Genomic DNA, 71,875 nt, shown 5'->3' with positions numbered 1-71,875 from the left:
GCTGATTTCAGTGTACGTTTTCTTTATATTTTAATTATGTTATTATTATGCATTAAAATTTATTATTATAAAATCAATTCCAGTACATTAAAAAGAATAAATTGACATTAATCATAAAACATCTTGATTATTAGGAATAAACATAGTTATGTTAAAAAACTTGAAGTGTGTCCGTGACGTTTTGGGTAAATAAACATGGCGATGAAGGAGTTGCTATCCCGTTAGAATGTAGGTCCCTGGTTTTGCATCATATGTATAATAAATTAAACATGTCCGTGACGTTTTGGGTAAATAAACATGGCGATGAAGGAGTTGCTATCCCGTTAGAATGTAGGTCCCTGGTTTTGCATCATATGTATAATAAATTAAACATTATAATTTGCATACTTAATGGCTTTATTGAATAAGTTTTCAATTGCAGTCATGGTTCTTGTGTATTTTCTTACAGAGAAGAAGCAGAGACATCAACTTATGAGAATCCTGAACATGATCACCCCAGTGTTCTTGACGTTTCATCAAATGATGTTGGTATTGATAACAGTAATCAAAATGATGGTGCAGCATTTGTGCAAGATTTTGAAACTGCCAATGATTCACAACCGGCAAACCAATATTTTCCTGCAGAAATCGAACAAATTGTTTGTATGGAAGGATTCATGGAAAATTGTGAAGAAATAGATATGGAACTTGATTCTGAAGAAAGTGATTCTGTCTCAGGTGATAATGATTCTGAGGGAGAACCGGAACACGATGCTGCTGCTGCAGATCCAGAAGAAGAGGTGAAAGAAGGAGGAAGTGTCCCTTTGTATGTTTTGCCACCCAGTAAATCTCTATTTTCCTCTGAGATTCAGCACAAAGAACATCTCCTCTCTATTTGTGCATATTCAACAAAAAACCATTTGTCCCGCACAGGATTTCAACAGCTACTTAAGCTGATAAATGTCCATCTCCCTGAAAAAAATTTGTGTGAGACCAGCGTCAATAAAGTCAAGGAGAAAATAGGATTTGGTGGAAACTACTTCACATATCATGAGTACTGTGATGTATGCGGTGCTTTATACCCTGAAGATAGAGGTATAGTAAAATGTGAAACACCATCCTGCACTGGATCAAGATCAAGTGATGCTGATGCGACAGGAAGAAGAAAAAACTTCTTCGTCAGTGGGGATTTATACTTACAACTGAAAGAGATACTTGAAAATGAAGAAAATTTTAATGAAGTATTGTCCTCATTTCAAAGATCTAATGATAGTGAGGAAATTCATGACATTACAGATGGCAAGAAGTACAAAGAAATTAAGAAAAAATGTAAGGACATGACTGTCACATTGACAATGTTTACAGATGGAGTTTCCTTATTTAAATCATCAAAAGTCTCTCTATGGCCAGTGTACCTTGTCATCAATGAACTCAATCCACAATCAAGGTTTTTGAAGAAAAACATGATTTTATGGGGACTCTGGCAAGGACAGGGCAAACCTTTGATGAATACTTTCTTTTTTCCATTTGTCAAGGAAATGAGAATGTTATACAACACTGGAATGCAAGTAGAAACTCCATCTGGACAATAGACAGTTCACGCTATAATAAACGCCATGACTATGGATCTTCAAGCAAGAGCATGCGTTTTTAACATGATGCAACATAATGGCTTGTGTGCTTGCCTGTACTGTGAAGAGCCAGGGGTTGTGGTGAAAAGTGGAAAGGGCCATACCCGCAGCTTTCCATTTCGTGAGACTAAACCTCAACTGCGGACAAGATTATCAATTGAAGCAAATGTTCATGAAGCCGTACAATCAAAAAAAGCTGCCTGTGGATTTTATGGAAGGTCCATCATCACACATCTTCCATGGATGGAATTTCAAGAAAATTGTACCATAGACTACATGCATGGCTTCCTTCTGGGAATAACAAAAAAGTTATTAAGCATGTGGATAGATGGAGCCAATTATCAACAGCCTTACTTCATTGGACACAAGCTCAAGGACATAGATAAAATTTTACAAAGTATCAAAGTTCCCTATCTGATCCATCGCAGTCCAAGAAAAATTCAAAACAATCTCAATCACTGGAAAGCATCTGAGTTTCGATCTTTTCTCATCTATTATGGGCTACCCTGCTTAAAAGGACACTTGCCGGATACGTATTTGGAGCATTTCGCTTGTTTTGTTGAAGGAACTTTTTTGCTTCTTCAAGAGAAGATTACAACATATGATCTCGCTAGGGCAAGGATGCTTTTGGAAATGTTTTACAAATGCATGGCAACCCTGTATGGAGATGCTGTCTGTGGCCTAAATGTGCATAACATCAGTCACATAGTGGATTGTGTGGATAACTGGGGACCACTCTGGGCTTATTCATGTTTTGCTTTTGAATCTTTTAATGGAGAAATTTCAAAAGCGATACATGGAAAAGGAAATGTAAGTGGTGAAGTTTATTGGGCAGTCCACAGCGAAAAAATTTTACAAAATGAAATCAAACTGCTTCAAGATGGAAAGCCGAAAGATCTTCTAAAAGAAATCATGTCTGCAAGAAACACCGTAAAAAACAGCAATCTTGAAATTGGAGAACAGTGTTACATAATGAAACCTTTGGTTAAACTGAATTCTGTATGTGATACACTTTTGCAAAATCTTTCTGTTTTGCTAAATATGGAGGTTGGAGAAGTCCAGAAAACTACCATCCTTAAGGCATCGAAAATTCAAAGAAACAGATTTGTTTTTTACAGCAAGTCATGCGGCAAAGTGAAGCGGAATAATTCATTCACTGTCCACCTAAATCAAGATTTTCATGGGTGCGACATTGTTATGGTGGATTATGTAATCCATCTTTCTGACCTTAGGAGAACTTTTGCCCACAGCAGTGGATTTCAGAGGATTTCTAGGATGGTGGAGGGAAGAGCACCCCACGTTGAGCTGTTGGAATTGAAATGGTAATAGATATATATTAAGTTTTAATCTGTTTAGTGTTTACAGACTCAAAAGGAATGAAATAGATGTGCTGGGGGATATGTGTCCTTTCCAATTTTTATATTTTTGACAATGTATACATGGTACAGGTTACATTAGGAGACAAAGATAATTCATATCCTTATACTTGATAATTTTTTTTATCTTATTGATCGCTGTTTTTCTTCCTTTGCAACACATGGGAACACTAAAGCTGATAATTATAATATTTCTCTTAGTTCAATTTTATGGCAAAATGCAAGGTTCTTAATCATTTTAATTGATATTAATGATGTGATTGTGAAGGATGTTTTCTTCTTTAAAACTTAATACTCAGCAACTAGATAGCTTATCTTTCTTGTATTATTTTGTAGGAAAGATCTTCTTGTTCCAGTTCCTTTGCTTGAAGAACTTGTTGTTCACATGGAAGTCAATGGACAGGATATCATTGCTTGCTTTCCTAATTTTGTAGAGAGGGATTAGGAATTTGAATCAGTGTATGAATGCTGCGGGAACCAATCTCAAGTGGATTTTTGCAAACTGTGAAATGTTAACTCGTACACTTTTTGGATAACTAAGTGGCTGTTTATGTCGTGTTTATATGTTTAAAGATGACTGTTTGTAGGTTAATAATGAAATATGAAGTTAATTTTTAAAGCTATTTTTGTCCACATTTGATAATTTAACTGCTTTGTATCAAAGACACAAGTTGTTCTTAGGTAGCACTTGTACATATGATTATATATATATATTTTGTTGATGTAAATTGAACATGTATAAGGAATACACAGAATTTAAAGTCACATTTTGTCATTCATAGAGGGCATAGTATTAGTTATATAAATAATGACATCAAACTTGGAACAGCTCAATTTTTGAATTTTTCATTTCCAATTTTCATTTAGGATTCTGTATATTGATGAAAAATTTCTAAGTCCAATTCTACTGAAAAAATTCTAAGTCCAATTCTAAAAGCTTTTCAAATCATTTCGAATGATTTCCGAATGCATTCCGAATCAATCAGAATACTTTCCATGTGAGAATTATTCCGAATGACTCGGAAACATTCGGAATCCGAATGCTTCCAAGTTGTTCCGAGTAATTCCGAATGAATTCCATGTTGAAATTGATGCCAACTTGGAACTTCTACACACGGGTAATACATCACATCAGAGACAGAAACTGGCTAAAACTTGCCTTACCAAAATAGTGCACTACAAAGAGGAACAACTGCAGTACTTTGCTTGTAATCTTTATGAATGAAGCAAAATATTAAGATTTAAGCAATGTAAAAAAATTTCTTGAAGTTGAAGCAAGTTTTATTTTTAAAAAGTGTGGCAATTTCTATACATTTTCAAACATGACGACAGGTAGGATCATTCAAAAGCTAGAACAAGCATAAATCGTAGTAATATCCCTTGACTGTGCTACAGACATCTTGGAGAACTGTGTTTGGACACAAACTACCAATTATTTTGCTATACATTCCTTAATAACATAAAAAATATTTTAAAAAATTACACCGGTTAAACTTACCTGAAACTTGGCTCAGAGTCAGACCATTTCAAGTCCAAAAAAATACCAAGTTCTCAGGAACATTCATAGTCTGCAAGTCTTTTTATAGCAACGCAAATAACCCCTATCCTGCTTTTTTCACCTTTTCTTCGAGGAAAGGGTAAATATGGGCCTCTTTACACCCTTCCTACGACGCTCTTAAAAACAAAATTTCCTATTATTATCATTTTTATTATTTTTTTCAGACCCTTTCCTTTCCATTTATGCCCCAAAATAACCCCATTCTACTCCATAAACACCCCAAAGAATTTTTAAGAAAAAAGATCCATTCTTAATCTGGAACTACCTGAGTGGTCAATGAAAAAGGGGTAAAATTAGTAGTCTGCAACCGTTTATGTTGTGGCGCCTCCAAGAATATTATCTCATTCACTGCGTTTTTGTCAATCAGCAGATACCTAATTCTCTTTAGAGAAGTAAACAGTCTTTCGTGGATGTAGGCGAAAGCCTGTCCACTTCTCTAAAGAGAATACATTTTTTCTCGGTGAGTAATGTACTTCTAGGTATTGATTAGTTAATCTTTAATTTTTCACAGATTTGACGGGAATTTCCCACTCATTATTTGACGAATCTGATGCAGACTCTTTACCAGATTTAGACAGACAGCTTATGATGGGGGTTATCAGTGAAGATATAAAGACACTGAAGCAAACAACAAACTCTGCCATACAGAAATACTTTTCAAAAAAATAGAAAAGATTGATCAGGTAGTGGAATGACAGATAATGATTCCAAATATAGGGGAAGCGATGAAAAAAAAAGATATACAAAAAAAAGGATAGAAAAAATGAGTCCATTCCTCTCCCACACTCAACATTTAAAAAAAAATATGGTCCTCCCCAACCTTCCCTACAGCACAAACCCAACGTAGTTCACATTTCACCCAAAACAAAGTGTACAGCCAAACTTTTCCCCTGGTCCATCTTAAGATATAGTTCAAATACCCTCTTCCCAATCTTCACTTTAAAAGTTGTTTATCTATTCTTCCATGGTTCAGATTTAACTCTCTCCCACAGCCGTAATTTAAAAGTGTTTCGTCCATCACTTTACTCCAGTCTGCCTTAAAATTGGGTCAGTGTTTTGTGGGATTGGAAATTTGCTTATCGTATGGAAAATTGCAATTAGCATATTTATTCCATAATAGGGTACAACTTGATCCAGATGGCATTTTATTACATTTTTACCCGTGAAATACTGTAATTTATTCATTGAATAAAAATGATATCCTGTCACAGTGTGAAAGGATATCAAAATGATATCCTGTCACAGTATGACGAATATCAGAAGTGCGGGAAAACTCTCGATTTCCCTTCCTATAACAAGGATTGTTGTAAGAAAATCTTCCTTGACCTAATATAAGATAGATGGAAATAAATAAACCATTCTGACAGCGAATAAAAACTGTCAAAATTACGAAAACTATGTTTCTAAATCCATGTTTACAGTGTTTTCACCTCACTAGCTATGACGTCTCAACCGCTCAACTATGACGTCATGTAGCCTATATGACTGTATTACAAAAAGAAAGAGGCAAAGGACAAGAGGCCCATAGGCCACATCGCTCACCTGGGAAGCTTTGACCATTCTGTTCTTTACTAGATTTCCCCACCCATATTGTGACCCCACCCAACCCCACTCATCATAATTTAGACAAGTTGAAATCTATACTACCCCAGGATGCTTCCACATAATTTCAGCTTTTCAAAGTTTGTCCAATATATTTCTATGTAAAACTTTGATTCCCCATTGTGGCCCCGCCCTACCCCCTGGGGTCTAAAATTTAGAATCTACACTACCCCAGGATGCTTCCACATAAGTTTCAGCTTTTCTAGCCCAATGGTTCTTGAGAAGAAGATTTTTAAAGATTTTTCCTATATATTTCTATGTAAAACTTTGATTCCCCATTGTGGCCCCGCCCTACCCCCCGGGGTCATGATTTGAACAATATAGAATCTACACTACCCCAGGATGTTTTCACATAAGTTTCAGCTTTTCTGGCCCAATGGTTCTTGAGAAGAAGATTTTTTAATGAACCCACCCTTTTTTTTCTTTTCTTGATTATCTCCCCTTATTAAGGGATTTGGCCCTTCATTTTAACAATTTAAAATTCCATTCACCCAACGCAGTGTTTTCAATAAGATTTTCAATAGAAGGAAAAATAGATGGAATAGCAGGAAACCAGTCTCGGCGAGGGATCTGGGGGCCGCCTTAGGCCCCCAGCGGGTTCAGAGCAGAGCCTTGGTAGGGGGCACAGGGGGCGAAGCCCCCCGGCCGAAAACGAAAATCAGCGTTTTTGACTCATTTTTCTTACCTCTCAGGCCATTAAAAAAGTAATATTTTTGCACATTCTTGTCACTATCAATTATCAAATTTCACCCATAAAAGCCAATTAGAATTTTTTTTTACCTTTTTACGGATTTGTTTGTTAAGATTTTTGACAGACTGGTTTTTTCCTTCTGAAAGCTAAGTGTCTTTAAAACATTATAGACAACTTAAGTATGAAATTCTTGTACAGACAATTGTCTGTGGTAGAATATTATTATATTTAAAATTCTACATGTTAAGGCTCTTTCACATAAATTAGTCAGGACTTTTATTCAAAACTAAATTATTAAATTTTTTATTCAAAACTCAAAAAATTATTTGGTTGAAAATTTCAGATTTTTTTAACACTTGGTCATGCACAGTACCCCCCAAAAATTGAAATATTCTGCAATCTTAGACTTTTCATAAATTATTCTTTTAATTGATTTACGTTTTTGACATTTTGTACAGATGGTCAGAAAAAAATAATTAAGAAAATGGAATTTGATACAAAATACTAGTACATTAAAACCTATTTAACAGGGGTAGACATTAACTTTTATTTTCACTTGTCCTTTGGGCAAGTGAACTACAATTTTGACTTGTCCGAATGCAAAATTTGGTTGCCCAAATCTTTGAAGAAAAAAAAACCAGTTATTGTACCTTAATTTGTTGTAAATATAAAAGTTGACAAATTAATATCTATTTTGAAGTTATTGCCGGAAAAAATGTTGATATGATGGTGATTCTACATTTGTAAATATACATGTATGTAAAACATATTCCTGTCATTTAACTATCCTGAAAACACACAGAGTACTGCAGGAATATTATTTTCTTAAGATTTTTGTTTGAAATTTAATTTTTCCTCTAAAAAATTGAGGTCAAGCTAGAAGGAAGAGAGTTATGTTTTGAATCAAGATACATCGTGCACCTTGAATAATTGGTGTTCCTCATATTCCTTAATTGGGCAGAGAAAGTATTCTGTAATCCCTATTTCATAATACGACTGTAACGTAAGCTGTCAGACAGATAATCATATTTTTAAACTCAACGAAAGAAGAAAAAAGTCACGTGACCTTCCTCGCTCCGTCTTTTTGACAATTTTTTGCTGTTTTCAAAGGCTTTTTGATCCAAAAATCACTCAACGATTTCGCCATCACCTAGTTGTCACATAGGGGACCTTTTTGTGCAGAAATCGATTTGCAAAATTGTGATAGTTTGGGATCTTTCTTTGTTAACAGTTCGGCTGATCGGTGAGTACGTGTTCACCTGTGTTTACTTTGTCATTTACCTGTCTATTATAAACTGTCAATCATATGTCCTAAACATCGAGAGAAAAATAAAAACTTCAATCTCAAGATGGAAGCATTATCTAAACCTGTTTATCTAAAAAACAGTGAAATTCAAATGAACAGAAACAAAAGAATATCTGATTTTGAGCTTATGCAAAGTGTGATTCGGTCCGTCGGGGATAGGGTACCATGCATACAGCTCGACCGTGACCTCTGGCAAATATATTTGATCGATGATCAAAGCCAACAAACATTGCTCGCGCAAGGGGTTGACATCAATAATCAAAACTTCAATGTCTATGACCATAATCCTTACACAACAGGCTCAAAATCCCCTGCAGATAGAGTTCTCAAAGTCACTGTGTCTGGCGTGCCTCTCTCTGTAGATGACAATGAAATTCTGGCAATGCTTACTAAACTAGGTGCAAACCTAAAAAGCGATCTACAATATGAAAAAATAAGAAATCCCGTGACCAAAAAAATGACTGGTGTGTTGAATGGCAACAGATATATCTACATAGAGCCTTTCGCAGATAACAAATTCCTACCCCTCACGAGCTACTGAGCAGGAATTCAGTGCCGCATCTATCATTTTGGTCAACCAAAACCTCCAAAAAGAAAATGTCGCATTTGCTGGAGTTCGGATCACCCAACCAATGAATGCACGGAGGAATCCAAGTGCAAAGTTTGTCTCCAGCCGGGACATTCCCCGGGAGATGAGCAGTGTCCGAACTACTCGAAAAAATGTCCGAATAACTGTATTCTCTTTCATGGTGAAGAGAACGTGTTATCAAATTTCTATCCGTGTCAACTCTCTGTCTTTGGCGAAAAATTCAATTCTGCTGAACAAGCTTTCCAGTGTGTAAAAGCTATTCGATCCGGAGATCTGATGGCTGCAGATAAAATCCGAGCTGCGGAGTCGGCACTTGAGTCTAAAAGAATTGGCAACCTAATCACGGTATCCGATACCTGGATTTCCACACAAGTGGAAGTAATGGAAGAAATTATTTCGAAAAATCAGAACAAGTTGAGGATTTCCGTGACTCTCTTGAAAATTCACCCAAAAATGACGTCTTCGCCGAAACAACTTACGACGATTTTTGGGCAACAGGTCTCAACCTTAATCAATCGAAGCGTTCTTAACCCACAGCGTGGCCCGGAAAAAATGTTCTGGGACAGATTTTTGGACGCATAGCCACGGAAATAAAGAAAAAAACCGAAAAACAGGGCCAGATCTGGGCTACCTCGCCCGGCTGCGCATAATAAATAACAATTCTTAGCTATGCATGCTTATATATGTTTAATAATGCGCAATCATTCTCTCTTTGTCTACTTTTTTCAATATGGAATACATAAAGTGTATTACCCTAAATGTTAGAGGGTTAAATGGTTATGATAAGAGAAATACATTATATCAATGGTTTTATGACAACAATATAGATATTATTTTTCTACAAGAGACGCACTTTTGCGAAAAAAATAATTTTAAATATGATTCAAGATGGTATGGCACATCCATACATTCAAATACAGATTCTGCACATAGCAGAGGAGTATCTATTCTTTTTCATAAGAAATTTAACTTTGAAATAGTAAATGTGCATAGATCTTTAGATGGCCGTAAACTTTTGGTTAATCTAAAAGTAAATGACTCAGTCATCACCCTTGTAAACGTATACGCACCAAACGATGATAAAAGTAGAATAGATTTTTTCAATAAATTAAAAACGTGGATTTATAGGTTAGCAATGAATGAAAACAACATAATGCTAGCAGGAGATTTTAATACAGTACTTAAAAACAGGACAGACATAATACACAAACAACAAATAATGATAAAAGCTCAAAACAATTAGAAGATATGCTAACTTATTTCAATTTGATTGATACATGGAAGACAAAAAATAAAGAAAAACAAGGATTCACTTGGTGTGACGGAAACGGAATACCAAAAAGTAGAATAGATTTTGTATTTTTGTCTAAAACTTTTGAGTTAGATTTGTCAAAAGTTTTTCTTAGAAAGGCTCCTAATACGCAAGGTAATAGAAGTTCAGATCATCTTTCGATTACATTAAATCTTTCAATGAATAAAGAAGCAAGAGGTCAAGGTTACTGGAAACTAAATACCTCGCTACTAATTGACCCAAATTATACGTCTGAGATAAGGGAATTATTGAAAAATAAAAAAAAGAATTAGAAGGTGTAATAGATCATCAAATAAGATGGGAAAAGGTTAAATCTATCGTCAAAGAGTTTTCAATTAATTTTTCAAAACAAAAAAGTCTTACTAGAAAACGAAGAATCACAGAAATAGAAAAAGAAATAGAAAACATTGAAACGTCTCCGCACTACTTAATGGACATGAGAAGGAAAAAAATTCTTGAAACAGAATTAGACGAAATTTATGCTAAAACTACTAAGGGTGCATTTATCAGATCAAAAGCAAACTGGATAGAAAATGGGGAAAAATACATCATACTTTTTAAGATTAGAAAGAAAAAATCAATCGGCCAATACGATACATGAAATTAAAAAAGAAAACAAATTACTAAATAAAACTGAAGACATCATGGAGTCACTTTGTAATTTTTATGAAAATCTATATTCAGCAAAACAGGTCCGAGTAGAAAACATAAACGAGTATTTAGAAGATTGTAAATGTCCTCAGTTAACTAATAAAGAAAGAGAGATGTGTGATGAACTTCGCACAATTTCTGAATGTGCGCAGGCCATAAAACAAATGAAAAACAACAAATCTCCTGGCTCTGATGGGTTACCCGTCGAATTCTATAAAATATTTTGGAACGATATTAAAAAATATTTTTATGAATCACTAAATAAGACATTTGAAAAGCAGGAAATGACTTTTTCGCAAAAATTATCAATTATTTCTCTAATACATAAAAAAGGAGAAAAGAACGATCTCAGAAACTATAGACCTATTAGTTTAACAAACTGTGATTACAAAATATTAACACACATTTTCGCGATCAGACTTCAGAAAGTTATAGACAAATTAATTAATAAAGATCAATCTGCATTCATCAAAGGTAGATATATTGGTGAAAATGCAAGACCTTTACTTGATATATTTTAATACTGTTAAGCGAACCAAAAAGAAGAAGCAATCTTACTTTTTGATTTTCTAAAAGCTTTTGATTCTGTTGAATGGAACTTTATATTCAGCACTTTAGATAAATTTAACTTGGGAGATCAATTCATAAAATGGATGAAAATTCTTTATACAAAGCCCGTATTTCGTATAAAAAATAATGGATGGATGTCTAGAACCTGTAAAATGACGAAAGGAATTCGACAAGGATGTCCAATCTCAGCATAGCTATTTTTATTTATTGTAGAAATAATGTCAATAAAATTACACAATTCACCAGAAGTAAAAGGTTTTACTAATGAATTTATGCCTAAAGAAATAAAAATCCTTCAACACGCAGACGATACATCGCTCTTTTTACAAGACATAAAATCTATAGAAAAAGCAATAAATATAATTGAACAATTTGGCAAGATATCAGGAATGCAACTTAATAAGAATAAATCTGAAGGAATATTATTAGGGCCCTTGAAAAACAGATATGATAAATTATACGACATAAATATTACTAATGCACCTGTAAAATGCTTAGGAATATATATAGGTCATGATTCTGACCAGTGCTATGCAAAAAAACTGGACAGAAAAAGTCGATAAATTAGAAAAACGACTCACAATGTGGAACACCAGAAAGTTAACTATATATGGAAAAAGTACTGTCATTAATACTTTAGCATTAACACAAATATACTATAGTGCATCTATTTTGCAATATCCTAAAAACGAAACAATTAAGAAAATAAAAAAAAGTCTTCAATTTTCTATGGGAAAAAAGAGAACGGATAAAAAGAAATACATTAATCGGAAAACAGAATGAAGGAGGGAGAGGAATTGTTGACATTGATTGTAAACTGAAAGCGCTCAAGGTCGCATGGGTTACACGAATTTTCAACGAAAAAATTCATCTTTAAAGTCCTTCTTTACATCTTGTGTTGCGAGAAAATTCGTTTCACCAGAGTATCTTATTAGGACAATTACAACAAGTACAGGTGAAATAAAACAAATATTTAAGTCATTACCAATTTTCTACTGTGAAATTTTCAGTACATTGAGCGATTGTAAATATAAAAAACACAATATAAGGGAGATAACCGATAATGAAATATTGTCTCTACCTATATGGTTGAACAACCTGGTTCGATTTAATGATAAAATTCTTTTCTACACCAATTGGATAAAAAGTGGGATCTTATATATTAAGGACTTGTTTGACGAAAATGGAAACTTCCATGATATCAATTATTTTCAAAATATTCTTGTAAACAAATCCAACATAATCAGTGAATACAATATTTAAAAAAAAGTTGTAAAACCTATACAGAAACATCATGATGTTTCAAAAGGAGCTTATATAAACATAAAAAATCAGACGATGATTATGTTAGAAAATAAACAAAGACTACCGATAAACCTGATAAGTAGCAAAATAATATATGACATTTTTCTAAAAAAAAACTTTTATAAAACCTTACTCCGAGAAATATTGGTCGAGAAGCTTAAGCTTTAACTTTGAGGAAAACAAGACACGCATCTATCAATCAAAAATTACGAAAATAAAAGATAAACAATTAGCAGAATTTAATTATAAGCTATTACAAAATCTACTAAATAATAACAAAAATGTTCACAAATGGAATAGAAATGTATCGAATAAATGCCCTTTTTGTGAATCACTTGAAGATACAAAACATCAAATTTTTGATTGTAGAAATGTAGAAGTGATTTGGAAAAATATAGAAAACCGTCTGAATTTGAATATAAAATGGAAAAATATTGTATTGGGTTTTTTCTATGAAAAAAACAAAACCACTATTTCATTGAATTATTTATTATCATACATAGCTTTTTTATATATAAGATAAAAATGAAGCTAAGATATGGAAACAGAGAAGAAAATATAAATGATATCTTGTATTATGTAAAGGCAAACCTTATGTATCAATATGAGATTTATTAAAAATTAGTTGAAACTTTACATATAAATGGTTCTATGATATTTCGATAGCTTTGTGATAATAATAGTCTGACTATCTGAAGGGGTCTGTCCTTCAGTAGTGCTGCCAGGTGGGGGTAATTATTATGGACTCTGTGAGGTGGAAGATGTTCCCCATGGCAGCGAGACTTAATTGTTATTATTCAATTATTTATCTATTTATTTATTATTATTTTTTGTAAAAACAAATACTTGCATATTTTTATATTTATAAGGTAGTTCATCTTTCCGATTCATATCATATATGTATAATTTCTATGTCTATATATTTATATATATTTATTTATATTACATATACATATCTACATATAAGATATAATTTATCCAATCCAATGGGCCCCTGGCACCATAGGTGAGGATTAGCCGGGAATATCTTAGGATATATTATCCCAAGTTCAGTTGTAATTGAAAATAAAGATTGGAAAAAAAAAACTCAACGAAAGAAAACAGAATGACGAACCCCATTTCTGAATAAAGGTACAATGAAGCACATTGAAGTGGTAAAATTTTCTGTTTGCATGTTACGTTTTGAGCTATCTTTAGACACGCCCATTTCTTAAGAAAGGAAAATTTGGTCAAATAGTTTAATCGAATACCTGTAGAACAGGTATTTCATAAATAAAATAGCCGATGAAATTGACGGTCTACATAAACACCGAGTTAGCACGTGTTCGACTGATACATGTGTTATAGTAACTCCAAAAAGCATGATAAAATCATAATTATGTACATATCCGTTGCAATGCATGTTTTACACAGGTAAGCAAGAACTCTATACATAGCTCTTTCTTATTTGAAAATCTTCATTTTAGTGTTACTCATGTTGCTTGTCGCAGAAAGTGTAGTGTCCTAAAACATTACGAGGAATATTCCTTTCTCGTTTCTAAAGAAATGGGCGTGTCGTTATGTGACTCGGAGCGTTTCGTCTAAATGGAAAATTTAACCACTTCAATGCACTTCATTGTAAGATCCAGAAACGCTACCGAGGGATTCCGAATGCAATAACAATGTCCCGTTTTTGGTGGAAATCAAGTATTTAATTTATTGTGTTGTTTATTAACTTATGTGAGATTAAAAAACCTTTCTATCAAAAATATCAACTTGCCCCATCGGACAAGTACATTGATAGTTTCACTTGCCCAAACTGAGAATTCACTTGTCCGGGCAATCGGACAACCGTTAATGTCGATCCCTGTCTTAAAGTATCAAAAATATAATTTGAATTTCTTGCTTCTCTATTTCGTTCCATTTTTCTAACGTCTCTGTAATTAAGGCTCATGGACACTTCATGTTAGCGCATGTTTCTCGATGTATATTTTTCAACGTGTGAGTATACACGAAAAATTTCACTGTTGGCTTACTAGAAAACACAGCAAATGTAAATATATATGCAGTTGGAAAGAACTTTTTAACTGATGATTTTTTATATAAATTATTGGTCTAACTGGATGTGTTTTGTTTAAAATAGGGATATCAATGACAATTGCAGTATTCAACTATCGTTCAATTATACCAACTATTGCTTACTTTAAATTTTTTTAGTCAGTTATTCGTTTATCATTTGCTATTTTATAGTTATCTTAGTCTAAAAATAATAAAATTGGCTTTCCTTAATTTATAACTAAATGCACGAGTGTTCTTGTGATAAAACTGGGTTTCACTTACTTAACCATGGCCCACAAGGTGTCAGGTCTGACCTGACAAGGAAACGTTATGGCCCAGGTCTCATGTACTTTTTTCACCATGTTGAACTCACAAGGGGTAATAAATTGTAAGTTTATTACACAGTGAAGAGTTTGAAACTCTTTATCAGAGTACATGTACATCAGGCACCATTATTTATCATAACTAATAATACACTTACCATGCTCACTTTACTTACTTATTACCAAGAGATAGATCAGAGTAATGAAGAGAAAATGCATTTCTACTTTATAACCACCAGTTCTGCACCCCAACCCACAGGAACCACTGATCCTGGGGCCATATATATATATATATATATATATATATATATATATATATATATATATATATATATATATATATATATATATATATATATATATTGCAGTAAATTTATTTTCAGAGTATGAGCTCAGGAGCAGAGAAGAAGATTTTTAAAAGAATTAATGCATTTTCACTATATAATCAATAAAACCCAATCCTAACACCAGAATCCTTGACGTTCTCAATTTTGGAAGAGGCATTCTCGCTCATTATAAATATGTTCTTTGGACCCAGGGGCCATAGAATTCACAATTTGGGACAAGGCATTCAATTTCTCCCTCATTATAACTGATGCGTACTTAGTTTATTTAATACCCAGGAGCAGAGAGGATTTTCAATGAATTAGTGCATTTTCACTACATAGATAATCAATAAAGCCCTGCCCTAACACCAGAACCCCCAATCCAGTGGCCAATATGTTGTATTTCCATTAGTGAACTCTTCAGAATTAGAGGAGCGTTTGGTCGTCTGACTGGGACAGCATGGCATTGCAGATAATACAAAACATGCCAGTATCTAACCAATTTTAAATGTTAAGTGCATTTGTCATTCTAACTAAAGAATAGAAGAACTAAAAGACATATGACAAGAGGCCCATGGGCCACATCGCTCATCTGAGCACTAAGGGTAGGAAAAATAGAAAATGGCTTTTTATTGTAAAGTTTAAATCCAAAAGTTGTCACATGACCAATCATGGATTTGCTATTTTTTAGACAATGATTTTTAAAGAATTGTCCTATATATTTCTATGTAAAACTTTGGTCGGCCATTTTGGCCCCGCCCTATTCCCAGGGTCATGATTTGAACAAACTTTAATCTACACTATCTGAACATGCATCCATTTAAATATGATGAATTATGGCTTTGTCATTCTTGAGAAGAAGATTTTTAAAGAATTTTTCTATATATTTCTATGTAAAACTTCGGCCATTTTGGCCCCACCCTACCCCCGGGGGTCATGATTTGAACAAACATGAATCTACACTACCTGAACATGCTTCCATATAAATATGAAGAATTATGGCTTTGTCATTCTTGAGAAGAAGATTTTTAAAGAATTTTCCTATATATTTCTATGTAAAACTTTGGTCGGCCATTTTGGCCCCGCCCTACCCCGGGGGTCATGATTTGAACAAACTTGAATCTACACTATTTGAACATGCTTCCATATAAATTTGATGAATTATGGCTTTGTCATTCTTGAGAAGAAGATTTTTAAAGAATTTTCCTATTGTTTCTATGTAAAACTTAAGTCAGCCATTTTGGCCCCGCCTTACCCCCGGGGGTCATGATTTGAACAAACTTGAATCTACACTACCTGAGCATGCTTCCATATAAATTTGATGAATTATGGCTTTGTCATTCTTGAGAAGAAGATTTTTAAAGAATTTTCCTATTGTTTCTATGTAAAACTTAAGTCAGCCACTTTGGCCCCGCCTTACCCCCGGGGGTCATGATTTGAACAAACTTGAATCTACACTACCTGAGCATGCTTCCATATAAATTTGATGAATTATGGCTTTGTCATTCTTGAGAAGAAGATTTTTAAAGAATTTTCCTATATATTTCTATGTAAAACTTTGGTCGGCCATTGTGGCCCTGCCCTACCCCCGGGGGTCATGATTTGAACAAACTTGAATCTACTCTACCTGAGGATGTTTCCCCATAAGTTTCATTTTTCCTGGCACAGTGGTTCTTGAGGAGAAGATTTTTAAAACATACCACCAAATTTTCACTAATTCTCAATTATCTCCCCTTGAATGAGGGCGTGGTCCTTCATTTGAACAAACTTGAATCCCCTTCACCCAAGGATGCTTTGTTGCAAGTTTGGTTGAAATTGGCCCAGTGGTTCTTGAGAAGAAGTCGAAAATGTGAAAAGTTTACAGACAGACAGACAGACAGACAGACGGATAGACAGACGGACAGACGGACACCGGACAAAATGTGATCAGAAAAGCTCACTTGAGCCTTCGGCTCAGGTGAGCTAAAAATTCAAAGAATTTTTTCAAAAATGTAATAAACAGAAAATTCAATGTTTTGTAGTTGAATATGGTATTTATTTCACTAGTGAGACAGAATTTATTGATATTTTCACTCGTGCTTCGCACTCGTGAAAATATTAAAAATCCTGTCTCACTCGTGAAATAAAAACCATATTCAACTACATGTACAAAACATTGAATATTCTCTCAATATAACACTGAATACTTGAAAATTAGAAACACAAAGAACTTTTATTGAGCTATGCTTAATTTATCACCTAATTATGAAAAATGTCGTTGGATTTACATGTATAATAACCATTGTTTGTTTGTTTGTTTGTTTAGAAATACTGTAAGTCCAGGACCCACTACAGTTTTGTGGAGGCCCTCATAAGGAGAGTAAGAAGACTATTAAGTATTGAGGCTCAACACGGGAGCTAATAAGTTATAAAAACAGACGTTTGGCTACATACACGTAAAGTGAAATGATTGATGTTGTCTATAAAAATTTGATACAACTTTTTAATATTTAGTTCTACTGACTGTGGGCTTACTTGGCTGATATCCCATGGAACATGACGAGTTAATATCTGCTGAAATCATTTTTGACCTGTACTAAAGATATATGTGAATTAAAATGAAAACATCTACAATAAAACGTTTTCCGAATCAGTTTTCTCATCTTTGTTTTGGGTTACATATAGTGATATACAGGCAAACCTTGTTATCTTGCACCCTATGAGTCCCAAAGAATCCATGAAAAAATGGAAATAATTTAATGGTTAATATTTATCTTGGTCAATTAAGATTCTTAAATAAATTACATATAACTAGATTAAAAGTATGTACATTCATTTTAGATCTAAGGGCATTTTATTATAACTTCGATTCATCAAAAGTACAGTATAATCACAACCCTTCATGGTGCAGTGCAGGAAACAGGATCAACTTTACCAAAAAAATATATATTATATTTCTTTCTTCATGCTTGCAAATATACATGGTATTCATTTTGTCATTTTGAAATATTGAAGTTTTCTTCAAATGTAATGTTATATTATTGAGAAGTCATTTTAATCTTGGGTAGAATTCTGAAACGATTGTTATCAATAGTTTAAATTTTATTTATATACATTGTATTATTCTTATTGATAATATTGAAAATATTTTCAAACACACTCACACATCAACACTAGAAAGTGAATTAAACTACATCTGTGATTTTGGCTATTGGAAAAAATTCTATTACAAACGTCATTATTTAAAACACATTGATTACATGCATGTATTTGATCTTCTTCAAGTTACAACTGTTAAACTCAGCCACAAAGAGGTTGTCTCTGGTGTCTACACATAAACCATATGGAAATTGTAGATTACAGTTATCAATGTAACGGAGGAACTGTCCACTCTTATCTATGATGTGGATACAGTTGTTGTGACTGTCTGCTGTCAGGATCTGACTCTGGCTGTCTGTTGTGATGCCAATTGGATAGAATGAACCCTTGGTGGTAAAGGGATGACCAGTGTATCTGAATCGGAGTTTTCCTGCCTGATTAACCACCACTACTGCACGAGCTCCATTGTCAGCCACACAGATATCCAGGTTCCTGTTTTCACAGATGTATTTAGTGTTACCAAATGAATATAGAGGTTTACCTTTACTATCAAACTGAATAGTTTGCATCTCTGTGAACCCAAAGTAACGGACAACTTTTGATTGTTTATAATCATCACTGTACATTGTAACCCGGAGGTCACCAGAGGAGGTACAACAGACACTGTCAGGTTTCCACTTCAGTAATTTGATCAATTCCTGTATCTGTTTATTCTTCACTATGTTCACAGTTCTTTTGTCAGAGTCAGTATAAACTAGATATCCACTCTTTGTCACTGCTATGTCCTCTGGGCAGTTCCCATACTTGGTTTTGATTGATTTCAGTCGTTTCCCCTGAAGGTTGTAGAGTTTCAGGAATTTTTTTTCTCCACATGTCCAGATTTCTTCATCACTGCGAAAGGAAATACTGTATAGTTCATCATACTCAGTGTCTATTGTGGTGATTGTCACAATTTGTGATAAATGGCATGGTAATAAACCCTCGTTGCAACCAAGCTTTGAAAAAGAACAAAGAGTACGTTCAAACAAAAGTTTATTATAGTGCTCAAAACAATATATACACACTCCGAACACGCACACACAACACTCACACAAATACAAAAAAACCCTATTCAAAACAAAAAAATAATAATAAACAAAAAAATAAATAATAATGTCTATACACCGGCTTAAATATTGTCAAACCCGACCAGACGAATGTTTCCTTGACACGTGCACAAATCCCTAGATCTAGCTATAAATGTGACCCCAAGACGTTACCGTATTGTTCGTTCTGTTCGTATATACACACACTGACACAGTCGTTGGTTTATGTTATCGTTGGTACACAGTCCACATCGACCGTCAACGTCTTAGTACGTAGGATTTCCTCCAACGCCGTAGTAACATCAACCTATAACGTCACACGTACGTTACTTGTATACACAGCTGGTCGAGCTGGTCACCTATAATAACATATTATTTCAAAGTCTGGGTTTCCATGGTCGGTAATAACGCATTAATAAGGAATAAATGGATATGTCGGGTATATTATCTATCACAAATTAAACTGAACAAAGTAATAACTTTAGGAAAAGAAAAACAAACAAACAAAATAACCTAGCTAAGAAAATAAACACTTCAAACTCACCGCTGCCAATGTACTCAAAATACTACACTTTCCACACAGGAAAACTTCTCAAACACACCAAACATTCAGGCCAAATGCACACAGCTTTTTGTCTGGAGACCACACAGGTCATTCAACATTTTCACTTAGGAAGGACACACCTTCTCACTTCTACGGCCTGCTCTGAACTCACACGTCGACAGTTTTTCAAACCGGTCTGACAGCCGTGACCAGCTATCCGTAACCATACGGTAAGAAATGAAATTATGGTACGCCATAACCGTTTTAAGAAAACGAATAACAATTGTGACAATACCTCCCCTTTTCAGCTTCAAAATTGGAAACCATATTTTGAAAGTAAATTCAAATCAACAATATTTACAAAACATGACGACTCAAAAAGTCTGCGCCTACGTTATCAACACCTTTGATAGCATGAACAACAAAATTGTAGGATTGCAAAAGATTGTCCAACGCATCAATCTACCATTTGACACTTTTGATCTGTTCAAATAGATCAATGGTTGATGATCTGTCTGCAAAACAAATGTTCTACCGTACAAGTATGCCTGAAATTTTCTCACAGCCCATACAATAGCTAAACACTCTTTCTCAATCACAGAATAATTCCTCTCTCTTTCATTCAACTTTCTACTGGCATATGCGACAGGGAACATTTTCTCATGCTTCTGCAACAAAACAGCACCTATTCCGTAGTCGGAAGCATCAGTTCTGAGAAAGAAGTCTTTGTTAAAGTCAGGGAGTCTAAGTATTGGGGCGTGTAAAAGCAATGACTTTAGATTCATAAAAGATCTCTCGTGTTCATCAGACCACTCGACTTTATTTGGGGTACCTTTCTTTGTCAAATCTGTCAAAGGACAAGCAACTGCCGCAAAGTTGGGAACAAACCTGCGGTAATAACCAATCAGTCCCAAGAAAGAACGTACCTGTTTCTTGGTTTCAGGGCGAGGGGCTTTCTTGATTGTCTCAAGTTCGTCATTATTAGGTCGCATTTCACCATTTCCAACTGAGTGACTTAAAAAATCAAGTAAGCTAAAACCTACAAAACATTTGGAAGGTTTTGCATTCAGTTTTCCCGACCGTAGTCTTTCTAATAAACACCTAATAGACACCAAATGTTCTTCCTACGTTTCTGAATGAATCAAGATATCGTCAATGAAACTATCGGTATCTTTCAAATCTTTCAACAAAACGCGCATCATTCGATTAAACGTCGCCGCCGCGTTTGATAGACTTAACGGCATTACTTTGAACCTAAACAAACCATCAGGAGTGACGAATGATGTCAGGTCTTTGTCCTCGTCTCTCATAGGAATTTGCCAATATCCCTTGCAAAGATCTACTTTAGTAAAATACTTACTTTGTCCAATTCTAGCAAAAATTTTCTCGGGATCGGGCATTGGTTCGGCATCAAACACTGTCACCTTGTTTAGCTTTCTAAAGTCGATGCATATTCTCTTAGAACCATCAGCTTTCTTGGCAACAACGATAGAGCTGGCGTAAGGGGATTCTGACGACTCTATGATGTCCATCTCAATCATTTTCTTGATTTCTTCCGTAACGGAATCACGTAGAGCAAATGATTGCGCCCATGACAAAAGGGCCTTATGGCATTTTTGCTAAAACAGAGAAATAACGTCATAAAGACGTGACGTTGCAGACTGACGGTGAACTTCGACGCAGATTTTTTTTTTAACCACATGTTTTGACGTTTGACGCATCCAGACTTTTATCGATGTTTCCAAGATGTGGAATTTATTTTCATGTATAAATTAATCTAATCAATACCAGAATCTCCTAATCCACTGACTTTAATAGGTATAAATAAAAACATTTACAACTGGTTTCTTAACAAACATATCTATTATATGAATACGTATCAAATACCAATTAATAGTTTTCCTACATGCATAATTTATAGATAGAAGCTGTAGACAAGGTGTTTTTCTGATAGGATAATAAATCTGTATACTCTAGATACATAAATTTTAAATACATATTTATACCAGTTTTGTGATAAATGTTAGACAGGGGTATATGGTTAAAATATTGCAAAATAAATTTGAGATCCGCTCCACCATTCTCAATATACATGTACCTTGGTACATCGCGCAGGGGCGTAGTATCCGGGGGGGCCAGGGGGGGGGGCCTGGCCCCCCCCCACTTTTTTTCCCAACCTTACTTACACTATAGGAAATGTTAATTGAAAGCCTTGTTGGCCCCCCCAATTTTAAAAATGTACCGAAAATGTAGTATAAGAATTGGTACTAAAAGTAGTTGACACTGAGAAAAAGTTTACTTGAACCCCCCCCCCCCCCCCCCCCCCCCCCCCCCCCCACACGAAATAGGATTTTCGACTTTGGGCAACTTTTGCCTTTTTTTTTTTTTTTTTTTTTTTTTTTTTTGGTTTTGCTTGTCAACTTTTTCAGCTAAGTAAAAAAAATTTTCTCTGCCTGGCCCCCCCACTTTCAAAAACGATGCTACGCCACTGTCGCGATCGCCTCGATCACATGCAATCATTGATCCATCGGTGTATACTGCTTAAACTTTTGTTAAATTGTTTGTACTAATGTTGAAACTAAACATACATCTTCTACATTTTACAAATTTAGCAAAAAATGTGTAAGAGCGACAGTAAAGATTTTTGTATTTTCTATAAATAAAATATAGGAGAGATAACTCTGATCTCAACAATCGATGTAACGGGGGTACCAGAGAGGGACTTTCATTCGCATGAATTTGCTCCCGGATTATAAAAGAGATCTTTTATGACCAAATAAAAACACTTTTAATTGTCAGCATAATTAATTTATGAATATTTAAATAAAAAACATTGTTGTACTTTGGGAAAAAGGTCCCGTTAATGTAGAAAAGGAAAAACAAAGAAAAAAAAAGAAAACTGACGTAGTATTGAACAAACGTACTTTCAGTTTTTTTTTTCAAATCTCTCATCCATAGCTTTTTTTAAACATGAAATAATTTAATAACGAATTTCATTTTTTTAAAATAATATACATATATAGTATTTACCGTATCAGGAATAATGATTAAATAAATTCAACTTTATAAATGTTGTTTTGTCTTAATTATTTTCTTGTTGCACTAAAACACTTCAATTTAGAGATACCGGTATTAAAACAAGCACAAACATCCAAATGAAAGAAATGTTCTTACTTAAATAGCTAGAGCTGGTCAAGTAAATCTGATGAGAGAGAGAGGGAGAGAGAGAGAGAGAGAGAGAGAGAGAAGGGGGCAAGAGAGAGAGGATGGAGGGTATAGATAAAAATATTTATATTGAATCCATTTATCTTATATTGAGAAATGTGAAACTCTATTGAAAAAGATGAGTTTTCAAAACAAACAAAATACATGTGATAAAATACTGTAAATTGAAAGAAAAAATCTTTTTTGTTATCTAAACTACATATATATGGCAATTTATTTTCAAGATCTCCAAATTTAATATACATGTAATTCTTTTGTACTTATGTGTTGTTTTTTATACAGAGTTAAAATGTTTTAAGCATTAACTGTAAATTAATCCCTGAAGCCATGCAGGACTTTGTCTTTCACAAAATCTCGATCAGCATTGAATGTTTCTTAACAGATCAATTATCATGTTAAAAACCCATTTCATCACTAGACTTATAATCTCATTACAGTTATCAGTGTGGAGTATAATGTTTAAACTGTCATCAAATTATGGATACATATCATTTTACATGTATAAGCACATATTATGATTTTATTTGATTTGTTTGACAAAAAATCCATATAAGTTCAGGGTCGGGTTTATTTCTTCATGTAAATACTGACATAGAATAAAATTCAATGCTGAAGATAAACGACATAAAACCGCTACAGCATACTCGCATTTTGTTTTATTTTGACTGCAGTGCAGGGGATGGGGAGTGTCCTTTTATATTTCCGTAACATGTAAGGCTTTAGAAGGCTTAGCATATCAATGCTTCTGGAACGGGAACAGAATGGAATTCATATTCTGTAAAATTCACTTTATAAAATAAAATTAGAAAACAAAGTCCTTAGAATGAAGGTGAATTTTCTTTAATTAAGTCATAAAATAATATGATGAATTTTTTAAGATGCTTACATCCCTACAAAACTCTGACATTTCAAAACTCAGCAAGTTCACAGACAATTGTCAGGAAATATATTATACAAAACAGTCATATTTAACTGACTGTATATTTAGGCATGGATAATTACATGTTATTAATTTTTAACCAACCCCTACCCCAACAAAATATATCAAAATGCATGATTCAAGAAATATTACAGGATATAGCTATTATTGATTTGTCTACTGGATATTTTTTTTGAAATTCATGAGAAAAAAGACGACGAACCAATTTTGTTCGAAATTCTTGAAAAAAAAATATGTATATGGTTTCTTTAATTTAATTCTATTGGTATGCCTCTAAACCATCCAATTAAAAAAAACCCAGATTTTGTTAATCTAGGGTGTCATTATATACATGATAAACAAGATTGAATTCATAGCAATTCAATTCCAGGCTCGTAGTGATCATGATCGCTGTGCAATTTTTAAAATGGTAATTCTCAGAATTAAAGGTACAAATATAAAAAGAAGAATACCCGGTAATATGAAGCATCATTTCAAACCTAAATAAAAAAGTTAATTTACAAGTTGTAGGGTTAATGGTACTGGGTGTAGGAGAGACACCCCGCCTGTGCACCTAACACTGGAAGTAAAAAAAATATATATTTAATTATTTTAACTCGTGTTCACAAGAATTGTAAGTTTCTCCCATTTAGATTTTTACCCTCCCCCCCCCCTCCCCCTCACCAATACACGCATAATCCTACCAATATTAATCCTTGGTCTGACAACCTATTGTGTAAATGAGTGCGTATTATAATTCATTCATTTGGTTATAAAACTTCCACCTTTTTGATTGGAAATTATGAAAATATTTTGACTGCTAGAACGAAAAATATTTCTTGTATCTTATATATTTTTCAAACAGCAGTGTCATTTTTTACCCTATGCAGACAGACAATTTAACCTCAAAGATGCAGTGAATCAACCAAATTTCCCTTGTATTTACTGTTTATTTTATATCGTAATAACATGATATCACACTTCATAGTTTTTATGTCTTTATATAAAATTTAGAAAAAAAGAATGATCAGATAAATTTTCACTTCGCAGTAGCATTTAGGTAGCGTATTGTTCCTGGTATAATTTTTTAAAATTAATCTTCACATGTACGGCAACTTGAGATATATCGTTTTATGCCGAATTCAGGCAAAAAAAAAATACATATCGACCTATCGAGAGCAATGTTTAAATTAGAATAATTTTCTAATGAATAATGCAGCCTTATCAATTGACTATTGCATGGATTACTAGTAATTTTTTTTTGTTGATAAAATAATTGTAAAAAAAAAACAACAAAAAAAATACTGAATGGATGTCGCCCGCTGCTTAGGTCTCCTCCTGTCAGAGAAAAGTGAAATGTAAAACAAGCACTCACTCATAATTCTATACACCACTGATGAATCCATAATACATATATAACTATTTAATAATTATTTGTAATTAAAAGAGACAATGAGATAAAAATAATGTGCATGGGTAAATATTAAATATTATACAACTATTGATTACAGTAGTAAAATTGCAGAAGAAAATAATTTTACGTTCACTCTGAAAACGTTTGACGTTGTTGAAAAACATGACGTTATTATGAACCTATTAAAGTATCTTAGATAAAAATGAAGAAAAAACCTACCTAGAGTGGACGTAGGACCATAAAAATTCATATTTGACAACTTCTATCCTTACTCTATCAAAATCCATGAAAATCTCAAAATGCATAAAAATTGCCATAAGGGCCCTTTTCCCATGGGCGCAATCAAATGGGATTTGATACGGCTTGTTGTGAATAGGATCCGTAGTTGTCAGATGTATCTCATGCTGAGCCAAATGAGTAAGATTTGGTAAATCAGACAAAACATCTCTGAATTCCGACAAAACCTTCTTGACGTCATCTTGTTGCTGCTCAGTCAGATCTGTGTCAACATTCACATCTTGAAATGTTTCTTTTGCTTCGGAAGGCGGTATCTCTAGAGGGAAATCACTCTCACCTTCTGAAGTCTCACCATCTTGAGGTATTTCTTCTTCTATGACAGAACAAGAACTAAGAACTTCGGGTGTACTTACCTCTCTTTCAACATACTTTTTCAAAAGGTTAGCATGGAAAGTTTTGATCTTGCCCTGTACATCTACTTTGTAGTCAGCCATTCCACATTTGGAAACAATGGTAAATGAACCCTTCCATTGCATAAGTAGCTTGTTGTTGTCCGTCGGAAGGAGGATTAATACCTTATGTTGAATGTTGAATGAACGTGACCTTGTTTTCCTATCGTAATATTTCTTGTAGCGCTGACTGGACTTCTGTAAGGACTTTCTAGTTAATTCACATGTCTCTTCTAAACGCTCTTTCAAGTCGATGACATACTGATAAGTGCTCTTGACTTCTGAGTCTTTTAATTCTTTCGTCACACATCTCTCGTAGAACTGTCATCGGTCCACGGACTGATCTACCATATAATAATTCAAATGATGAAAAACCCATGCTCTCTTGAGGAACTTCACGGTATGCGAATAATAAAGGAGCTATATACCTGTCCCAATCCTTGGGTCTTTCAGCAGCCATACGTCTGAGCATTTGTTTAAGCGTTCCATTAAACTGTTCAACTAAACCATTGCAGGCAGGATGGTACGGAGTAGTTGTAAGTTGTGCAATGGAAAGTAAACGACCTACCTCTTTCATAAGGTTAGACGTGAACTGGGTTCCCATATCTGATAAAATTTCCTTAGGAATTCCAAGTCTAGTGAAGAATTCAAACAATGCCTCAGCAACACGTTCCGTCTCAATGCCTTTGAGTGCAACGGCTTCAAGGTATCTTGTACTGTAGTCTACCATAGTGAGTACATACCTGTTCCCTCGATCTGTTGCTGGGAAAATTGGACCAATCAAATCTACAGCAACTCGCTCAAAAGGAGTTTCAATGAGAGGCATAAACTCTAATGGAACTGGGAAGATCTTACCTTTGGGTACGGTTCGCTGACAAACGTCACATGATCTACAATATCTTCCTACATCACCTTGTACACCTGGCCAATAAAAGTTAGACAATACCCTATCCGTTGTCTTTCTTATTCCTAAGTGACCAGACAGTACACAATCATGTGCAAGTTTCATAACTGTAATACGGTGTGGTGAAGGAACAACAAACTGTTTGAAAATGTTATTGCTACTAACCTTCGGAGACTGAAAATATCGGAACAAAAGACCGTCTACAATGACAAACCAAGACACATTCTGTTGTCCTGTGAACTTCCTAACACCTGTCTTTGCGTATTCCCGATACTTTTCCAGTGAAGCGTCCTCATTTTGTGCAACTATCATATCTACTGAAGTAAAATTGTCAGTGATACTAGTTACATGTACCTTCAATGTTTTGTACCTTACCTTTTCCTTCTGTACTTGACCTCTTGTCTGTACAGCTGAGCCTTCCACCAAGTCATGTGTATCGTTTTCCTCAACTTCATTATTTCTTCCAGTGTCCCATTTTGGATCAGGGTCAGAGGGATCTCTTGCACCTTTTATGTTACCTATGATTAAACCATAGACTGGGTTGTTCATACATAGAGCTTTGACCTTACCTGATATGAACGGTGTATGTATGTTGATATACGCCTCGGGAACTTTCCGGACAGTCCCGTCGATGAGTACACTTTCCACATTCCGCCCTGTCAGTTGGTCTTTAGGTACGAGGCTGGTTTTTACTACAACTCCTGTGCATCCACTGTCTCGCAGAACCTCCACAGGATGATTACCTACATACCCATCTGAAACTGGCATATTATGACAAACACGACAAGCTCCACCAATGACCGGTAACATATGCCCACAACGTAACGTAACTTTATTGTCTTGTATGCAACAGTCTTTCAATTTATCTGCCAAAATACACAAAGAACCTACATGTTTACCTGATTCAGTAGATTGGTTTCCTTGTTGATGCTCACTCTCAACATCAGCTTTCTGGAGCTGTGATTTTGCAGATCGGGAAGTTGCCTTTGATGAAGAACCAGAGCTTAGCATCGCTGCGCTTTTGTAGGTCTGAGAACGATTTCCTTTCTTCAACCTGTCAAAACAATCTTTAGCTATGTGGCCAGATCTACCACACTCGTAACACTTTCTATCATTCTTACCTGAACTTGAGAAAGGTTTCTTTTGAAACGTTGTTGACGTTGACCTCACATCATCGGTCGCTACTTGATAATTTGTGCGATCGTAAGAAAATGAAGAAGTGCCGTGCGCTTCAATAAATTGCTCTGCTAACCGCGTCATTTCTTTAACATCTTTCGGGTGACGCTCTCGTAAGAAAGTAGCCAAAGTCTTACTACAACTTGATATAAATTGTTCGCGCAACATAAGATCTCTTAAACCAACAAACGTTGATGGGGATTTCGCGAGTTCCATCCATCTTTTGAGATAGTTGTCTAAACGCGCGAAGAATTGAGGAGGATTCTCTTCTTTTTCGGGTTTACTAGCTCTGAATTTCTCGCGGAAACCTTCTTCGGGCATTCGAAACCTCTGGAGCAAAGAACACTTAAGCTTATCATAATCAAATGCATCACCAGGAGATAGACGAGAGTAAACATCAAGAGCAGTACCTGTAAGCAAAGCACTAAGATTTATTGACCATGTATCCTTAGACCACTTAGCATTTTCAGCAAACCTTTCAAACCTTTGTAGATAAGCGTCAATGCAGTCTCTTTGATCATTAAAGTGAGGAAGTTTGGGCATCTTAGCACGATTTTGAACAGACACCTCAGGGGACATGGGGGTACTTTGATGCTTAGCGCTAACTTCTAATGCCAATGCCTCTGCTTTTACTCTCTCTAACTGAATTTGTTTTTTCTAACAATGCCAAATGATTGCTTGATTCTTTCATTTGCATCACCATGCTCAACTCTTTTTCTTTTCTCTTAGCCTCTTGCTCACATTGTACAATCTGCAAATCTAGTTCTTTTTCTTCTCTCTTTGCATCTCGTTCCTTTGCTCTCTCTTCTCTCAACAATTTATCTTCTTCAACTTTTCTTTCTGCTCTTTCTTTTTCCCTAACATATTCCAACAACTGATCTCCATGCAGACCTAACTTTTGCCCAATCTCCACTAATTTTTCTAACTCTTTCTCCATTTTCAAAGTTTAGTTAACAGCGTAAGGATATAATGATTTAAAATATTTCCATCCCGGAAGAGCCCCCAATTGTCACAATTTGTGATAAATGGCATGGAAATAAACCCTCGCTGCAACCAAGCTTTGAAAAAGAACAAAGAGTACGTTCAAACAAAAGTTTATTATAGTGCTCAAAACAATATATACACACTACGAACACGCACACACAATACTCACACAAATACAAAAAAACCCTATTCAAAACAAAAAAAAATAATAATAAACAAAAAAATAAATAATAGTGTCTATACACCGGCTTAAATATTGTGAAACCCGACCAGACGAATGTTTCCTTGACACGTGCACAAATCCCTAGATCTAGCTATAAATGTGACCCCAAGACGTTACCGTATTGTTCGTTCTGTTCGTATATACACACACTGACACAGTCGTTGGTTTATGTTATCGTTGGTACACAGTCCACATCGACCGTCAACGTCTTAGTACGTAGGATTTCCTCCAACGTCGTAGTAACATCATCCTATAACGTCACACGTACGTTACTTGTATACACAGCTGGTCGAGCTGGTCACCTATAATAACATATTATTTCAAAGTCTGGGTTTCCATGGTCGGTAATAACGCATTAATAAGGAATAAATGGATATGTCGGGTATATTATCTATCACAAATTAAACTGAACAAAGTAATAACTTTAGGAAAAGAAAAACAAACAAACAAAATAACCTAGCTAAGAAAATAAACACTTCAAACTCACCGCTGCCAATGTACTCAAAATACTACACTTTCCACACAGGAAAACTTCTCAAACACACCAAACATTCAGGCCAAATGCACACAGCTTTTTGTCTGGAGACCACACAGGTCATTCAACATTTTCACTTAGGAAGGACACACCTTCTCACTTCTACGGCCTGCTCTGAACTCACACGTCGACAGTTTTTCAAACCGGTCTGACAGCCGTGACCAGCTATCCGTAACCATACGGTAAGAAATGAAATTATGGTACGCCATAACGGACATAAGAAAATGAATAACAATTGTGACAGTGATGAGCTCTTGTTCATCAAGCACTGGTTTGACTGGAGGACAGGAGACAGCTTCTTTTGTCTTCATTGTGTAGCCATGTTCATCTGTTGTAATGGATAATGCTGACAGGGAACAAAACATTTGATGGAGCTGTTCTGTGTTTATCGGATGAGAAGAGAAACTTGGTAATAAGACTTTTAATTTAGGAGGTAATCTTCTAAATTCAGCATTCTTGGATATGTATGTAGATGCTATGGAAACATCATTGGAGTCCAGTTTTTTTTCTTTAGATCAAGTATGCTGTGTTTTACTTCAGAAGAAATCTGTTTGATTTCATTTTTCTGTTTATTTAGCGCAGCCAGATGTTTAAGTTTCATCTCAGCAATTTCAGATTTCTGTTTGTTGACAATGATGTTAATTTCTCTGTGCCAGTCTTCTCCTTGTTTGGTAACAGCTTTGCTTTGTTTCTCATACTGTTTTTCCAAGGTTGATTTTAAATCTGATACAATTTCTTCATAGGTAGTATATATTCCTTTTTCTAGTTCTGTCAAGTCATTGTTTAAAATGTCCTTAATAAAGTTGGTATTCTGTAAGACATCTGTTAATTTATGCCCATGATGTTTATCAGAGGAGATGCAGGTAGAACAGACAGAAATGTCACATTTCTCACAGTAAAGTTCACAATGTTTGTTAGTGTGGTTTGGACATTTTGGGTAGTTTACATTAGGAGTAGAAGTTTTGTGTTTGTATGATACAACTTTGTGTCTTTTAGATGAATCAGAGAGATGCTCACCTACAAAGGTCTTACACAGAATAATCAGACAAAGTTCACAATGACTCTGTAATGCAGCTCTTTGACACAGGTCACATAGGAGGAGTACTTGAGCTCTGTCCAGGGGGTCCATCACTGGGGTTTTGGTAAAAAATCAGACGACCCTGTTTCAAGTAAATGAAGGCATGGGTTACTGACTTCAGAAATATAACGCAATTTTACACATACAATGTAAGGGTTTAGTTTTGTTTCATTGTGAAAATGTCAGACAAAATCGGTTTAGAATATTTTGCAGTTTTAAAGATGTTAAAATTTTCCTTCTGTTTTTTTTTTAAAATATTACGAAGAAAATGTCAACACTTTATAACAGTCAAACTAATTTTTATAGAGTTAATTTGAACTAATATGGCCCTCTCATGTACATGTATTTCAGCAAATATTAATGTATAACACTTGACTTGGGATTATTAATGACATTTGGAAAGATATTGTAACATGGAGAATATACTAAAATATAATCTTGTCTCACCTCTAAATCCAACATGTCCTCCCTGATAATCCTGTACATCACAATTTACTTCCTTGTCTTCGTTCTAAATGTTTACCTGGTTACCTGGTCACGTGATTTAAATACCTGAGAAATCTATATTCGTCTTTGTACAGAAGTATAAAATAGATCAAGGTTAGTGACTGTAATTTACTCTAATTACATGGCTTTTGTTTTTGATTATTGAAAATGAAGTTTTAGAATCAATCTACATGAATCCATCTCTCCAGCTGTGTATCCATCAAATTTTTTGTCTGAGGAAAATTATTTTAGCTCACCTGACCCGAAGCCTCAAATAAGTTTTTCGATCAAATGTTGTCCGTCTTCGTCTGTCTGTAAACTTTTCTCATTTTCAACTTCTGCTCAAGAACCACCGGGCCAGGCATCCTTTGTTGAAGGGAAGTTAAAATTGGTAAAATGAAAGGACATTTCCCCCACAACAGAAGATAATAAAGAAAAGACAAAAAAGGGTTAGGTTCATTAAAAAAAAAAATCCTGTAACGACGAAAAGTGACCCCCCGTAGAATATTAAACGTGGGTCATTTTTCTACGTAGAAATTTGACCCCCTGGTCAATATTCTACATAGAAAATATTTTCTTTTAATTACAATAATTGTCAACGTATTATCTATAACTTTATGCCGTTGTATAACAGTTATACCTTTAATTAAAGTAGATGTATCTATTTAAAAAGTACAAATCTTTTTTCAAAGGTAGAATAAAAATTATGTGAAAGTGACATAAAATGTATTTTGTGGTATAAGCGGAGTTTAGGATAAGAGATGGTTAATTGGATACCCCAAATCGTTACAGATGAACGTAGGGACATCCCGATTACTATACAACCCCCAACCCACTCCCCGCTTTTTCAAACGGGGATATAATGAGTTTTGAAGCCTTGATCAAAATTGTTCTGCTCTGTTCACACGGACAGTTCAGTTTAATTAATTTAAACTTTGTTCACATGGAGAATTTGATGCGAATTACTTTACATGTAATTCTTATACATTTACTGTGCATTAACTCAGACTGGATGTTAAGTGGCCTCTGAAGACAATAACATAACAAAGAACCCAGCTGATAACAACAATCACAACACAAAGAGTCCAACAGATAACGACAATCTCAACACAAAGAGTCCAACAGATAACGACAATCTCAACACAAAGAGTCCAGGAGATAATGACAGATAACAGATAACGACAATCTCAACACAAAGAGTCCAGCAGATAACGACAATCTCAACACAAAGAGTCCAGCAGATAACGACAATCTCAACACAAAGAGTCCAACAGATAACGACAATCTCAACACAAAGAGTCCAACAGATACCGACAATCTCAACACAAAGAATCCAGCAGATAACAACAATCACAACACAAAGAGGCCAACAGATACCGACAATCTCAACACAAAGAGTCCAGCAGATAACAACAATCACAACACAAAGAGGCCAACAGATAACGACAATCTCAACACAAAGAGTCCAGCAGATAACAACAATCACAACACAAAGTGTCCAGCAGATAACGACAATCTCAACACAAAGAGTCCAGCAGATAACAACAATCACAACACAAAGAGTCTAACAGATAACGACAATCTCAACACAAAGAGTCCAGCAGATATAACGACAATCTCAACACAAAGAGTCCAGCAGATAACGACAATATCAACACAAAGAGTCCAGCAGATAACGACAATCTCAACATAAAGAGTCCAGCAGATAACGACAATCTCAACAAAAAGGGTCCAGCAGATAATGACAATCTCAAATCAAAGAGTCCAGCAGATAACGACAATCTCAACACAAAGAGTCCAACAGATAATGACAATCTAAACACAAAGAGTCTAGCAGATAACAACAATCACAACACAAAGAGTCCAGCAGATAAAGACAATCTCAACACAAAGAGTCCAGCATATAACGACAATCTCAACACAAAGAGTTCAACAGATAACTACGATCTCAACACAAAGAGTTCAACAGATAACGACAATCTCAACACAAAGAGTCCAACAGATAACGACAATCTCAACACAAAGAGTCCAGCAGATAACGACAATCTCAACACAAAGAGTCCAGCAGAAAACAACAATCAAAACACAAAGAGTCCAGCAGATAACGACAATCACAACACATATAGCGTCCAGCAGATAACGACAATCTCAACACAAAGAGTCCAGCAGATAACGACAATCTCAACACAAAGTATTTTAAGAGTGCCCCTGACCACTCGTGGAGTTATGATCACGTTTAATCGTAACTTGTAAGTCGTAACTCTTAGTGAAACGCACTTACGTGCTACGTTCAAGTTTTCGTTTACGTTAACGAGCTACGACCTGTTAGTGAAACGGTCGCCAGTTGATTAAGAGACGTCTTACAGGCGTCATTTCTATTTTCCGGGTGTCTTAACACATTTTGCAGTTTGTCTAGTGTCTGTCCATAAATACTTTTTACATTTTCAACTTCTTCTCCAGAACCACTTGGCCAATTTTAACCAAATTTGCCACAAAGATATTCAATTTGTTCAAATGAAGGGTCACCCTAATTTAAGGGAAATAATTGAGACTCGTGAAAATTTGGTCGCATGTTTTAAAAATCTTCTTTTCAAGAACAACCCTGCCAGGAAAGATGAAACTTATGGGGGATCATGCAGCCTTAGGTAGTGTAGATTTATGTTTTCTTATGTCATGACCCCCAGGAGGTAGGGTGGGGCCACAAGGGATGATCAAAGTTTTACAAAGAAATATTATTTATAAAGGAAAAATCTTAAAAAAAACCTTCTTAAGAATGCAGCAATCTAAAGCCATGATTGGTCTTACTTAAATGGAAACATCCTCAGGTAGTGTAGGTTCAAGTTTAACTTTTAGTGAGGCTGAAGGTCTTTGAATAAATAGCAAGGACCCTAGCAGGTACATACAGGGCATTGCCCATAGTATGGGCCCAGCAGGTCCGTACAAGTCAGTATCCAGGGTATGGGCCCAGCAGGTCCTTACAGGACAGTGCCCAGAGTATGGGACCACCCGGTTCATACTTGGGAGTACCCAGGGTATGGGCCCAGCAGGTACATACAGAACAGTGCTCAGAGTATGGGACCACCCGGTTCATACTTGGGAGTACCCAGGGTATGGGCCCAGCAGGTACATACAGGACTGTGCCCAGAGTATGGGACCAGCCTGTTCATACTGGGGAGTACCCAGGGTATGGGCCCAGCAGGTCCTTACAGGACAGTGTCCAAAGTAAGGGCCCAGCAAGAACATGCAGGTCATTTCGCTTTGGCCAAGGGATGGTGTTAAGTCCCAAGATACTTGTTTGGTTTAAAAAATTGAAGTTTGTCCAATTGCTGATGGGGCTGCAAAGTTTGACTTATGTTTGACACTCAGGGTAATCAAGCAGCAAGGGATCTTTTTTGTACCAGTTGTCTACTGCTACATGTACACGGATCGATCCTTGGTTTACACTTAATTGTCTATCATAGGGACTGGTCTTCATGTTCAACAGTGGGAATTGAACCTGCAATTTAAGGATCACCTACTCTGCTACTCTAGAGCAGACTCCCTAACCACTGTGTCATGCAGGCAAATTATTACATGTAGTTACTGACAGCGAGAATCAAGAGATTTAAACAAACACACCAACTTTAGACAAGATACATGTATTATACACTGACTTTACATGTATCCTCTAAAAGTACATTTTAATTCAATTAACATTATAAATAGAAATGTAATCTAATTCAATGCTATGCTAATAATAAGTAATTGATCTTTTTTTCATCTAAATGTAAATTTTAATTCAGATAACATGATAAATAGAGTTGTAAACTAATTCAAAGTTAATAAGAATTAATTTTTTTCAGCTGAGCAGTCAGTTGTTCTGAGAAGTGGCAGAATGAGGGCAAATGATAGTGTATAGCAACTTCCAGCAGGTGCCCCCCCCCCCCAATGGCCGATCAAAGTTTTATATAGAAATATAGAGGAAATTTTTTAAAAATCTTCTACTCAAGAACCACTGTGCAAGAGATGAAACTCATAGGGAAGCATTTTCAAGTAGTGTAGATACAATTTTTTTTTTCAAATCATGACCCCCGGATGTGGGGCGGGGCCACAATGGCCGTTTACATACAAATATATTAGAAAATTCTTCAAAAATCTTCTTCTCAAGAACTACTGTGCCAGGAAAGATGAAACTTATAGGAAAGCATCCTCAGGTAGTGTAGATTAAATTTTTTCTCAAATCATGACCCCCGGGAGAAGGGTGGGGCCACAATGGCCGATCAAAATTTTTCATAGAAATATATAGGAAAATTTATTAAAAATCTTCTCAAAAATTAGCAAAGGCATGAATGATCATATTTAATTGTCAGCATCTTCAGGTAGTGTAGATTCAGGTTTGTTCAAATCATGACATCTGGGGATAGGGGGGCCAGAATGGCTGATCAAAGTTTTTAAAGAGAAATATATAGGAAAGTTCTTAAAAAATCTTCTCTTGAATAGCAAAGGCATGAATGATCATATTTTTATGGAAGCATCTTCAGGTAGTGTAGATTCAAGTTTGTTCATGACCCCAGGGGATAGGGCGGGGCCAATATGGCCGATCAAATTTTCACAAAGAAATATATAGGAAAATTCTTTTAAAATATTCTTCTCTGGAATAGCAAAGGCATGAATGATCATATTTTTATTGAAGCATGACCTCAGGTAGTGTAGATTCAAGTTTGTTCAAATCATGACCCCTGGGGGTAGAGCGAGTCCATGACATGGAATCCAAGTTTTATATAGAAACATGTAGAAAAAGTCTTTAAAAATCTTTTTTTTCAAAATTAGCAAAGCCATGCTTAGTCCTATTCATATGGAAGCATTCTCAGTAGTGTAGATTCATTTTGTTTGAATAATGACTTCTGGGGGTAGGGCAGGGCCACAATGTAAATTCAAATGTAAAGGGTGATAAAACCACAGATAGTCAAAGAAATATGCAAGCATCCTTAATTAGTGTAGATTCAAGTTTGTTCAAATCAAACCCTAGCTCTCTCTTTTAAGGATTGTTTGGGACAACTATTTGGTATCAACTTTTCAATAACAAACTAATTTATGCTTTTTTCCTAGCCACATTGCTCAGGTGAGTGATGTGTCCCATGGGCCTCTTGTTGTTTAAACAGGCAAATTATGACATAGAGCTGCTGTCTCTACGTAAGACCATACAACAGAAGGTCGTGACCCTGCTTAGTGACCCGGACAACAGAAGGTCGTGACCCTGCTTAGTGACCCAGACAACAGAAGGTCGTGACCCTGCTGAGTAACCCAGACAACCGAAGGTCATGACCCTGCTGAGTGACCCAGACAACAGAAGGTCATGACCCTGCTGAGTGACCCAGACAACCGAAGGTCATGACTCTGCTGAGTAACCCAGACAACAGAAGGTCGAGACCCTGATGAGTGACCCAGACAACCAGAGGTCGTGACCCTGCTGAGTAACCCAGACAACAGAAGGTCGTGACCCTGCTTAGTGACCCAGACAACTGAAGGTCATAACCCTGCTGAGTGACCCGGACAACAGAAGGTCATGACCCTGCTGAGTAACCCAGACAACCGAAGGTCGTGACCCTGCTGAGTAACCCAGACAACAGAAGGTCATGACCCTGCTGAGTAACCCAAACAACAGAAGGTTGTGACCCAGCTGAGTGACCCAGACAACAGAAGGTCGTGACCATGCTGAGTGACCCAGACAACAGAAGGTCGTGACCCTGCTGAGTGACCCAGACAACAGAAGGTCGTGACCCTGCTGAGTGACCCGGACAATAGAAGGTCGTTATCCTGCTGAGTGACCCGGACAACAGAAGGTCGTGACACTGCTGAGTGACCCGAACAACAGAAGGTCGTGACCCTGCTGAGTGACCCAGACAACAGAAGGTCGTGACCCTGCTGAGTGACCCAGACAACAGAAGGTCGTGACCCTGCTGAGTGACCCAGACAACAGTGTTAAACAGACCCAACTGGAGAACGAAATTACAAAGCTGTGTGTCTTATTTGGCAGGCAGAAATGTACTCATTTTACCTAAACCAGGCATTAAAGAATACTTTTCTCAACAAGATTTAATTGTACAATGTGATGTACGGATGTAAAGTTAAAACATTTGAGATGTGGTAGTTGTTTGAAGTTTAATCTCATTCTCTAGCCTGATATAGAGTTAATGTGGTTTAGGATGGTTGATTTGAATTTTTAGAAATGTTAATTTCTGTATTTAATTTTCAGCCAATGATGTGTTGCTGTCTCACATGATTACTTTCTTCCATGACAAGGTAAGATAACTCAGGTTTTGTTAAATAATAATTAAAACTATTAAGTCCTATGTGAAATTAATGAGACTTTCTCTGATCAGTTATGTACTGTATGTGTACTGTATACAGGGTTATTTTCACCAAGTGTTATTTTCAACCTTTCACAGTTGCAAACAATTTTTCCCCAATTTGAATTCATCCAGTTATAGCTTCGTTTAAGAAATTATACTGAAATCTTTGATTTTGCCCGAATGAGGGTAGGTGGAAGGGGCAAAAAATTCCCTGTATACGGTATTTAGAATAGCAGGCTTCATGTTTTAGAGACTTTGAAACAGACGATAATGTGCTGATTTATGAATACAGTTAAACTCGTTTTTAATTAGTACAAACACGGATAATTTGCGAATCCACAGATATAGTGAAGTTATCATGGATCCCCAAACTATATTGATTTAACTAATTCCTTATATGGATATAATAAATAAGGGATATAGCGAATTATTTTCAGAGGTCCCCTGGACTTCGTTATAGCCAAGTTTTACTGTATCTCTAAGGAATCTTTTATAAATACAAAATATGACACAGACATGTGTAGCGCTAAATTCATGATTACTGACCAACAACTCATACCCAGTGATTGCGCTAAAATTTGAATATGCCAAATTACACTGTGTGTAACATGTACATTATATTCTTGTTTTTCAGACTGACTGGCATCTCCGTGGCTCCTTCTTTGACGACATTGTGGGTGTGGCCGCCTATGTCCGATAGCAGAGCTGCTCTATACTGAAACCACTTATTGAACAGGTATGGAAATCCAGTGATGATAATTATAACCAGTCAAATCTTGAAGAAACAATGATAATTCAATCCCCAATGGAAATAATGATTTCACAGTACATGTATAAACTTTATTTTCTGTTTCAGGGCCTGAGTGACTCAGAAGAATTTGTGGTACACAAGACGTTAGGTGCTCTACAGGGTTTTACAGAATTAGGTCTCATTCAGAAATCCATGCTTCAGGAGTTCTTACATGAAGTGGTCCTTTTTTGGCACACCCTGTAAGTAACCTATAAAAAATGTGACCAAATAATTACATATATTTTATTTCATATATTTATTTAGGCTAATACTGTGCTCACTTTTGTAAACATGTTTCTTATTTCGATTATTTTAATCAAAGGAGTACAATTCTAACAGCTTGTAAAGGCTTTTGTCGAACACTCTTATGTAATCCTATTCCTGACTGGCGTATTTTTAAAATCAAACCAATCTACTTGCGCAGTAGGTCTGGGTATAAATACTCATGTTCGATTGAATAGCGTTTACCGACAGCCAGTTTTTAAGGTCACGTGCACAACTCCTCAAGGCCGTGCTGTCATCCTCTGTTTAGGTCTGTGGAGACCCAATTGGAGTCTGGGCCCAGGAAAAGCAATAACCAGGAGACATGCTGAATTACTGAAACAGAAAGATCCAAAACAGCCGGGAGTGGATCTAAGTACTTCCAGGTCTGTGTACTGTAAATACTACTAACTGTATTCTGAAGATAGAATGAAAGGCCTAAAGTTTTACTGAAGTTTTCCGTGTTTTTTTTTTTTAGTACTACTGACTGTACACAGTGTTTTCTTGTTGTTAGGTAATATGAGTAGTGCAAAATTCAGTTGGATCATTAAAATTTGGAGCACGTGGGTTACAATTTAATTTGAAACGTTTCCATAAAATTACTTATAGATAAGTTTTTACCCCTTTACATGGAGAAATTTTGCTTCCAAAAAATGAAAATGTTTTATTCATTGATGTAAGTGATTTTTAGCTCACCTCAACGAAGTTGGGGGGAGCTTATGTGATACCCTTGGCGTCGGTGTCGGCATCGGTGTCCCAGGTTAAGGTTAAGTTTTTCGGAGCAGTTTTCTTTTTAATTACTTCAGTGTCCTATATTGATTAGACATGCATGGAAGATGGTTTTAGTGTGTTTCATTATACCAGACAAAGTTTCAGATGCTGCAATTTCAGCAAAGGAATGACCAGGTTAAATATTTTTGGAGCAGGTTAACTTTTTTGTCCCCCGCTTTCGCGAAAGCGAGGGGACATTAAATCTCATTCGTCTGTCTGTCTGTCCGTCTGTCCGTCAGTCTGTCCGTCACAAAAACTTTAACCTTGCCCATAACTTTTGATTTAGTAGAGCTATGACTTTCATATTTCACATGTGTATTCCTTGTGACAAGACCTTTCTTTGGGTACCACCAAATTTGACTTCCTGACCTTGACCTTGGAGTTTGAACCACTTTTACACAAAAATTCCACACTTTTACTTTGGCCATAACTTTTGGATAGGAGGTACTAGGACTTTGATATTTCACATATGTATTGTTTGTGGCAAGACCTTTCATTGGATAACAACAACCTTGACCTTTTGACCTTGACTTTGGAGATTTACGTACTTATAAAAAAAACTTTAACCTTGACCATAACTTTTGAATGGTGAGGACTAAGACTTTTGTACTTCCCATATCTAGTCCTTGTGAGAAGACCTTTCATTGGACACCAGTAACTTTTACCCTTTGACCTTGACCCTGGAGATTTAACTACTTTTAAAAAACTTTAACCTTGGTCACAACTTTTTAACAGTAGATACTAGGACTTTTATATTTCACATATGTATTCCTTGTGGCAAGACTTTTCATTGGATACCAATAACCCTGACCTTTTGACCTTGACCTTGGAGATTTACATACTTATGAAAAAACTTTAACCTTGACCATAACTTTTAAACGGTGAGGGCTAGGGCTTTCGTACTTCACATATGTAATCTTTGTGAGTAGAACTTTCATTGGATACCAACAACTTTTACCCTTTGACCTTGACATTGGAGTACTAGTTTTAGTGGAATAACTACTTTTTTAAATAAAAACTTTAACTTTTGTTACAACTTTTGAACGGTAGACACTAGGACTTTTATGTTTCACATATGTATTCTTTGTGGCAAGTCCTTTCATCGGATATCAACAACTTTGACCTTTTGACCTTGAACTTAAAGATTTACGTACTTATAAAAAAAACTTTAACCTTGACCATAACTTTTGAACCGTAAGGGCTGGGGCTTTCATACTTCACATATATAATCCTTGTGAGAAAACATTTCATTGGAAATCAACAACTTTGACCCTTTGATCTTGAACTTGGAGTTGACCGACTTTTAAAATACCGTTTACTTTGGACACCGAAAGCGGGGGACCACAATTCTTTGAATTTGCTTGTTGGTGCAGTTTTGGGTTTAGGTTTCATTTCCAAGTAACTATAAGCCCTATGTTGACCAAACTTGCATGGATGATACATCTAAGGATGCATACTACCGGGCTTGCTTCGGATGCTGAATCTGACCTACATTTTCCGGTTGAGTGATCAGGTTAAAGTTTTTGGGTGCAGGTTTCATTTCCAAGTAACTATAAGCCCTATGTTGACCAAACTTGCATGGATGATACATGTAAGGATGCATACTACTGGGCTTGCTTCGGATGCTGAATCTGACCTACATTTTACGGTTGAGTGGACAGGTTAAAGTTTTTGGTGCAGGTTTCATTTCCAAGTAACTATAAGCCCTATGTTGACCAAACTTGCATGGATGATACATCTAAGGATGCGTACTACCGGGCTTGCTTCGGATGCTGAATCTGACCTACATTTTCCGGTTGGGTGAACAGGTTAAAGATTTTGATGCATGTTTCATTTCCAAGTAACGATAAGCCCTATGTTGACCAAACTTGCATGGATGATACATCTAAGGATGCATACTATCGGGCTTGCTTCGGATGCTGAATCTGACCAATTTTTTTCCAGTTGAGCAAACAGGTTAATGTTTTTGGTGCATGTTTCATTTGCAAGTAACTATAAGCCCTATGTTTACCAACCTTGCATGTATGATACATCTAAGGATGCACACTACCAGGCTTGCTTCTGATGCTGAATCTGACCTATATTTTCCAGTTGAGCGAACAGGTTAATGTTTTGGTGCAGGTTTCTTTTCCAAGGAACTATATGAGTTCTTTAATGACCAATCTTGCATAGATGATACATCTAAGGATGCATACTACTAGGCTTGCTTCGGATGCTGAATCTGACCTACTTTTTGTGGATGAGTGAAAATGTTAGTTTTTGATGCATGTTTCATTTCCAATAAAGTGTGAGCCTTATAATTAGCAAACTTGCATGGATGATACATCTTAGGATGCACACTAATGAACTTGCTTCAGATGCTGAATTCGACATACATTTTTCAGATAATAGACAAGGTAAAAGTTATGGTTGCAGGTCTATTACCAAAAACTATAAGGCTTATATAACATTTTATAAACCAAACTTGCACAAATGTTGCACCAAGAGATGAAAACTCTCAAATTTGCTTCAGATTCTGGATTTTCATTACATTTTCATGAAGCAGAACTAGTTAAAATTTTTTATGTAGGTCTATTTCAAAATATCAGATCAAAATTGCTTAAATATTTTCATTTTTGGAATGTATACTTTTTGTTGGTTAATTGTGTGACTTTGCCTTACTTAAAGACAACATTCGTTGAGGTGAGCTCTGTAATCTCTGATTACCTATGGTTTTTAGGTCACCTGAGCTGAAGGCTCAAGTGAGCTTTTCTGATCAAAATTTGTCCGTCGTCTGTTGTTGTCGTTGTTGTCGTTGTCGTTGTTGGTGTTGTCGTTGGCGTTGTCATTGTCGTAAACTTTTCACATTTTCATCTTCTTCTCAAGAACCACTTGGCCAATTTCAACCAAACTTGGCACAAAGTATCCCTGGGTGAAGGGGATTCAAGATTGTTCAAATAAAGGGCCACGCCCTCTTCCAAGGGGAGATAATAATGAATTAGTGAAAAATTATTAGCATTTTTAAAAAATCTTCTTCTTAAGAACCACTGGGCCAGGAAAGATGTCACTCATGTGGAATCACCCTCAGGTAGTGTAGATTCAAGTTTGTTCAAATCATGACCCCCGGGGCTAGATTGGGGCCAAAATGGCCGACCAAAGTTTTACATAGGAATATATAGGAAAAATCTTTAAAAATCTTCTTCTTAAGAACCACTGGGCCAGGAAAGATGTCACTCATGTGGAATCATCCTCAGGTAGTGTAGATTCAAGTTTGTTCAAATCATGACCCCCGAAGCCAGGGTGGGGCCAAAATGGCCGACCAAAGTTTTACATAGGAATATATAGGAAAAATCTTTAAAAATCTTCTTCTTAAGAACCACTGGGCCAGGAAAGATGAAACTCATGTGGAATCATCCTCAGGTAGTGTAGATTCAAGTTTGTTCAAATCATGACCCCCGGGGCTAGAATGGGGCCAAAATGGCCGACCAAAGTTTTACATAGAAATATATAGGGAAAATCTTTAAAAATCTTCTTAAGAACCACTGGGCCAGGAAAGATTAAACTCATGTGGAATCATCCTCAAGTAGTGTAGATTCAAGTTTGTTCAAATCATGACCCCCGGGGCTAGGGTAGTGCCAAAATGGCCAACCAAATTTTTTACATAGGAATATATAGGAAAAATCTTTAAAAATCTTCTTCTTAAGAACCACACTGCCAGGAAAGATGAAACTCATGTGGAATCATCCTCAGGTAGTGTAGATTCAAGTTTGTTCAAATCATGACCCCTGGGGCTAGGGTGGGGCCAAAATGGCTGACCAAAGTTTTACATAGGAATATATAGGAAAAATCTTTAAAAATCTCCTTCTTAAGAACCACTATGCCAGGAAAGATGAAACTTATTTGGAATCATCCTCAGGTAGTGTAGATTCAAGTTTGTTCAAATCATGACCCCTGGGGCTAGGGTGGGGCCAAAATGGCTGACCCAAGTTTTACATAGGAATATATAGAAAAAATCTTTAAAAATCTTCTCCTCAAGAACCACTATGCCAGGAAAGATGAAACTCATGTGGAATCATCCTCAGGTATTGTAGATTCAAGTTTGTTTAAATCATGGCCCCCGGGTCTAGAATGGGGCCAAAATGGCTGACCAAAGTTTTACATAGGAATATATAGGAAAAACTTTTAAAATCTTCTTCTCAAGAACCTTTGGGCCAGGAAAGATGAAACTTATTTGGAATCATCCTCCTCACCCAGACCAATCTATTGGTACATGAATCCAAAGGACCAATCTGTAAACATGGTGAGTAGCTGTATAGTGTTACTCTACATTTTTTGTTACAGATAAAATTATTTTATAACAAAAAATGCCTACATTTTAATTGACCAAAAAATAATGCAAAGGGTTCTGTTAATGGTAACTTAATATTATTGTATGATATTGTATGGATATTTCAGAACTCTGAGTGGATCTGAAGGCTCCAATGAATCAGATTCCTCCTCCAATAGTTTGTCTCCAAAAGCCCGGATGTCGACCCTATACAGAAAACTGACGAGAGTCTGGAGAGGAAGCTAAACACTTCACAGACCCTGAGTCAGGCATCATCTTCATCATCTGGAAGCTCTGTAATGATGTAACAGAGTCAGGGGTTATCTGAGGGGTCAGTCACAGAGTCAGGGGTCATCTGAGGGGTCAGTCACAGAGTCAGGGGTCATCTGAGGGGTCAATTAGGTCTCTGACAGAGAATAAACCACTGACAAAAACCCCACCAGTAAGAACCTCCATGTATAAGTATCTCATTTGCTTGAACATTTTAATTTACTGTGCTGATAAACATGTGATATACTTGTAGATGTATTGTATGTTTTAGTGCTAAAATACAACTGCTATTTGTTGAAACATTTAATCCCTAAAAAAATACAATATTTTGAATTACAGCAAAATATCCCTGTAAGGTGAAACTCCTGACATAGGTCCACAAAAGCAAGAGTTTATATGAGGTCAGTCTATATCTGACTGGAAACCCTATCAGAGGAGGCCCCCACCCAGTAGCTGGAAACCCTGGGAGAGGAGGCCCCCACCCAGTAACTGGAAACCCAAAGAGAGGAGTCCCCCACCCAGTAACTAGAAACCCAAGGAGAGGAGGCCCCCACCCAGTAACTGGAAACCCTGGGAGAATCAATTTCCACTAAATGCCAGTAACTGGAAACCCTAAGAGGAGACACCCACAGTAATTGGAAACCCTGGGAGAGGAGTATCTACCCAGTAACTGGAAACCCAAGGAGAGGAGGCCCCCACCCAAAAATAACTGGAAATTTGAAGAGGAGAATCCCAGTAACTGGAAACCCTGGGAGAGGAGGCCCCCACCCAGTAACTGGAAACCCTGGGAGAGGAGACCCCCACCCAGTAACTGGAAACCCTGGGAGAGGAGACCCCCCACCCAGAAACTGGAAACCCTGGGAGAGGAGGCCCCCACCCAGTAACTGGAAACCCAAGAGGCTACTGGTGGCTCACCTCCAGGAATACAGGGGGCCAGTCAACAGGTAGGGGGGGGGGCACAGAAAGTACTGATTAATGACCTGTATGAAAAGAAGAGTGTATCATCAAGGGGAATAACTCTTCTAAGCTCTAACATTTATCTCTATGTAATAATATTCAGCAATGCCTTTATTGAAATTTAACTGCCTTAGCCAAATAATTTATTATATACTAGTACATGTACATAATTTAAAAAGATTGTGTTATCTATTAAAAATAAAAAAGACCATGCATTCTTTGTTTTGGCCTCCAATTTGGTACAGTCAAATTATGGGAGTTTTCAGAAAAACTGGAGGGAAACAGTGTTGTTAACTGCTCTAAACAGACCTTCAAAAATACTTCTGTACCTGGTAAAATAACAAGTTACTTTGATATACACATTATGTCATGGATTTTTTTCCACCAATTTTCTTCAAATTGTTGTAAAAAAAATAAGATGAAAGAAAAATATAAGTGATTTTTTCAAATGATTTGATTTATACTTGAATATAGATACGTATAAGTGTTGATTATTGCTTTGTTTGACAAGGAGAGAAAGTGAAAGGTTTAGTTTTCTGTGAAGCTCCTAGGAAGATGCTTTCTCTCTGGCCACATTCACCGAAATGGGGGGCATTATCAACATTTACAAGTCAGTAGTGTGTTTTATATATTGAAGTTAGAAATAAATGTATTGTTTCTTTTATTAATTTGCTTTTTTTAACAGGATAGAGATAGGAAAGACCACTTGGAACAAAGCTATTAATGCAGACAAGTCCGACTATGGAAACATAGTAGATCTCACATACTTTGATACAGGTACAGCACTGTACAAATATATGTATCTTGACATAGCATGATTATTTACATATGTACATGTTTTATGAAATAGGCAATTTTGTATATTGTGTAAAGTGGGAGTTAAGAATTACTGAAGAACAAAGGAAAATGTTTAAATGTCTTTTTTTGTTTGAACAATAGCAAAGCAATGATTGGTCATGGGACTACTTTTGGATTTAAACTTTTCAATAATAAACCAATTTCTCATTTTTCTTAGCCACAATGCTCAGGTACAGTGGTGTGGCCCAATGTGTCTTGTTTTTTCTCAAGAGCTACAGTTCTGCAGCTAGGGTCTAGAACTGATTTTTTTTTAAATGAATTTGGTTTGATATTATAGATTCTCCTATACTCTCACCACATTATGTGCCATCATCAGCCACGAAATTCTGACCGAGTCAAAGATCACCACTTTTGTCCCATCGTCATTGACCACTTAGTCCAAGAGAAAAAGATCTGACAGAAACCAGTACTCAAAAACATGACATCACCCCAACCCCAATTCTCTGTGTGTAAGGATTAAAGAGGTAGGGGTTTAGAACTGATTTTTTTTACTGAACATTGTTTAATACATTTATATGTATTTATAATCCCTCATTTCTTTGTATACTCTTCACATCTACCCTTAATAAATGTAAGTATTTGTGAAGCCTTATTTTCATTGCAGATTTATCAAGTTTAAATAATATGAGTTTATTTCATTCAGTACATCTACAGAATATAATTGTAATCTACTCCAACAGTTGAGTAATTTTATTGACACTGGATACATGTAGTAGTGCTGGACATGTATATTTAGCAGTGTGTTCTTAATAGTTTAGAATTAGATATTCATAAAATAAATTTCTGCAGAAAAGTCTTAGATGGATCTACTTAATGTCCACTTTTTTGCTATATTTGGGAGGGGGGCCCTGGGGTTTAAAACTGAAAATATGAAAACAAATCCTTCAGTGTCAAATTTTGTGAAAGTCAAAGGAAACTTGCACTCCGTGTTCTCTGTTTTGTAGATTGATTGTGCAATACAGTTTTCTGTAGATTGATTGCGCAATACAAAATTTACTGTAGAAAAATGATTGTGCAATTTTTTTTACTGTAGATTGATTGTGCAATACAGTTTTTACTGAGCGTGATGCGGGACAAGCAGAAGAAATATAACAAACACGCTGACCAGTTTCAGCGGATCTCGGAGACGCTCTCCATTCTTAATCGGGTCAAGGACAGCATGCAGAACCTGGTCCCCAAGATGGAACGCTTGAACCAGATGTTGCCACCGGAGGAATGACTGGAACCGCTGAGTCAGAAGAGTCACCACTTGTTATTAAGAACGCAACCCTGATAAAGAGAAGGGAACCAGTAAAATGAAGAACATAGTATCTACCATACGAATTTGAAAGGCGGACCGCCTGGAATTTATATATATATTATCGGAATTGAGCAGGAGTTTGCAAATTCTGTTTTACTGAAATACGGAGTTTTATACAATATATTCAATCAGTAGAAGAGATGTTTTCCAGGCGTAATTTCTTATCCAGGGTCAGTTTGCAAGTTCAGTTGTTCCAGGCGAAAATGGCAGGAAAACAAAAACCAAACTTACGCCTGGAACTTTCAGGAGAAGCAGAAGCCTATCATTGGTCAATTTTAATTATAATGAAGGTTTTCAGATAGGAAGTTAAGTTTGAATTTATCTAGAATGGTTCAGTCTGTTAAGTTGAGTGAAATAGGAAATTGTACTGGATATTTCAATGTTGAGGTTTTACACTTCTTCTGGATGATGCACAGTATCTTGCTGGTAGGTGTGTTATTAATAGCTGGTACATATTTGGTTAAATTTGATTAAATTATGTATAATTATAGTTATATATATAACAGTTAACTCCTAAAATTACTTAACCATATTTGAATTTTTAAACACATTCTGAAAGATAAATAACAGATAGAGGCAGTCTCCAACTGTCAAGTACAGAGTAATAACGTAGAACTGTATTAAGTAACTTGTTTCAAGATCATGATTATATTGAAGTGGTAAAATGTACAGGTATTGTAAAAAGTTTGTGTATAATCCTTAGACATTCAATCATGATGGAGTTCCTAACACAAAAAAAAAGTCTTATAGATTATATTTCTTTACTATGTAAATGCCTTGTCATTACATTTTCTTGCAGTTCAAAATGCTAAAATTTTAGCTTTAACAAGGTACATCATAACCTAAATGTTTTCTTGGTTTAATATGGCTAATATGTAGGTTTTTAGGTCACATAGTATTATATAATTCTAAATTTTGATAATAAACCATTTTAGTTTTCAGGCACAATCTTTTTCCCATGGTCGTCATTTATTTTTCCAGGCGTAACTCATTTGCATATTCCGCCTCAAAATTCCTGCCAGTTTTCGCTTGGCTTCCGCTTGGTTTACGTCCGGAGCCTTTGTGTAACACCATATATTGAGAGAAACAAACTGACGCCCGGAATTCCCTCTCCAAGACGCAATTCCCCCAGTAAATTGAAGAAACAGTACAGGCATGGATGAACTTGTCACTTTAATTTATTTGTATGTAAACTTATTTTGTAAAGGAACTTAAATTTAAGTTCTCTTTTGTGTTCATTTAAATTTTTATACATGTCATACTAAATTTCAAGCTTCCACTAGGATATTTTATATCCATTTGTTGTTGAGAACTTGGATAATTAACAATGTTGAACTTCCTTAGACTTCAAATAAATAAATTCTCTTTTTCAAATTACTGCAAGTTGGGTCTATAGTCTAACTATATCTAGATTACATAAACATTTATCTTTGAGATGTACTACGTTGTACATGTACATAGTATTGCTGTGTGATATCTCTTCCTACTTTTATGAAGTAAAGATATAAACAGGTATGGTGACTATTGACCAGTTATTCAAAAGAGTTATTGCCCTTAGACCATGAAAAAATTCTCAATTTTTTCTTTCTTTCTTGACCCGGTAGTATGCATTGGGTTAATTTGCATTATATATATTTCAAATTTAAGGACAGGTGACACGAATAAATGGATGTATGGACTAGCTGATATTTATTTAACATTGTAATTTGGTTGTGAATGATGTAAAATATTGAATTTCTAAAATCATAAGGTGGTTTTTAAATTATTAACTTTCTACGACTTATTCAAAATGTTACCTTTTTTGCCATCATCTTATAAATATCTACTTTTATCACTAATATTACATTATTATGAAACTTTTAAATGAAAAAAGTACAAATTTATGCAGTTTTTTTTTTTTTTTTTTTTTTTTTGAAAAAAAGTTTGTATCTTATGTCCTTATGTTTTGTTTTGCCCTTTAACTGTGGAAATTTTTAATTGCTCACTGTTTAGATGCATTGTACTGATAAACTAATCTGGAGAATTTATAATTTTTTATTGATTATTATATTCATTAATTCATAATTAGAGCATACATTTTTTTAGATACATGTCAGTTTTATAGAGACGTCGCGCATTGTATTGGGGCATGAAATTGCGTAATTTGTAACACTGTAAATGACGGGCGTTTGTATTTTTGGTCATTTTTACGTTTTGGTCAAATATATTTTTCTGCCAATTTGTACGATGCTTTTATAATGTCCTGCGATGATTTCACACAACATTTATTGATAAATTTCCCATTTACTGGCCGATTCCGACTGTTCGTAAAATTGGAAGCGTTCCGTAATATACCGTGATCTTGACAAGTTACAAGAAAAGATAGAATGTTTGGTAAAGATTCTTTACTATATAACAGGTTCTTTTCGTAAAACTAAGTTGATAAATGAAATGTGCAAATCAAGAAGTAGTCAAATATTTCTTTAAAAAATTAAAAGCAAGTAGAAGGAGAGATTAATAGAGCTATTTTGATGTCTAGTCGGTTTTGTTACTATGACACAAATTTGCGTATGGTGGTATTTAATCGCGAGTATAGCATCAATATAAGCTATATTCTCTCTTTACTGGAAAAACTTATAACAGATAAAGTCTTATTTTTAAAATGTGCAAATAAATAAAAATTTGTTTTTAAAGAAGAACTAAAAAATAACCATTTTCAAGAAACCAGGAGCAAAATTTGGATGTCTAGTTTAATTTGTTACGCCTTAATTTTTTGACGTTTTTACGCTTATACGACGTATGCAGTAACGTCAGGAATGTATACTTTGACGTTACAAAATCAGCCCCAATTCTGTGCGCGACGTCATAACTTTCTTCAAGTCATGTGAATTTAGAATGTTGGTATTCAATAAATTATATTATAATGTAGTGTTTTTACTGGTAGATATTATTAGTTCAGACATTGCCCCTGTAAATTTGATTTTGGAAATGCATGGATTCATGAATTATGGTGCAAAAAACTTTTTCAGTTGATAAAAATCAAGAAATCTTCATTGGTTTCTGTTCAAATAATCAGATTAAATCAACTTATGAATATTTATACATGCATTTATTAAGTTTTTTAACACTCAACTTTCAAATTTGTATTCTTTGATTTTATTGATATTAAAATATTCAGTACACATACAGTGTTCTATATCATTATGCTGGTTCAGACTTAAAAGGTCTCCCACATGGCGCAGTGGAAGAGCATCTGCTTTACAGAGTCGAGGAGTAGGGTTCAAATCGCACTGTGGGACATGGAGACCGGTCCTTTGGATTAGGGGTTCAAATCCCACTGTGGGACATGGAGACCAGACCTTTGGATGAGGGGTTCAAATCCCACTGTGGGACATGGAGATTGACCCTTTTGATGAGGGGTTCAAATCCCACTGTGGGACACGGAGACCAGTCCTTTGGATTTCAAATCCCACTGTGGGACATGGAGATTGACCCTTTTGATGAGGGGTTCAAATCCCACTGTGGGACACGGAGACCAATCCTTTGGATGAGAGGTTCAAATCCCACTGTGGGACATGGAGACCAGACCTTTGGATGAGGGGTTCAAATCCCACTGTGGGACATGGAGACCAGTCCTTTGGATGAGGGGTTCAAATCCCACTGTGGGACATGGAGACTAGTCCTTTGGATTAGGGGTTCAAATCCCACTGTGGGACATGGAGATTGACCCTTTTGATGAGGGGTTCAAATCCCACTGTGGGACACGGAGACCAGTCCTTTGGATGAGGGGTTCAAATCCCACTGTGGGACATGGAGATTGACCCTTTTGATGAGGGGTTCAAATCCCACTGTGGGACACGGAGACCAGTCCTTTGGATGAGGGGTTCAAATCCCACTGTGGGACACGGAGACTAGTCCTTTGGATTAGGGGTTCAAATCCCACTGTGGGACATGGAGATTGACCCTTTTGATGAGGGGTTCAAATCCCACTGTGGGACACGGAGACCATTCCTTTGGATGAGGGGTTCAAATCCCACTGTGGGACATGGAGATTGACCCTTTTGATGAGGGGTTCAAATCCCACTGTGGGACACGGAGACCAGTCCTTTGGATGAGGGGTTCAAATCCCACTGTGGGACATGGAGACCAGACCTTTGGATGAGGGGTTCAAATCCCACTGTGGGACATGGAGATTGACCCTTTTGATGAGGGGTTCAAATCCCACTGTGGGACACGGAGACCAGTCCTTTGGATGAGGGGTTCAAATCCAACTGTGGGACATGGAGACCAATCCTTTGCATGAGGCCAAATAAACCCGTGTAGCAGTGGAGGCTGGCACGAAAAAGATCTCACTGATCATTTAATGGCACCAAGTGTCGAGTATAGGTCAAACTTTGCAGCTCTCCATTGTCAAGTGCTGCAGGTCCCATTTCCATTTAAGTAACAATGAGTCTTATTTTGACCAAACTTGCATGCATTATACATCTAAGCATGCACACTAATGAACTTACTTCAGTTGCTGGATCTGAACTACATTTTCTGGATGAGTTTTTGCTGCAGGTCTCATTTTCAAATAAAGATAAGTCCTATGTAGACCAAACTTGTAGAGATGATACATGTAATCTAAGGATTCATATCAACAAGATTGCTTAAGATGCTGGATCTGACCTACATTTTCCACATGAGTGAACAGAATGTTTTTGGTGTATATGTTTAACTTTAATTGATAAGTCCTATGTAGTCCAATCTTGCAAGGTGATACATCTAAGGATGCAAACTTCCAGGCTTGCTTCAGATGCTGGATCTGACCTTCATTTTCTGCATGAGTTAACAGGTTAATGTATTGGTGCAGGTCTTATTTCCAAGTATTGATTAGTCCTATGTTTACCAAACATTATCTTGCATGGATGATACATCAAAGTAGTCGCATATCTGCGGTGATTTTCTTTGATCTCCTTTGAATATATCCCATATCACATATGCGATAATATTTTCCACGCCCCTTCTTATATCACTGCAGGAAGCAGAAATCAGGTCATGAGAAAAAAAAACTGATTTTATTTCACAAGTTCATAACCACAAAAAAATGATCATGTATTATAATAGCTATTTCTTAGACATTAACTAAATCAAAATACATGTATTTAACTCGGCTGAAAGTTCCCAGTCGTTCAAAAAATTAATCCATTTTGAAATTTTTAAAGTTACGGTAAAATCTCAAAACTTTATATCGTTAAACTCCTTGATTTTTGATTCTGTGATTTCATATTTGTTGGCTACCTGGCTCAAAGATAAATTGTCAGAATCTTTACACTCACTTAAAAAGTCAAAGTTAAATACACTAAGAACGTCTGACATGTTGGAGAGCTAGCTTGAAATGAATCTCTTTTAATTATTGAATTTTGACACTCTCAATCAGACATGAAACAAGTTGCTTATATCATAGATGCCTCATACTATTGGTTATATCGTATATCGCTCCGCACCCTCGATTTCCACGCCCCATGTGATGTAACCTATAGGATACAGTTATCACGCCTGCTTCAGATGACTTTTGCTTTGCTAAAGTGAGCTTTGTCAATTGCTTCTTGGGTAAATGCCCCCGTAAATGAAGTTTCGGGGTATAAAGTTTATGAATTCATTGGATACCGAGCTTTGACCATTTGACCTTGACCTTTGAGATGGAACTAGTTTAAAAAAGCAAACCTTGACCATAACTTTTTAAGAGTTAGGTATGGCACGCTAAATTCACAAAAATGAGTCTATCATAGTTTCACAATTGATAAACTAGGTTTATCGGTTGTAAATTATAGTTTATGGATGGTAAACTATTATCAATAAACCTTAGCTAGTTAATCAATTGTGAAACTAGGTTGAGCTCATTATTTGAATTTGGCGTGCCATAATTAGGGCTAGTGCTTTCTTACTTTACATATTTGATCCTTATGACAAGACATTTCATTTGATAACAATAACTTTGACCTTGGAGTTTGACCTACTTTTTAAGAAATTGAACACTGACCATAACTTCTGAAAGGTTAGGGATAGGGCTTTCATGCTTTACATACGTATTTTATGTGGAAAGACCTTTTCTTTGATACTAATTACATTGACCTTATAACCTTGACCTTGGAGATTTTTGTACTTATCAAAAAATTTTAAAATTAACTTACTTTCAAATTTCACAATTGTTTTCCAGTGAGAATCTCCCACTTTTGGTACCAAATAATTAAAAGGATACCATTCAAAATTCTGATGTTAATGTGTAACTGTTTAGTGGTCCAGTCACTAGAATATGTAATTGAACTTTTGTCAAAATAAAATTCAAGTAAAAAAGTGCGTTTTTCCCATAGGCTGTTATACAGTCCCATTGATGGTAAGAAAAAAGTTCAGCGACATGAATTTCAGTTCCATCGCACCAAAAATAATTTAATATGGAACGAACTACCTTTGCATATTTTACAATAAAAACTTATTATTGGTTTCGAAAACAATTTAAAAAATCCAATCTTAAGGAACTTATTTTACCCGTTGCTCTCCATGTTTGTACAATCAATCAATATTTAAAAAAATCGCAAACATATCGTTTATGCAATCTAATTAAAATTAGATATCAGATCCGCTCGCATACTTGCTACACTAACATCTAACAACATCCCATAGAGGGTCACGTCAGAGTTCAAAATCTATCAACCAATCAAATATGTTGCCTGCAAAATCATCGTTTGTTGTTGAAGTGAATAAGTCTAGAGTTGTTCCGAATTTGACCTCTGACGTGACCCTATATGGGATGTTGTTAGATGTTGATGTAGGGAGTGTACGAGCGGATATTACATCTAATTTGTTGATGTAGGGAGTGTACGAGCGGATATTACATCTAATTTTAATTAGATTGATCGTTAATGTCACCTCTAGAGAACTTATATGTACAATCAGAACATTTTAACGACGGACATTATTCACATCTATTGAATATTATACATTTATTGCATGATAGTGAGGGAAATATGAAGACTTATTCAGCCAAGAAAATCATATTCCACGAGGGCTTCGAATGAATTGTTTATTATACTGAAACAAGCAAAGCCTTTGAAATAAACATAAACTTTCAAATTCGACACCGCTCTCAAATTAGCTTTCATTGTTAACAAATTTAAAAAATCCATTCTTAAGGAACTTATTTTACCCGTTGCTCTCCATGTTTGTACAATCAATCAATATTTAAAAAAATCATGTTTCCCGAACATTCATGCAATGAATTGTTTATTATACTGAAACAAGCAAAGCCTTTGAAATAAACATAAACTTTCAAATTCGACACCGCTCTCAAATTCGCTTTCATTGTTAACAAATTTAAATATTCAGTAAAGTTACTATAAAACACAGGCGCTTGACGTTTTTAACCTTTCTATTTATAAATAATTTAATTTCACTTGTATCAAGCAATTTTATTGGCTGAATCATTCAGAGGAACATATAACATTTTGTATAACATAACTTGCCTACGTCACAATGAGTTACGTCAAAAACGTATTACTCCGCTTGACGTTACTTTTAAAGTAATGCTCAATTTGAAGACTTTTTCCGGAGGAAATATTGTCTCATTGTCTACACAGAAATTAAATTATAAGGAATGAAGCTAATTTCAACTTATGTTATCCGATATAACAAAACTTGGGGCAGTTTACGCTTTCTTATAAACCGCTTCGCGGTTTATAAAGCGTAAACTGCCCCAAGTTATGTTATATCGGATAACATAAGTTGAAATAAGCTTCATTCCTTAAATAAAAATTTTCCCTACTATAATAATAACTATTATTATTATACCTCATTATAAATATTCTAAACAACGCGTTATCTGATTGGTTCTAGGTTATCACGTGATCGGGCCGTAAAACTTCATATTTCCCGTCGTCGGCACGCTTTTCATCATATTCCACCTCTTCGGAACACCTAGTGAATTTTCCCGCAATATAGTTCTCGTTCGTTGAACGAAAAGTCCCGAGAGTAGTAGACGTCACAATAGCCTGGTTGACGTCACAAAACTGATGACAATGTGTTGAACAAAGGGTTTTATAGTAACTTTACGTTAACAATGAAAGTGAATTTGAGAGCGGTGCCGAATTTGAAAGTTTATGTTTATTTCAAAGGCTTTGCTTGTTTCGGTATAATAAACAATTCATTGCATGAATGTTCGGGAAACATGAAGACTTATTCAGCCAAGAAATATCATATTCCCCTCGGGCGAAGCCCTCGGGGAATATGATTTTCTTGGCTGAATAAGTCTTCATATTTCCCTCACTATCATGCAATAAATGTATATTATTATACCTCATTATAAATATTCTACACAACGCATTATCTGATTGGTTCTAGGTTATCACGTGATCGGGCCGTAAAACTTCATATTTCCCGTCGTCGGCACGCTTTTCATCATATTCCACCTCTTCGGAACACCTAGTGAATTTTCCCGCAATATACTTCTCGTTCGTTGAACGAAAACTCCCGAGAGTAGTAGACGTCACAATAGCCTGGTTGACGTCACAAAACTGATGACAATGTGTTGACCAAAGGGTTTTATAGTAACTTTACGTTAACAATGAAAGTGAATTTGAGAGCGGTGCCGAATTTGAAGGTTTATGTTTATTTCAAAGGCTTTGCTTGTTTCGGTATAATAAACAATTCATTGCACGAATGTTCGGGAAACATGAAGACTTATTCAGCCAAGAAATATCATATTCCCCTCGGGCGAAGCCCTCGGGGAATATGATTTTCTTGGCTGAATAAGTCTTCATATTTCCCTCACTATCATGCAATAAATGTATAATATACGATATCCGATGAAGCATGAAGCGGTTCGAGGACTTATGTACTTAGGCTAGCTTTTCATCATATTCCATAGCCTGGTCCCATGTCTCATCCTTGCCAAGGCAGGAGAGCCAGGTGGATTACATTTTATACTTTCCTTTGATTGGTCAGAAAACTGCACGCTAAATCGTCCGTCTTTTAGCCGTTGCCGTTAACCACGGAAATAAATATCGACGTAACAATGGCACATTACGTCGACGACGTTAAAAAATACGACGTCACTATGAACTTTTTCACCGGAAGCGCAGCCATTTTCGACGTCACAATGGGCTAAGATTCAGGGCAGATTCGCCCTGAATCCATTGTACTACACCTGGCCCTAGTGACGCGGAGTATACGAAGCAAATCAGGGACAGGGAACCAGGCTACATATTCCACCTCTTCGGAACACCTAGTGAATTTTCCCGCAATATAGTTCTCGTTCGTTGAACGAAAACTCCCGAGAGTAGTAGACGTCAGAATAGTCTGGCTGACGTCACAAAACTGATGACAATGTGTTGACCAAAGGGTTTTATAGCACAGTCGCTTGACGTTTTTAACCTTTCTATTAATAAATAAAAAATTTCCCTACTATATTGATAGTTACGCAGTGGAGTAGGCTGTGACGTCATAGCTAGATGAAAAGCATGCCGACGACGGGAAATGTGAAGTTTTACGGCCCGCTCACGTGATAACCTACATTTGTAGAACCAATCAGATAACACGTTGTTTAGAATATTGATTATACATGTTTTGGAAACTTCATCAAGAATATACATGTATATACTCAAAATTGGTCATATTATAATTATTACCACTTAGGGTAGGATAAAGATTTTTGGGGTGATTAAAACATTCATGATTTTTTTTATTTAGATGAATATACATTTCAAGGTATTTTGCATAACCAGTGAATTTGAATATCTCACTGTGATCCATGGACTCAAATTAAAAATACCAATCTCTCACCAGAGGGCGTTTCACGCTCATCGCTCAACATGCTCAAACACCTCTGTTATCGTCTAAATTACAAGAATCTTGTAAAACGAAAATAAATTATAGATTTCCACCAACTTGGTAATTTTTTAAAATGAAATTAGAAATATCAATCTGTAGCACTTCTTTTGTTCTTTCAAAATTTATATATATTATATATTAAAATAGCTTCAATATATACGACACTATTTTGTATTGAATTTTTACACATATTTTCATTTTGAAACCAAGGAGACAAAGTCAGGAATTATTTACTAACAGAGAGCTTAAAACACACAACATCATTGAGAAATCATACAAAACAATCAATGTCTAACAATTTTTGTCGACAAATAATATTTGACAACGCGCGCTACTTTTTAGACGACAACAGAGGTGTAAGCGGAGCGCGCCCTCTGGTGAGAGATTGTTAAAAATACATGTGACATTTCATAAGCGGAGCGCGCCCTCTGGTGAGAGATTGTTAAAAATACACGTGACATTTCATGTCCAGCTGGTACGCATCACATGTCTGTAGACAGCCCGGACAAATACAATGTACAGGCTTCTGATCAAGATGTTGCTGATTCCAATTAAAACCCTTAACTTTTTTCTCTTGTTTTGAGTCAAGATCTACAAAATGAAAGGTGCCTATGGGTGTATCAAATGAATGGAATAAATTCCTTTGATGATGCTTTATAACTTTACCTTGGTCAAATAAGATGTTTCGGGACATAGTTTGTAGGAAAACAAGATTTTTTTAACTGCCATTTTCAATCAAAATCAAGAAAACTAGACAGGATTATCGGAGTTTTTGTATCCAGATTGCCTACAGTCTCTCAGATAACGGTAATTTGTATGTTCGTGACCTCCTCTTCAAAATGATAGGTATTGGGATTATTACTTTTTATATGATTCCATATTGAATGCCATGAAAATACCCTGTTTTATGTGTAATTCTACTAAAACTGTAATTGAAATTGATAAAAACGTCATAAATGATTTAGCAATTAGTTAGACTATGGTCATTTACTTTGTATTTGATCTTGACCTTAATAATTTATTGTATTAAGACACTACATAACCTTATTTTACTCACTTCTGACTTTAATAAGCTATTGACATTGTTGAAAAGGATCAAAATTAACCATTAGATAGGACTATGCAGGGACATTTTTCCTCTGAACTATGTATCTATGTAAAAGTATTCTCAGCAAATATAGATAAAAAGTTGTCCAAATCATTACTTCTGAAAATAGGGTGGATTCACAGCTGTCGATTAAAGAACGAGGGCGCTTTTGATTGGCTTTCAGCAGGAATCTGGGCGCAATTGAAAAGTGAAAATTTTATCGACATGTCACATGAGATTTTAACATTTTTTTTTTATTTATCGGGTTCCTGTGCAATAGGAAAGGGAAATGTGCAAAGAGGAATAACTCGTCATATCAAATGTTATTCAGAAGCCGCTGTTTGAGTCATATAGCTAAGAATATAACAACTTCTATTCTCAAGAGGAGCATCTTATGAATCAGAATTACAAAGTTATGCTTGAACATTTTTTCTTTCTGTCAGTGACCTTGATTTGCATTCATCAAGGTCATGACACAACTTCTAATTACATGGTGTATAAATTATCTATGTTTCAAGTACGAGCCTCCAATGATTTTTATTCATTAATTCGTATAGCGTGGAAAAAAAATTGTCAGTGACCCTTATCTCTACGGAATAACCTTGGATCTATGTCAAGACAAACTGTCAATTTCAAACAACTTTTAGTGATTAGAAATTCATAGGCCTGACTGGAATTTTACAACTTTATCCGTCAGTGACCAAGAATATGTACCATTTTGTACCAAATGTTTTTTTTTTTTTCAAAGCTCAATTTCGGGAAATTGAGCTTTGAATCGCTAAAAAAAAAAACATTTGGTACAAAATGGTACATATTCTTGGTCACTGACGGATAAAGTTGTAAAATTCCAGTCAGGCCTATGAATTTCTAATCACTAAAAGTTGTTTGAAATTGACAGTTTGTCTTGACATAGATCCAAGGTTATTCCGTAGAGATAAGGGTCACTGACAATTTTTTTTTCCACGCTATACGAATTAATGAATAAAAATCATTGGAGGCTCGTACTTGAAACATAGATAATTTATACACCATGTAATTAAAAGTTGTGTCATGACCTTGATGAATGCAAATCAAGGTCACTGACAGAAAGAAAAAATGTTCAAGCATAACTTTGTAATTCTGATTCATAAGATGCTCCTCTTGAGAATAGAAGTTGTTATATTCTTAGCTATATGACTCAAACAGCGGCTTCTGAATAACATTTGATATGACGAGTTATTCCTCTTTGCACATTACCGTATAAACAATGTATTGCAAAACATGGACATTATGGGAGGCGATGGGTATCATTTAGTGAGCTTATTGCTTTCAGTACCTCTAGTTCAAAATATTAGACGTAAAATATCCATGTTAAAAAAGACTCTCTTTCACTCTGCAAAATTCAAGAAGGGGGGGAGTTCCACCTCTGGAATCACCCCCTTTGGATCCGCCAATGAGTTCATTCATTTTTGCAAGCACTTGTTTGGTTTTTTTTAGCAGCAGCAGCAACCGATCTATTTGTGGTTTTGTTATAAAGAACACACAGAGAAATGAGACGTCATTTTTTTCAGTTCTGTAAACTAACTTAAATGTTATGATAACAGCGGCGGGTTTAAGGGGGGGGGGTGTCAAAGTTAGCGTAAATCACAGTTTCGTCTCAAAAAATGTAAATATGTCTACTTGGTAGACCTTATTTTTACCCTTCAAAATCTTAAAAATCCAAGAGCTGGAGACGTAAAGGCAGCCTCAGACCCCTTGCCTAGTTTTGGGACCCCCTCTAACTTCAATTCCTGGATCCACCACAGGATAACATGTATAAAATCATAAGTAAAATATTTAAAAAACTTGCTTCAAACCGAGCATTAATAATTGTTTATATTTTGCTTCAATTTCACCGTCATTTCTCATCAGGTACTTGATGATTTATGGTTATATAAAAAGGGTACTTCCCAGCCGGGGAGTGTGTACGATATGAAAGGAAATCGTGATGATTTTCCCGATGATAATGACGTGGAAAAAGTTGCAAGGTGAATAAAAATTGGAAAGTTTTTCAACTAGTAAAAACTATTTTGAATGTACTACTGATCGATGTGAATGACAAAAGGATAATTTTCCCTATACATTTTTTCAATCATACGCCTTGTAGTAAATCTTACTTTTAAGAATTCATGGGAATTATCAAGTGACAAAGATCTAGGGTATCAGCACGTGGTAAAATTATCTTGAAAGGTCTACATCTTCATTAATTAATTCTTATCATTGACTCTATAACTTTGATAAATCCAAATTTGATGAACAAATAAACAAAATTTCTATTTATTTAATTAAAAAAATGTATCTTATTTATTTTGCTTTGAAGATAGTCTGAAATAAAAAAGATCTATTTCAGCTCTGGATATCGTGTTCCCCGTGCATGGATGATTTTAAAATCTTTGAAATCTTATGATAAATTCTGCGGCCGATTTGATGCTTTGCATCAGTTTTACTTGTAATGTATAAGTAGGGGTATTTTTTTATTGAACGATTATTATGTAATTTTGGCGATTTTTTTCCTATGGTGTACATGATGAATAATGTAATAAATTTATAATTTGTGAAAAAGGAGTCCAACAAGCCCGGGGGTTGAAAATCGGGGGGGGGGGGGGGGTCGTCCTGTCAAGAAGTACCTGCGAAGTGTAATGTTGTCTTCTTGATTTTTCGGGATAACCAGCTTCAAGACACCAAGAAACACTTACCCCACGGCAAACACATATCATCGGGGGTCTGCCTCTCACTTTTTTTTTTAAATAGTTTAATTATCTTAATCATAATTATCCTTTATGATGCGCCCGGATCGATAGATCCAGTGCGTATATTGTTATGCGCTCGGATCGATAGATCCCGGGCGTATATTGTTTTTGTCTTGTCTGTTTATCTGTTTGTCTTTATGTCTGATGTCAACTTTAACCTTCGCCATAACTTTTGAACCATAAGAGATACAGACTTCATATTTGGTATGCATACTCCACTAATAAAGTCCTTTCACATGACATCAAGATCAATGACCTTGTTACCTTGACTGTGACCTTTATGCTAAAAATAACTTTTTACACTTTTTACCATAACTTTTGAACCATAGGAGATAGGAAATTCATATTTGGTATGCATACTTCACCAATTAAGTTCTTTCAGACGACACCAAGCTCAATGACCTTGTGACCTTGCCTGTGACCAATATGTTAAAAATAGATCTTTTTTCTTAGTTGCTTCCGGGCGCATAGTGTTTCACAAACACATCTTGTTTTTGTCCTTTCTGTTTGTCTGTCTGTTGTTAACTTTAACCTTCGCCATAACTTACAAATCATAAGAGATAGAAACTTCATATTTGGTATGCATTGGTATGCACTAATAAAGTTCTCTCAAATGACACCAAGGTCAATGACCTTGTGACCTTGACTGTGACCCATATGCTAAAAATAGCTTTTTCGACTTTTCCCATAACTTTTGAACCATAGGAGATAGGGACTTCATATGTGATATGCTTACTCCACTAATAAAGTTCTTTCAATTAACATCAACGTCAATGAGCTTGTGACCTTGACCGTAACCTATATGCTAAATATAGCTTTTTCGAACTTTGTTGCCGCCGGGCGCATTAGTGTTTCACAAACTCATCTTGTTTAACTCCATTTGTGTACAGGAAATCCTATAATTTTATTTTTTAAATTTTGGAAGACTACGTTATTTTATGTTTGAAACTTTTTGTCTTTTATCTCATGCATAACCCGAAATCTCTTTCACAACTGAATTACCGCATGTATGGGCGATGTTATCTATTTCGAATATTTGTCAAACAATACACAATTCGAAGTCCAAATTTCGTTGGATAGGATGCATGTGTTGCATACTCATGGTGGACATTGAATTTTAAAGTAGGAAATACTATTTTCAATCAGCGTTTTTGCTCTACCAGCCATTGCTTCAAAACAAATATCGTTGCTAATCGACAATCATTGCATTTTATGAGAATGTGAAATTAAGGATTTAAATAAAATGCTCATGGAATCACATTCTTATATTTTAATAAAATTATCAATTGTCTGAATCGGGTCCATTTACTACCTGTGTACTGGAATTATTCGCATCAAATTCACAACCGGAAATCGATCTCTTTTGATTGTTATACACAACTGCTGGTTGTGCAGCTGATTGATTAACATGCGTGTTGAATGATCTCTGAAAAGGGTAAACCAATAGAAAAAGCGTAGATGAAATGACAATGATCGATATCTAAAATTGACAAGCAGTATATATGAAGAATACTCGAATTGAATCAGGTTTTACAGTTTATTCATGTATACAGATAACATAGAAGCACACGCTCCACCCTGACGTCCATACACGCACTACTCATGCCGGATACACACTGACACCTGGTTACAGACTACTAATTTTACCCCTATTTCATTGACCACGCCAATAGTTCCAGTTTAAAAATAGAAGTTTTTTTCTTAAAAATTCTTTGGGGTGGTTATGGAGTGGAATGGGGTTATTTTGGGGCATAAATGGAAAGGACAGGGTCTGAAAAAATTTATAAAATTGATTTTAATGGGAAATTCTACTTTAAAGCGCGTAGTAGGAAGGGTGTAAAGAGGCCCATATTTACCCTTTCCTCGAAGAGAAAGTGAACAAAGCAGGGTGGGGTTATTTGCGATGCCATAAAAGGACTTGCAGACTATGAATGTTCCTGAGAGCTTGATAAATTTTTGGACTTGATTGATTGATTATATACTGTTTAACGTCCCTCTCCAGAATATTTCACTGATATGGAGACGTCACCATTGCCGGTGAAGGGCTGCAAATTTAGGCCAATGCTCGGCACTCAGGGCCTTTGAGCAGGGAGAGATCTTTATCGTGCCACACCTGCTGTGACACGGGGCCTCGGTTTTTACGGTCTCATCCGAAGGACCGCCCCATTTAGTCGCCTTTTACGACATGCAAGTGGTACTGAGGATCTATTCTGACCCGGATCCCCACGGGGTTTTTGGACTTGAATTAGACTTACTCTGTGCGAAGTTTTAAGTTGAGCCGGTGTGATTTTTTAAACTATTTTTTATATCATGTAGGAATGTATAGCAAAACAATTGGTTGTCTATGTCCACCTGACCCACATTAAGAAACATAACTCTTGCACATGTAATGGTTAGGGCCGTGGATATCGGCCTGGATAGCTCAGTTGGTAGAGCACCTGACTAGAGATGCAGGGGTCCCGGGTTCGATTCCCGGTCCAGCCATGCATTTTCTCCTTTCCTGTTACAGATTTGGTGCCGTGCCATGCCCTGGAATTGACAGGTGAAAGACCTGCCAGGGATGAGCCTGGGTTGGGGTCTTTGGAGGGCCAAAGACCTTTAAGGAGGGAGGAATGTAATGGTTAGGGCCGTGGATATCGGCCTGGATAGCTCAGTTGGTAGAGCACCTGACTAGAGATGCAGGGGTCCCGGGTTCGATTCCCGGTCCAGCCATGCATTTTCTCCTTTCCTGTTACACACACAAACTCTTATACACTTATACATAACACGAATTCGAGTTACTTTCCTTAACACTGTAACATAATATCAATACACTACAATATAAAAGGCAAAACATGAACCCCCACACCCACTCCCAAATAAAACTCACAGGTGGTAAAAGGTACCCAGGGGGAGTAAGCGTCTCATTGTTGTCCCCCTCTTTCGCAAAAGCGAGGGAGATTAAATCTCATTTGTCTGTCAGTCTGTAAGTCTATCCGGCGTCTTGCATAACAAGTATTTCATAAGATTTTTATCTTTATACATTCATGTTACTGTATAATGTAGATAAAATGTTCTCCTAAAACATATCATTTTGAATTATGTTACAAAATTTTTAATAGTCATTATCCTAGTTATAAGACCCCCATCATTTTGTAATTTTAAAGGTGACAAAAGACAGATAGCTCTTTGAAATATTCATGTAACAAGAGGCCCACGGGCCTTATAGGTCACCTGAGTATTGTGTAACAACTTTCAAACAATTACCTTTGGTTTGTGTTTTAAACCTGAGGCCATGAAATTCACAATTTTGAAAGAGGCACCATTGTTTATCATAATTACGTGTATAAACTTTGCACGCTTACTCTATTTACTTAATACCCAGAGGTATATCAGAGTAACAAAGAGAAAATGCACTTCCACTTTATAACCAGTTTTGCACCTCACTTCAAAGGAACCACTGGCCCTGGGGCCACATACCTGGTATTTCCAAATTTTGCCAATTTTATCATAAAATTGTTGATTAATACCAATGAGCAGATTTCAAAGCATTAATTTATTTTCCGACTTTGTAACCCCCCCCCCCTCTGGACCCAGGGGGGCATAAAAAATAACCATTTTGCTAGATGCACCTTTCTTCATTATAAATATACATATTTGGATCATTGGCATAAAACCCAGGAGCAAAGGAAAAGATTTTCAAAGAATTAATTTATTTTCACTATATAATCAATAGAGCCCCGCCCTAACACCAGAACCCCTGACTCTGGGGCCATAAAATTCAAAAATTTGGAAGAGGCACTCTTGCTCATCATAACTATGTACTTAGTTTGTTTATTTAATACCCAGAAGCAGAGAAGACTTTCAGAGAATAAATTATGCATTTTCACTATTTAATCAATAGAACCCATCCCTAGCCCTAGAACCCCTGACCCTGAGGCCATAAAATTCATAATTTTGGAAGAGGCACTCTTGCTCAATATAACTATGAACTTAGTTAGTCTATTTAATACCCAGAAGCAGAGAAGATGATTTTTGAAGAATAAATGCATTTTCATTATATAATCAATAGAGCCTTACCCTAACACCAGAACCCCTGACCCTGGGGCCATAAAATTCACAATTTTGGAAGAGGCACTCTTGCTCATAATAACTATGAACTTAGTTCAATTATTTAATATCAAGAAGCAGAGAAGATGATTTTTGAAGAATTAATGCATTTTCACTGCATAATCAATAGAGCCCTGCCCTAACACCACAACCCCTGACCCTGGGGCCATAAAATTCACAATTTTGGAAGAGGCACTCTTGCTCATTATAACTATGTACTTAGTTTGTTCATTTAATACCCAGAAGCAGAGAAGAAGATTTTCAAAAGAATGAATGCATTTTCACTATATAATCAATAGAGCCATGCCCTAATACCACAACCCCTGACCCTGGGGCCATAAAATTCACAATTTTGGAAGAGGCACTCTTGGTTATCATAACTATGTACTTAGTTGGTTTTTTTAATACCCAGGAGCAAAGAAGAAGATTTTCAAAGAAATAATGCATTTTCACTATATAATCTATATAGCCCCACCCTAGTACTAGAACCCCTGACCCTGGGGCCATGAATTTCACAATTTTGGTAGAGGACTCAATGCTCATTACAATCATGCCAACAGTTAGACTGCTTGATGTCCAGGAGTAAAGAAGAAGATTTTTAAAGATTGCACTAATTTTAGTGGTTTTGGCCCCACCCCTCAGGCCCCAGGGGGGCAGGGACCATGAAATTCACAATTTCTGTTGCCCTTCACCCATAGATGCTTTATGCCAAAATTGGTTGAAATTGGTTGAGCGGTTGCAGAGAAGAAGCTGAAAATGTTCAAATGTTAACACACGACGCACACCGCACGACGCACGACGACAGACGAAAACGGATAGCAATAGGTCACCTGAGTTTACTCAGGTGACCTAACAAGCCAATTCAAAGACCTGTGATTCCGTCAGCTTTCAGTGTTTTTTTGGATGAGATGCATATTGTGTTAAATGTGAATGACTTATCAAATGTCATCCAAGAATTATTACCATTTTATGAAAAATTAGGTCAAGCATGAACGTCAAGGGGTAAGAAATTACAGTATGCAAGCAATGGAAAATGTGTTACCACAGGTAATAAACAAGAAAAATAAATATAAAGCCCTATCTCTTCAAATCAAAAGTCATTAGGAAGAATTATTGTTCAAAAGTAGGTTAAAGTCTAAGCACAGGAGTCTGAAGTTTTTATCGTAAAAAAAAAAAAATCCGAAAAAAAATTTTCCTACCCTTTACTAAAGAAAGTTTTTATCGTAAAAAAAAAAAATCCGGAAAAAAATTTTCCTACCCTTTACTAAAGAAAACCCCAGGATGGCAACGTGTTTTGGGGGGACCCACCTAAACAAATAGATCTGGGCTTGGCCAGAAAAATCTCGCGACTTATTCAGTTTCCTGAGCGTTTTTGTTGTTTATTCAATGTGAAAAATCCAATCTGCTTGACGACTACGGGCTGTTCCTAGCCCTTTTTCCACTTTGACAGCTCGTCCTGGACTCCATGCCACTAAACCGGAAGAGAATCTCGCAGTGTATATTTGACGTTTATAAAAACTTGTTCAAATGAAATAAAATAAATAATTGTTCAACGTAATTTTATTCAGTTATTTTAAATATATTTAACAGAACTTTAAAAAGTTATTTATTCTTTTTCTTACTTGTACGACGATGTGTACCAGGGACAGATAATTCAGTTTTTACAAGCGCCAAATTTAAATCACTGAAAAGCCATGTCGACAAAGAGCCAAACAGTTCGACTAAGCGCCATTATAAAGCATTATTTTGTTTGAAAAATATATCTTTTTATTGATCACGTATGGTAACATAAAATTGTACATGAAGTTTTACATGCATTTTTGGGGGGTTCTTTTCTTCAATTACGTCATTTATTCACCTCGGAGTTCACTTCCGGTTTAGTGGCATGGAGTCCAGGATGAGCTGTCAAACTAGAAAAAAGGCTAGGAACAGCCCGTAGTCGTCAAGCAGATTTGATTTCTTAACTAGAATAAATAGCACAAACACTCCAGATACTGAATTAGTTGCGAGATTTTTCCGACCAAGCCCAGATCTTTTTGTTTAGGTGGGTCCCCCCAAAACACGTTGCCATCCTGGGGTTTTTTTTAGTTAAGGGTAGGAAAATTTTTTTCCGGATTTTTTTTTTTTTTTTTGGACGATTAAAACTTCAGACTCCTGTGAGGGTAGGAAAATTTTTTTCCGGATTTTTTTTTTTTTTTTTTTTTTTTTTTGGACGATTAAAACTTCAGACTCCTGTGGTCTAAGCTACCGAGGTCAAAAGTCATTGTGCATTAAGGTAGTACGAGTGTGAAATCAAAGTAATGGAAAACAAATGATTTTGGTATTAATGGATACACATATGTATAAGCAATACATGATTATAATATAAAGAAAAAGAGTGTAGCCGTTTGCCCCCTAGCGGTTGCCAAACTAAGGGAGGTAACTCTGTGTGATATTTTCCTTAAAAATACAGTCTGCACACCAACTTAAAAAAATAGGTCAAATATTATGTAAAATTTTGATATTCTAATTTCTATTAAACATGGAACATCTGTTCTAAAACTTAAAACAATTAAAAAAAAATTAACAAATTATAAACTGTGCTTGCGGCGCCACCTATGACGCGTAATTTTTTTCACCAAAATACTAAAGTTGTGGATCTTAATCAAATTATAAAACATAGACAGAGTAATGGAATCATAAAAAACAATTTATTTTCTAAAAATATAATAACAATCAATCAATTTGTCCAAATTTCAGAAAAAAGAGTGGAGTCATTTTGAAAATATTTAACCCGAATTTCCTCTGATCAGCTTTTCTCTGCAAAATTCTCATAAATACAACTGCTCTAAATTTGTCTTCATTTATGATACAATAAAAAATCAACTTAAATGGAAAATGAACATGGTACAATATTCTATAAACTATATATTACCTGAACAATATTCATTTGTTAAATATAAAAAGTCAATGTTTCATTAAATGTCCTCCATAGCCATCTATATTGTCCAATGATTCGACACAATGAAATATGAGGAATATGAATTTTTATCACAAATTTTACAATATGCAGAGAAATGGAAATAAAAAATGCATAGGTTTTACATGAACTAAAACAACAATCAATTATTGTGTCCATGTTTCAGAAAAAAGAGTGAAGCCATTTTGAAAATATTTCGCCAGAAATTCCTCTGATCAGCTTTTTTCTGCAAAATTTTCATGTTTACAACTTCTCTCAAAGTCTTGATCCTCATTTACATTTCAATAAAAAAAAAGATCTATAAAATAAAAATGAACATGTCACAATTTTAATGATCTATATATTACCTGAACAACTTCCATTTGTAAAATTAATTAAATAAAAAAGTTAATGTTTCACAATGTACATCCTTACAATGCCACCTAGAGATTGTCCATTGACTATAACAATGAGATATGAGAAATATGAATCCTTGTCACATATGTTACTATATGCAGAGTAATGGAAACAAAAAATGCATAGATTTTACATGAAATATGACAACAATCAATCAATGGGTCCAATATATATTCAGAAAAAATAGTGGAGCCATTTTGAAAATATTCAGCCCGAATTTGCTCTGAACATCTTTCCTCTGCAAATTTTTCATGTTTATGACAACATTTTTCCAATAACATTTCCAAATTATACAATATGTATTAAAATGAATATTGTACAGATTTTATGAAATAATATTATATCTGAACTTTCATTTCAAGTATATAAAACAATAATATCATGTATTATGAGTTCAGACATGACTTGACTAGTTTAAATAATGAAAGAGTGTCTAGAAAACCATGAACCTTTGTGACAATTCTTTCCATAATTTCACAAGACAGTATAATGCTTGAAAAAGTACAGAAACATATTAATTTCTTATATTATGACCAAGTACATGTACCACCACATTGTCATTGGTAGACAAAGAATCCAAAAAGCTTGTACATGTTGTAGGAGCTGTCCTTATGTTTACTGCTTTCACCTCTGTCATTGTGGTACATTTCCTTCCTCTCAGTCCTAGTTACAGTTATTTCTCTTACTTTTGGACAAATTGGAGTCTTTGGTTGTACATGTAAATATGTATTGGTTGAAGTGGTTTTCTCCATTGATAGGGGAAATTTGTAGTATATGTGTAGCATACGCTCTAGCTAAAATACAATAAAATAAATGATTTCATATTCATTTATTAAGGTAAACTTAACTAGAAAAGATATGGTATAATAAATGTGATACTCCCCTACCAAATACAACACAATACAAAAGAAAACATATAAGTGATGTATCATTACCATTTAAAAATTATCCACTAGACTTGACTTTTTCAAAAGTAAATCAAATTTCACACCCAGTTCAAAAGTTTTTCAAAAGTTAGTCAAATTCCATGATAAAGGTAAAAAAATTACCCATAAAAACCTATCGTTGCTGGTATTTTATGGTTATCATGAGAACTCCTCTGCAGCACATCCAGAAGCCTGCTAAGGTCCTTCCCTATTGACTTCATTGGTAGACGTATTCTGCTGCCTGTGAAATAACAAGGATATTTTAAGATTAACAAGTCCTAGAACAAGATATGTTTGTAAAACACTTATTGCTTCCTCTCCATTCTCCAAGATATTGGTAATTGGAATTTTTCTAAGTTGAGGGGATATAAATCTAAAAACAATGCCCTGATCTTACAAAACAAAGCTTGACTTATATAGTTTTATGATAAATCTGTATACCAAATTTCATTTCAATATGTGCAACCTCTGCAAAGAAAATAAACAAAAACTGGTGGTGAACCGACATGCAGACTTACCGACTGACTAACAGACAGCTGCAAAGCTGTATGAACTCCCGTAGCGTGTTACCGATATCATACCCGTAACTGGAAAAAAAATCATACCTGTGTGAACAAATGAATAAAGTATATTAAATTTTAACACAGTGACTATAGGTTTCTATAAATTTGATCCAATATTAATGATATCATAGGGTGGACTTTGCCCCCCTCCCCACTTTCTTTGTAAATATAGATAATTTCTATGCATTGAAAATTGCAGGGTTTTATACCTTTTTTGTTGGTTTAGCTGGTTTAGCCCACCCTCCCTTTTCAATTTGCTTCCTACACCCATGGATATGACCTCGAATGTGATCTTGACACTCACTATTGACTTTGAATTTTCTTGACTTTCCAGATTACTTATACATAAATGTAAATAAATGATAAGAAATTGTGCAATGTATTAAATGATCTTGAAATAAATTAAACCACATATTGACATAACATAAAAGTATGTGTTAAATTTATGCAGACCAACATATTTTTCTTCTCCACAACCCCAGCATTATTTTTTATATGCAGATTTGTATCTCTTATGGCCTTATCTGAATTATCACAATGTGTAAAATAGATGCCGCATTCAAACATTTTTGCTTGAAGATTTCAACACAATTTGAGTTCGTTTTATGAATCATTTTCATTCAATTTCAGACATATTTTTCAACAGAAAATTTCTCCTATTCATACATGAATCTAAACTTCTTCAAACATTTTCTTCAACTTACATTACAAATAGTTTCCTTGCAATCTTCGAGCACTTTGTTTACATGTAAAATGCCGGGTTATGTACTTTCTATTTCACAACGGGGAATAACTCTAAGATAATGTTATCAACAAAGCAACTTGAATCACTGAATCGTTCATAATACATTTGATTTCTCGTTGATATTAGACCTAAATTATGTGCAGCCTAATTCCAATAACGTTTATTTAACACATTGTCTAGCCTTTGGGATATATTATAAAACTGGCACTTTTTGATTAGACTGTCGAAATATGGGCACACAGTAACAGGTGAAAATTTGAGCCCCCGTAACCGTGTTTGGCGTGTTACATATATCCGATACTTTTTTCCTTACCGTTTTTTGAATAGACACTACTTCGACTTCTTCTTCTGATTGGTTTCTGTATCTTAAAAATCTGTTTGCGGGCGGCAAAGCTGCCCTTTGCACGTCCCATTTTTCGTTGTTCCTCATTTCGGGAAATCCAGTGCTGTCGTTACTATGGAGATCGGAAACGGGTCTGTTGTCGTAAAAATACGAGACGTATTCGATGACAATGCAGATATTTTAATATCCATTTTTAATTAAAAAAAAAATACGTAATAAAGTTGATTTTACAATATAATGAATTATTTAATTATGTAAAGTTAATATAAACTTTTACTGACATTACTTTGAACGCGACTTTCATTCCAATTTGTGTTATGTAAAATGCTCACACTCATACAACCTTAAGAAAAGGACTTCTTACAAGTAATGCACCTGTATACATGTACTTTGGAAGTTTTTAAAAGTTACGGGCAATTTTAATAAGTAATGTTTAAGTTTTCGAAAGTAGGTCAAACTTCAAAGTCACAGAGTCAAAACTCAAAGTGTATTTAAAAAGGTCTTATCACAAGTATACAACTTATTAAAGTCTTATCTTCTAATTTAAGAGATATGTTTTGGAGGAGGGGTAAAACTCTTGAATAATAAACATTGTATAGTAAGTAAGAAAGTTACTGAAAAATCCTTGTCTGCTACACAGTACACAAGCTGATGTGTCTTAGAGCAGGACAATTGTTGTTTCCATTTTTGTCCCTTATTTTTACTAAATGTGGGGGAG

At 35.5% G+C, this 71,875-nt stretch overlaps 3 protein-coding genes and 3 long non-coding RNA genes across 6 annotated transcripts; 4 read left to right on the top strand and 2 right to left on the bottom strand.

The window, feature by feature from the left end:
- Window positions 1–774: 774 nt before the first annotated feature.
- Window positions 775–3,810, top strand: LOC134245701 (uncharacterized). Its single transcript, XM_062727966.1, has one exon. It carries the CDS (start codon window positions 1,596–1,598, stop codon window positions 2,934–2,936), a length of 1,341 nt encoding a protein of 446 aa, XP_062583950.1. The 5' UTR covers window positions 775–1,595; the 3' UTR covers window positions 2,937–3,810.
- Window positions 3,811–19,785: 15,975 nt separating this feature from the next.
- Window positions 19,786–28,010, bottom strand: LOC134245703 (uncharacterized). Its single transcript, XM_062727968.1, has 2 exons — window positions 27,273–28,010; window positions 19,786–20,977 (listed from the first exon to the last, which is right to left on the bottom strand). The coding sequence occupies exons 1-2, from the start codon at window positions 27,919–27,921 to the stop codon at window positions 20,868–20,870; spliced, it is 759 nt and encodes a 252-aa protein (XP_062583952.1). The 5' UTR covers window positions 27,922–28,010; the 3' UTR covers window positions 19,786–20,867.
- Window positions 28,011–37,826: 9,816 nt separating this feature from the next.
- LOC134245699 (uncharacterized) lies at window positions 37,827–38,904 on the top strand. Its single transcript, XR_009987505.1, has 3 exons — window positions 37,827–37,875; window positions 38,560–38,661; window positions 38,782–38,904. It is a non-coding gene; the product is annotated as an uncharacterized LOC134245699 (long non-coding RNA).
- A 5,092-nt stretch (window positions 38,905–43,996) lies between these two features.
- On the top strand, window positions 43,997–45,207 carry LOC134245702 (uncharacterized). The gene is made up of 4 exons (XM_062727967.1): window positions 43,997–44,026; window positions 44,233–44,349; window positions 44,757–44,844; window positions 44,975–45,207. Exons 1-4 carry the CDS (start codon window positions 43,997–43,999, stop codon window positions 45,205–45,207), a joined length of 468 nt encoding a protein of 155 aa, XP_062583951.1.
- Window positions 45,208–45,917: 710 nt separating this feature from the next.
- Window positions 45,918–47,338, top strand: LOC134245698 (uncharacterized). Its single transcript, XR_009987504.1, has 3 exons — window positions 45,918–46,057; window positions 46,416–46,602; window positions 47,172–47,338. It is a non-coding gene; the product is annotated as an uncharacterized LOC134245698 (long non-coding RNA).
- Window positions 47,339–69,191: 21,853 nt separating this feature from the next.
- LOC134245697 (uncharacterized) lies at window positions 69,192–70,143 on the bottom strand. The gene is made up of 3 exons (XR_009987503.1): window positions 70,025–70,143; window positions 69,630–69,747; window positions 69,192–69,374 (listed from the first exon to the last, which is right to left on the bottom strand). It is a non-coding gene; the product is annotated as an uncharacterized LOC134245697 (long non-coding RNA).
- Window positions 70,144–71,875: the final 1,732 nt, after the last annotated feature.

This window comes from Saccostrea cucullata, unplaced genomic scaffold (genome assembly GCF_032062105.1).
Source record: "Saccostrea cucullata isolate Sc308-1 unplaced genomic scaffold, CSIRO_AGI_Scuc_v1 ctg5551, whole genome shotgun sequence".
Lineage (NCBI taxonomy): Eukaryota > Metazoa > Mollusca > Bivalvia > Ostreida > Ostreidae > Saccostrea > Saccostrea cuccullata.
The sequence above is the reverse complement of the archived record's forward strand: the minus strand, read 5'-3'. Positions and strand labels throughout refer to the sequence as shown.

What these genes read in the sequence shown, in the direction of transcription:
- LOC134245701 (XM_062727966.1), top strand. Translation starts at nt 1,596, where the DNA reads ATGACTATGGATCTTCAAGCAAGAGCATGCGTTTTTAACATGATGCAA.
- LOC134245703 (XM_062727968.1), bottom strand. Translation starts at nt 27,921, where the DNA reads ATGTTACCGGTCATTGGTGGAGCTTGTCGTGTTTGTCATAATATGCCA. An exon ending in TTTTCAGTCTCCGAAGGTTA is followed by an intron (nt 20,978 to 27,272) that starts GTAGCAATAACA and finishes TGATTTTTTAAG; the next exon opens with TCACTCAGTTGGAAATGGTG.
- LOC134245702 (XM_062727967.1), top strand. Translation starts at nt 43,997, where the DNA reads ATGAATCCAAAGGACCAATCTGTAAACATG. An exon ending in CTTCATCATCTGGAAGCTCT is followed by an intron (nt 44,350 to 44,756) that starts GTAATGATGTAA and finishes AAACCCTATCAG; the next exon opens with AGGAGGCCCCCACCCAGTAG. An exon ending in AGAGAGGAGTCCCCCACCCA is followed by an intron (nt 44,845 to 44,974) that starts GTAACTAGAAAC and finishes AAACCCTGGGAG; the next exon opens with AGGAGTATCTACCCAGTAAC.